Source organism: Arvicola amphibius, chromosome 18, assembly GCF_903992535.2.
Source record: "Arvicola amphibius chromosome 18, mArvAmp1.2, whole genome shotgun sequence".
In the NCBI taxonomy this organism is placed as follows: domain Eukaryota; kingdom Metazoa; phylum Chordata; class Mammalia; order Rodentia; family Cricetidae; genus Arvicola; species Arvicola amphibius.
The window spans coordinates 31,483,453-31,555,069 of record NC_052064.1 but is presented as its reverse complement, the minus strand read 5'-3'; the positions used below and the strand labels follow the sequence as shown (position 1 = coordinate 31,555,069).

General features: G+C 46.4%; 1 protein-coding gene across 1 annotated transcript; it reads left to right on the top strand.

Moving 5' to 3' along the window:
- Window positions 1–13,261: 13,261 nt before the first annotated feature.
- LOC119803907 (aldehyde oxidase 1) lies at window positions 13,262–63,871 on the top strand. Its single transcript, XM_038315386.1, has 35 exons — window positions 13,262–13,558; window positions 17,375–17,432; window positions 18,286–18,382; window positions 20,534–20,642; window positions 21,551–21,677; window positions 24,231–24,292; window positions 25,410–25,502; window positions 27,128–27,208; window positions 28,337–28,481; window positions 29,316–29,408; window positions 30,230–30,381; window positions 30,558–30,651; window positions 31,104–31,213; window positions 32,119–32,303; window positions 33,238–33,400; window positions 35,073–35,165; window positions 38,373–38,542; window positions 38,859–38,973; window positions 40,174–40,296; window positions 40,956–41,052; window positions 43,351–43,475; window positions 44,947–45,080; window positions 45,944–46,031; window positions 48,987–49,073; window positions 49,851–50,042; window positions 51,404–51,631; window positions 53,389–53,484; window positions 55,446–55,574; window positions 56,176–56,250; window positions 58,198–58,250; window positions 59,241–59,355; window positions 61,466–61,531; window positions 61,942–62,130; window positions 62,587–62,754; window positions 63,593–63,871. The coding sequence occupies exons 1-35, from the start codon at window positions 13,517–13,519 to the stop codon at window positions 63,641–63,643; spliced, it is 4,005 nt and encodes a 1,334-aa protein (XP_038171314.1). The 5' UTR covers window positions 13,262–13,516; the 3' UTR covers window positions 63,644–63,871.
- The last annotated feature ends 7,746 nt before the right edge of the window (window positions 63,872–71,617 follow it).

Below are 71,617 nucleotides of genomic sequence, written 5' to 3'. Positions count from 1 at the left end.
CAAACGAATTCAAAAGGAGCATTCCCAACTCCGGTGATCCTCCACTGCTTTAATTAGGAGATACTATAGCCATAGATGTGTGCACAGCACAAGGTATTACTCTCATGCTTACCGTTAGCTAATTGCTAATGAACTCTCTTGACCGAGACTTGCCGCAGAGACACAGAGCCCAGTACTTTCTCCCTTAATCCTTTGTTTACGGTGATCGGCAGTCAGTGATGGGTTTGATCCACCCCCCCCCCCAGGTGCCTAACACATGGACATGCATAGTTGGAATGCATATACCAAAGATGGGTAAGTCTGGGAAATGCAAAAGTGCTCACCTAAGGCAGAGGTGATCATCTGTCCTGTTGTAGAAGCACAGGTTTTATTAAAATTAATAAAAAGGGAGGACCTGTAGAGGCCAAAAAATGTGAGCCCATTTCCACCTTGACCAAAGGTCAGAAAGTTGGAACTTTTCTCTAGCTCCCTTCAAGGTTATTGTGTTTCAAAATCAAACAAAGGACATAGACCTGAGAGTTCTGCTCTCTCAAGGTGATTGCCAACAGGTGTGGCTAATACCCAGCTCTCCTACTCCAGAACAGAGAAGTAGACCTGTTTCTACCTCAAACAAAAGTCTAAGGATCCAACTAAGGTTCCAGTTCCCTTAAGGAGAGCACTGGATTCCACCAAGGGAGTGGTTTGCCTACAGAATGTTTTGGTCTAGGGTGTGAGCGTGACTTGTTTTGTTCTAGCAACAGAATGCTTAACTGTGAATGTAGCCCATGACCTTCAGATGGTCTGTTCATTTCCTTGTATCACGTTTTTAAAAATCTTATTCCTACCTCTTGGGGTCGGGGTATTTTAAGCAATTGGAAAACAAACATGGGAGATTTCAGTATTCACTGGAACTCCCTCCTGGTACTATTCTATGTTTTCTGTTTTATTATTTTTGCATCTTTGTATTCTTTACTTATATTCCTAATCCCCATGCCCCTACCTTGGTGAGTGGTATTTTTGTTAAGGTTGATCCCTGACTGCTGTGCTGTTTAGTTTTGTCAATTTGACAGACATTAGCATCATCTGGTAAGAGGGAACCACAATTGAGAAAATGCCTCCATCAGACAGGGCTGTAGGCAAGGCTGTGGGACATACTCTTGGTTGATGACTGACATAGTCCACCGTGGCAGTACCAACCTCTGCTGGTGTCCCTGGGGTGATTAAGACAGCAGGCTGAGCAAGCCATGGAGAGCAAACGAGACAGCTCTCTACGCTCTGCTCCAGCCTGAGTTCTTGCCTCTTTCTGCCCTTAACAATCAACTGTGATTGGGATGTGCAAGTCAAAGAAACCCTCTCCTCCCATGTTGCTTTTGGTCACAGTGTTAACTACAGTAACAGATGACAAACCAGAAATAAATATATGATTCATTAGATTTTCATACATAAATCTCCACCAACCGAAGCCCCATGTTTATGAGAAGACATTCCAGTTCCTCTCTCCCCTCAGACTCTGGCAACCAGTCGTCCCCTTTATCTTTGAGACCTTTTGTATTGATGGAATATATGTCTTCTGTGTATTCTCTTTCATGTATATAAGGCTTTCAGCATCCACATGGGCTGTAGTGTGTGTATCAGTATTTATTCCTTTGAAGGACTGACGGGATTCACCTTGGTGAATGTGCTGAGAACTTGACCTTGCGGTCCTGAACCAATACTTCTCCTTTCATATTACAGTATGTATGGCCACTCTGTGCGTGTTTGGTACCCATGGTTGTAGTGATATTTTATTTGTATTTTAATAAATTATTTTTAATAAATTTATATTTGTATAATAACAAATAATAAAGCTTGCCTAAAGTTCAGAAAGTAAAACAGACACACCAATCAGCCTTACAGACCAGGCAGTGACTGGATGTTTTCCTTTTCTGACTTTCAGGTGGAACCCCAATTTCTTTCTCTGGGGTTTTATTAATCATGCTACACACGGAGGCCAGAAGAGCGTCATCTCGCCGGAAACTGGAGTTATAGATGGTTGTAGGCCATCATGTGGGGACTAGGGACTGAACCTGAGGACCGGCCTCAACAAAAACCACGTCTTGCCACGGTGGAAGCATGGGAATTGAGGAAATATAAGTGAAAGATACGAAGACGCATAAAAATAAGACAGAAAACACAGGACAGTATTGGGAGGGAGTTTCAGGGATTATTCAGATCCTGAAAATCTCCTGCGTTTATTTTCCCATAGGTTTTCTATGAAGGTAAACCAAGGGAGCAGATAACAAAGGCTGTCATTACCATGACAACCCGAGACTTCCCATTCTCAGCACTCCGTGGCCTAGGTCGCAGGACGACTCAAGTCACCTTCAAAGACACCTCTTCCCCAGGTGACCTCCTAGTTACAGAATCACAATAGCACATCCGGACCACCCGTCAGGATGGTGTTCCTTCAAAAAGGCCAGGCGACCGTTTCCTGTGTTGGAAGGTGAAATTGTGCCTGTCAGTCTCCAAATTCTCTGATCGCCACTGGTGAGAAACCGGCCTGCATTCCTCCGCGTCTACCCTGTGTAAGAGCAGTAAGTGCTCTTGGCCACTGAACCATCTCTCCAGCCCCCACACCATACTCTTAGCCACAAACTAAGTACTATCTGTTTTTCAAGGGGATAAAAAAGTTCATTTGCTTTGGATTAGCTTCAAGATGGCTGATGCAAGGGACTAAATTTAATCTATCACAACAAACAGTGAAACATCAAACGCCAATATCTCTGTCCTTCAAAGGCCTCGTTGCAAAGCCCTGTGGCTTCTATCCAAGCTAATCCGTGGAGTCTACCCAGCTCTGTGACATCACCGAGCCATGGATCAGGACGGGTCAGCAGAAAAATGTTCAAACTGCTTTCCATTGCTGTAGAGCTTCCATTCTCTGGTTGGGGAAAAGAGCAAATCTGCCCTTGGGACTTGCGTTCTGCTCACCTAAAAGTGCAGAAAAGAGCGGGCCCTGCCTGTGTGCTGGCAACACCTCCGTCCCCCAACAAGTCTGTCGATTCTTGGTGTGAATGATGGTTTCCACCTTGCTAACACACTCTGTTGATCGCTAAGGAGCAAAGAAAATGCACAGACCTCTGAGTGAGATGAAAACCGCGCCATCCTCCTGCCTCAGCAGGGAAAAGCTGTCACTTAACGTAACTGAGAGGAGAAAGCGCGGGTCTTCTGCAGAGAACCCGCATGGCACAGACTCAGGTTACCCACAGATGTCCAGTCCAGGGTTCACCTGGGACGTTGAGATAAATGGTTGTACTAGTGAAACCAGTAGTAAAATGCAAAGAGATACACGGTGTTCTCCCCGCTTCCCTTCTGAGGCTGCCGGCGACCCTCGGACACAGCCCACGGCCACAGTGCTGAACACTCATGGGTTTCAGTTGCAAGAATCTGTGTACGAAAACACCGACATGGATTTAACTGCCAGCGAAGTGAACAAAATCATTGCAATTTCAAAAAGCATTAAAAATCAAAGGAAGAAAAAAGACAGATTGTGGAAAGGAAGCGTTCAGAAAAGTGAAAGATCTAAGCTCTGACAAAAGGAGAGAAAGACCAAAGAGAAAATGTAAAGGTAGTTCAGAAATGGGTGCTGAGGGAAAGGTGGAAAACGGACCAGAGCGAGGCTCTGTTGTATTCGCGGTACTGAGCCACCTCAGGCAAACATGCTAAAGGAAATAACCCTCCCGAGCAGCTTGGATCAAGAGACCATCCAAAATAAAAAGAGGAAGCAAAGATGTACGACAGGCGAGCAAGAGAAAACATACTGAAATTACCTAACACGAGTGAGGAGGAAGCATGAAACACACAACAAACCCGCTTAGGAGTTTAATTGCAGAGACGTGTTCAGGTCTAAGGAATCGAGAGGGCTGAGGCGGGGCATCCAGCTTTTAAAGGCTGCCTAGCGCATGCGCACAGGGGGATGACGTGGCTACGTCATATGCAGATGACAGAGCTCATGCATGCGCACAAGGCCTTATGTGGCTGCATCATAGGTAGATGATGCAACCGTGCAGCATGTGGGTCGCGCAGGGCCTTTTAAGGTCCCCAGGGCGACTAGGTATTTTTGCCTGGTTGTCCACACATGCATGGCCCTGGAGCCCAGAAGTGCCAGCCATACTGGTTTGGCTAAAAGCATAACACATACCTTTTCTCTCAGGGTTCAGTCAAATTCCTTCAAGACTGTGAATCTGATCGGTGCCAGAATATCCTACATTGTAATAGAAATAAGCCTTTGTTATGCTCAGATCACAGAGTCTCCCTCCCTCCCCCCTCAATAACTAGGAGACCAAGTCCTGCATGTAAAAGCAAAGAGCTTTTAAAATCCTTACACAAGTTGGCAATCTCGGTCTCTCCGCGTGTCCAACGTATTGGAGCGGTTGGAGGGCCCTGAGCTCAGTTAGGGTTGGGGTGTTATAGTAGCATAGATGGGGGATTTCTAAGGTTCAGGACCCCGGATTGGCTGACATTTGTCTAGGGGTGTCCTGTGGGAAGCGATGGGTGTGTGCTGGCAGGGGATCCTATTTACAATGGTTGGGAATTTCCTTTGGATGGTATCTGGGTGGTCTCAGTTTGTGGTCCTTAGAACCAGGTATTGCCTTAGGGTAAACTGCTGAGACTCAGGCCTTTATTGAGCTTGTCATGGCTGGGTCCTACACCTTCTTGACAGACGTTTGTGATTCATAACTCAGAAAAGGATAACTTATTTTCCAACCAAAAGGATAAAGAGACCAGTTCTGAAAACCTAGGCGTTGCATATAGCTGATTTTTTTCCACCAAAGATAATGAAACTGTATGTGACTTTGAGACCCAGACGACGCAGGTCTTAAAAAAGGTTTGTCCATGCTCAGCAAATTCAATCAAAACTAAATAAAACGTAAGCTGAAAATAAATCGGAGGACAAAAATAATTTCTAGTATGAACCAAATATATGAGCATACTGAAAAAGACATCCCCCTCCAAACCCAAGCAAGTAAAGAGATCAAGTCAAGGAAGAAATAAAGGGAAAAACTAGAGAAACGCTTGGCCTGGATTAGTGTCTGAACACTCTTGAATGTCAGTCACTGAAACATGTTCATGTGTACTCAGGATGAGCTGGGAGAGATGCCATCAAAATGAAACTTCTTCTCCTTTCTCCTTCAGCTCTGGTTTTAAATTAAATTAGTTTCAGTTAATTTCCATCTTACTACTGTCATTTTAGAAACTTTAATTGGTAGCTATAATTTTTTTATATTTGTTGAATACAATTTACCAACCACTGTTTTCAGAGCTGTTACCCACATTTATTTCCTGCGTAGCTCCCTAGAAGTCAGTGTGGTTTATATTTCCTCTAGTCCCGAAGAGAAATAATTTTTTTTCTTAATTTTTTTAACTACAAAGAACTCTCACAAAGAAAGACTTGTAGCCACTCCTCCACCCCCCCCACCCCCCCACCCCCGCTTTAGTAGTTATCGACAATGTGCTGGGTTTGATTCAGGTGTGTTTTTAAAGCAGAACTCTGATACTGAGTGATTTCATTCACAAAGCACTTCTGTATTTGTCTTTAAAGAATAAGTTTTTCTGGGGCCGGAGAGATGACTTCATCAGTAAAGAGCTAGAAGACACACGAGGACCTGAGTTCAGAGCCCCAGAAATCACGTGCAAGTCAGGCAGGGCAGCATGTGCCTGTCCTCCCAGCCTTAATAGAATGGACTGTCGTATTTACAGTTCATGCAAGCAGTAGGTGAGAAATTGTCATCCTGGCCCTGCCCCTTACATTCTGGGGTCCTGGCCCAGGTGTACTCTGTCCTCAGCTCTTACGTCTTCTCTGACCGATCTTCCTTATATTAAAAGTGCTGCAGAGAAATCTTTGTGTTGTGTGTCTCCAACTGTCTCCTCTATCTGGTCTTTGTTCCAGAAAGACAATTGTTCTGATTTAATATCAAATCATGATTATATATTCACTATGGTTTGTGGATTTTACTGTAACATGTCTTCTTTTCATCTTCAATGCTTTGTAACATAAAAGATAAAGATTTTTAAAATATGTTTGTTCCATCCACTCCTGCATTCCAGCCCTCGAGTGCGGAGGTATCTGCTTGGGATGGCCACATCTGCGGTGTTCTGTTTCTGGGTTGTTATCATTCAGTATTTTCCCGGAAAGTATATTGTTATTTGTGTTTAAAAATTTTTTATCAAGTCCAGTTACTCAAAGTGGTAGTGTCATTGTCTCTGGAGATGAGTTGCGAAAGAGAAGGGATCTGCTCCTTGCTGGCCTTTTCATGTAGAGACTATACACACACATTTCATGAAAAGCACACATACCTTACAGAATGTTCATGAAGAAATGTTCTCTTGTTTTCTTTTCTATTTTGGGGCGCTTTCATGGATGATTGTTTGTCTATACTTACATTGAGGTGTGGGTGCATCAAATAGCTGTGTTTCAAATAGGAAACTTTAAAAAAAAACCATTGATCATCCCATAACTTGTTAATTTAAATTTCTACTGAATGTCATTTAGTAATTCAACTCATTTCCTTTTAACCAAATAAATACATTTGCGTTGGTTATCTTGTACTGCAGGATGCCTTGCTTTTTGCTTTTAGCCACTGAGTAGACATGAAGATGAAAGAGGGTTTGAAAATTATCTCCTGTCCTAGCCTGTTGCCATTTCCTCCGCCATGCTGCTTTTGGGTATTATACCCAGCAAAACTTTCAATCAACATAGACAGACAGAACAAGATATTTCATGACAGAACCATAACCAATACCTAGCCACAAACCCAGCCCTACACAAAGTACTAGAAGGAAAACTCCAACCCAAGGAAGTTGGCTACATCCACAGAAGCACAGACAATTGATGATATCATATCAGCAAATCTCAAAGAAGGGCAAAACACACAAATTAACAACACCAACAATGAAAACTAAAATAATAGGAGATAACAATCACTGATCATTAATATCCCTTAATGTAAATGGACTCAACTCACCTGTAAAGAGACACAGGCTAACAGATTGGATACAAAAGCAGAATCCATCCTTCTGCTGCATACAATAAACACACCTCATCCTCAAAGACAGACATCGCCTAAGAGTAAAGAGTTGGGAAATTTTTTTCCAATCAAATGGACTGATGTAGCTATCCTAATAGACTTCAAACTAAAATCAATCCAAAGAGACAAAGAAGGACATTTCATAATAGTTATGGGAAAAATCCATCAAGAGAAATCTCAATATTGAATATCTATTCCCTAAATACAAGGGTACCCTCATATGTAAAAGAAGCACTTCTAAAGTTTGAATCATACATTAAACCCCACACACTAATAGGGGGAGACTTCAACACTCCCCTCTCACAACTGGACAGGTCAATCAGACAAAAAATTAACAGAGAAAAAGGGAACTATGAGTTGTTATGATTCAAATGACTTAACAGACAGTTATAGAGCATTCCATCCAAATATATAAAAATACATCTTCTCAGTGCCTCATGAAACTTTCTCAAAACAACACAAACTTCAACATATACAAAATAATTGGAATAATCCCTTGTATCTTAACGGATTACCATGGTTTAAAATTAAAATTCAACAGCAACACTAATTCTAGAAAGCCCACAAACACGTTGAAATTAAACAATGCTCACCTGAAATATCTATCAATGGGTCAAAGAAGAAATAAAGGCTTCCTAAAATTTAATGAAAATGACCACACAACATACCCAAATTCATGGGACACAAGGAAAGCAGTGTTAAGCAGAAAGTTCATAGCACTAAACGCCTACATAAAGAAGCTGGAAAAATCCCACACTAGTGAATTAACAGAACATTTGAAAACTTTAGAACAAACTTACCCAGGAGAACTAGACGTCAGGAAATAATCAAATTGAGAGCTAAAATCAACAAAGTAGAAACAAAGAAAACAATAAAAAGAATCAATGCGACAAAGAGTTGGTTCTTCGTGGAAATCAACAAAATAGACAAGCCCTTATCCAAACTATCCAAAAGGCAGAGAGAGAATATCCAAATTAACAAAATCAGAAATGAAAAGGGGGACATAACAACAGACACGGAGGAAATTCTGAGAATTCAGGTCATATTTCAAAAACCTTTACTCCACAAAATTGGAAAACTTAAAGGAAATGGGCAAATTTCTGGATAAATATCACTTACCAAAATTAAATCAAGACCAGATAAGCAAATTAAATATACCTCTAACTGCTAAAGAAATAGAAACAGTCATCAAAAGTCTTCCAACCAAAAAAAGCCCAGGACCAGATGGTTTCAGCTCAGAATTCTACAAGATTTTCAAAGGAGAACTAATACCAATACTCCTCAAATTATTCCACACAATAGAAACAGAAGGAACATTGCCAAACTCTTTTTATGAGGCTACAATTACCCTGATACCCAAGCCACATAAAAACATTACAAAGAAAGAGAATTACAGACCAATCTCACTCATGAACATTGATGCAAAAATAATCAATAAAATACTGGCAAATTGAATCCAAGAACACATGAGAAAAATCATCCACCATGACTAAGTAAGCTTCATCCCAGAGATGCAGGGATCATTCAATATATGAAAATTTGCCAATGTAATCCACCATATAAACAAACTGAAAAATAAAACCCACAAATATCATATGTATTCACTCATAGTGACTTTTAGACATAAAACAAAGAAAACCAGCCTAAAATGCACAATCCCAGAGAACCTACACAACAATGGGGACCCTAAGAGAGACATACATGGATCTAATCTACATGGGAAGTAGAAAAAGACAAGATCTTCTGGGTAAACTGGGGACCCATGGGAGAGGGTTGAAGGGGAGGGGAGAGAAAGGGAGGGGAGCAGAGAAAAATGAGTAGCTCATTAGAAAGCAATAAAACTTTCTATACTTGCAACTGAATGGCTTTTAGCATGCTGTGGTGCCCTGGTGTGAAAGTATTCACTCAGTCAAAGAAACCTTTGTTCTTGCATTCAAATCCACATACAGATAGTCCCCTACAATTATCCTTAATGGCAGGACACCAGACAAGGAAAGGAGCCCTGCCAACAGACCACTTAGGAACCTCAAAAGACAGGCATTGAGCAGGAGAGACAGCTTGTTTGTCCTTACTGATTAAACCGGTCAGGGAAGCCCTGAATTCTCTACCAGCACACTCAGGAAGGTGCAATCCACTGGCCTTTGCTCTGTCCTAACAAGTTATTCATAGTGTGAATTTACCTTTCACCTTAGTTTTAACTGACACAAGATCTTAGCCTAAGAAATTAACTATGTATGCCTTTACTCCTAGAGATATAGGGAAAAAAAAGCTTGGATCGCTAAACTAGACCTAGAGAAAGGAATTCCTTCTCACCTGGGTGTTAACAGGCACCCCACTAAGGGGCTGGAAGTGGAGGTCTCCAAAGAAATTCCCTTTAAATGGGCTAGCAAAATGCCCATACAAATCAAGTGCCCTGGCCTTCCTCTGGACACCTGCACTAGTTGCCATGGTTACCACAACCCCTGTGTTCCCAGCCTCTGTGAAAGGAACTGGGAGTGCTCAGCTTGCAACAGTACTGCTGTGATATCCTCTACGGTTATGAACCACAAGCTTCTAGCTTAACTAGTCACACTTAGGAAACATAGTTAGTGCACAACCCTCCCCCCTCCCCGTCTTTCCTCTTCATAGAATTCCGTATTGATTGAAAACCCCATCCTTAAGCAGCCCTTCTGGTATCTGCTGAGGGGCTTCACAGTCTCACCCTTCTGAGATAGTCATGAGCTGACAGGTGCCTGGATTCCACGGCTCTGTGAGATGCGTGCTTTGAATCGCCTATGGAATTGCTAAGTGTGTCTGTATGTATATATAAACTGATCGCTTTGTGGGAAATGGGAGATTTTTTTATGAAGAATAAAGAGACATGAAGAGGAAACATGTTAAAGTAGATTTGTTCATCCCCAGACCTTTTTTTTTCCCACTTATTATAAGTGTCCTGTTCTGAACCCTGATGGCGTATTGAAGCTGGAACTCAGAGGCCCCCAATAAACCCACTTCACTTGCATTAACAATACTGGTAAGTGCTTGGCTCTCACTTTGACTTATCTGAAGATAAGATCACATAGACTGTGTAATCTAGAGAAAAGTTACTGATTAATGGACGGAAGACCTTTACCTCGGGATAGCGAGCCACTAACAATGGCTTCTTTTGCTGGAGAGCAGGGAGAAATAGCAGACTTCGTTTTAAACCCTAGGCAGCTCCATCTGCAGATAAGCTAATGTTTCTCAAGCTGTATGAGCTCCAAAATTAATGACTTTTAAAGTCAAAGCAAATGAAGCTGAAGAGTTTTTATTTTCCTTGATTATGAATCCTCAGTCATTCACAGTGTTTCTTCTCTGAATAGCGTGTCTATCTCCTTGCAGTGTTTGCTAGTGGTGGAAAATAGCATCTCCGTCCTGTTCCTAATTTCTGTGAGACTACCTGTCCTGAAGAAGGTGGGGTTACGGCCAGAGAACCCATATTATGATCACATCGCAGAATAAGCTGTTATTATTTGAGTGGATTTTGAAATCTCAGTTGGTACCGACTTGGTCAAATGCTGCTTGGCGCTGATAGAAATTTGATTGGCACCCAGCCAAGAGATAAATGTGTAATTACTTTTACTGTGGTCTAAAGAACTAAGAAGGCAAGCGGGTAGGTCCTGGAGTTCCACAGACGTGTCCCCAGGAAGCGCCCACACACCTCTGCGGTGGGACATAGAAAGGGTGGAGGTAAATGCCAAGGCAGGCTGGGGAGACGGCTCAGAGGTTAAGAGCACTGCCTGCTCTTCCAGAGGGCCTGAGTTCAATTCCCAGCAACCACTTGATGGCTCGCAGGCATCCATGATGAGACCTGGTGCCCTCTTCTGGCCTGCAGGTGTACGTGCAGACAGAACACTGTATACATAATAAATACATCTTAAAATAAAAACAATGTAAGGTTAAGAGCATGAGCCCCAGGTCTGTTGTTGCTGGTTTCCCAGAACAAGTGTGATGACCCTGGTCTGGTTGTTAAAGGAGAGGGAAGGGTGGAGTCTGAGTAACATTAATAGCGCAGTGTTCTAGGACTTCAATGCACTGATACGATGAAAACACCCAGAGATTTGATGATGCTGAAACATTATGTATATATACATATATACACACATATATACATACACACACACACACACACACACACACACACACACACACACACACACACACATATATATGCCCTCCCCGCCTCAGCTTCCAAAGGCGGGAAGAATTACAAGCGTGAGCCTCTTGTAAACCAAACTCCACTTTTTAATACACACCAGCCATCACCTCAAATCTAACTTTACACTCTCCTGTAGGCTGACCTCGTGTGAACTCCTGTCAACAGGGGCCACAGAGGAGAGAAGTACCAAGTGCACAGGGCTTCACTGGCTCCTTCCTAAGTGCTGGCATTTGTCAGCCCCACCCTAGTAATGCCCAAGAGCACCGGTTGGTTCTCAGCTTGCTCCAGCAATCCCAGGTTCAGCCTGATGCTCAGTCTGGAGCCACGCACCTCCCTCAGAGGCTATAGCCTGCCTTCCCACATGTCCCCTCCTCCCTTGCAGTCCACCTCCCAAATCTCAGGTCCAGCCCCTGAAATGCCCCCTCCTGAGGCATTGACAAAGACTGGGCAGAGGTTCCCAGATATCTCGGCTTTACGAATCTAACCCCTTCCCTCTGGTACCACAGTTGCTTCTTGCACATTGCTAGAAGCGTGCAACGTGATAGAAACTCATAGAAAAGATTTTGACAATATCCAGAAAATGTACATACACATCTACTGTTTGTTTCTGTAGCCCCACGTTTGGGAAACCATCAAAAATTCTCTTAGACGAATGTCAGGGCGCCACGGTTTGTAATAGCAAACAAGAGCAGCAAAAGCATCGCATGCATTGCATCCCCCTAGAACAAAAATCTGAGCAACTGCCAGTGGGTGGCAGCCATTTGAAAACCCTGTGAGATGAGAGCATCTTTTCTAAGTCAGTGACCGCGGAAGGGGTGACTGGCGTGGGAAAAGATTGTTAATTTGCATTTTCAGCAGAACGTGCTCCACGGATAAAAAGACTTAAACGCCCACCAGTTTTATTGGTGCAGCAATATGAATGTTCTTGTTTTTAAATAGATCTATGGACAAAATAAAGCATATAACTTTGCTTTTTTAGATTGTGTGTGTACATGTTTGTGTAAGTATGTGTGTGTATGTATGCATGCCTGTGTGTGTTATGTGTGTATGTATATATGTGTGCATGTGTGTGTTATGTGCACGCCTGGAACCCTGGGATGTCAGAAGAAGGGAATCGGATTTCCTAAAACTGAGATTATGGATGACCATGGGAGTTGGGAATTGAACTCCAGTCCTGGACTGGAGTAACAAGTGCTCTTAACCACTGAGCCATCTCCCCAGCCTCTATCAAACAAAGCATTTTTTAAAAAAGGAAAAGCATGCCAGGTATGGTGGAGTACACCTTTAAACCCAGCACTCAGGAGGCATAAGCTGATGTCTGTCAGTATAAGGCCAGTAAATTTCACACTAGCCATAGCTATAGTGTGAGACTCTGCCACAGGGAAGAGACAGAAGGAAGAAGGAAGGAAAAAAATGTGTGTGTGCGCGCGCCCGTGCGCGTATGCATGTGCGTTCACGTACTTTGTGTCTACTGATGCATTTAGGCATAAAACACGGCATCTGAAATTTGCTTGCCGACACCCAGGAAGCCAGGAGGTGCTAACCACTCCCACTAAAGCCCCTGGAGTTCTGGAGATGTGGGTTATTCTCTTCTATGTACAAACTTGGCAGCTTTCACAATAAAAACGTGGTGTAACCCAGCATTCCGGAGGCAGAGGCAGGCAGAGATCTGCGAGTTGAGGCTAGAGCTCACAGACAGCCAGAGCTACACAGAGATGCCCTGTCTGGGAGGGAAGGGGAAGACGTTTTTGCAGGAATGATACAATCTAGGCTGGTGCACTAAGTGAGACAAGGTATGAAAACTAGTTTGATCTCATTTGAGATTTCCCAAGTTTTATAATGTAAGAGATGGACACAAAGTTGCCCTCAGAGCATAGGTTTTAAGTATGTAGGTAAGTTTTTTTTCCAAGTAAATAAATGTGGTTATTTGCCTTTAAGGGCACTGTTCTCTCAGAAGTGACTCAGCACTACAGACAGCTTGACCTCCCCCTAAACAAGCAGAGAAGATGCAAATGAACAGGAAGCCATTTCCAATAAGCAAGTCTTGGCACCCTCTACCGAGACCTCCTTTGCCTGCAGCGCTGTTATAAAGCAAAATTGAAAAGATGCCGCAAGATTTCCGTGTGTCACCTGCTTGGCACGGTCCATAGGTGTCAGGAAAGTTTTCCTGTTAGGAACCGGGCAGCACTGGCTCTTCCGGAACTTTCTGGGCGGGCAAGCCCCTCCCCTCGTCTCAGGCAACTTTTTCTCTCTGGTGTTTAGTGCTGCCCAGGACCTGCTGGGAACCTCTGGAGTCATGGAGCCCACGGAGCTGCTCTTTTTCGTGAATGGCAGGAAGGTGAGAGCCCCGGGGCTGCCCACGCAGGGAGGCCCCTGCACGGGTGCCTGGTCCTTTCTGATCCTGAGCCCTGCTTTCCCTGAGACCTTGGCGCAGATAAATTTGCCTCACCAACCTGCACACAAGAGACTAAGGGTCTAAGGGCAAGTTTCAGAATTGCCTGAATCCCAGGGCCTCTTCCTACTCCACATCCCCTTTCCATGGCCATAGCAGGATACCCTAGCCCAGCCCCTTCCCAAAGAGCAGGGGAAAGTTCGTTCTTATCCATCCTGCACTGCAAATCCAGCCCTTCCCACCCTCAAAGCCCCAGCTAACAGCATCTTCCAGCCCCGATTCTCAGCTTGTCCAGGGGAGCGATACCCACTTTGACAGGACCACAGTGATGCCCTGATTCAGGCTTCTCTGTTATTTCTCAGAGGAAGCCTTAACTTGTGAAGTCAAAGCAAGTTCCTGGCACAGTACAGCTTGCCAGAGCCAGGCTCTAGGGACCCCGCTGACTGAGGCAGTTTGTTTTGTTTTCCTTGTGTGTACTTTGACTCCTAGGACCTTTACGACTGTTCCAAGCAAAGCCTGTTGCTTGCAGACAGCAAAGTCCCTGAGCATCATTTAAAGCCGAGGTCTGGCAGTGACCTGGCTTACTCGGAATGTTCTCCATAGACACTGACAGCGCACTGAGGGGGTGGGCAGAGCCCTGCTGTCTGTCCACGTGCCAATGTTCCTCTATTGGGATCACCTGTGGTCCCTGAATTTGGCTATGGGCAAACGGAGCCGCTTCCCTGGCTGGCACTGGCTGACCCTTAGGAAGCCAAGGAAGGTTTAGCACCAGACTTTCATGAGACTGTTCTGAGGCTGTGAGTTGATTCAGACAGTTGTGGGTTTGTAAAGTGTTTTCTTGAAGCTCAGGATCTCTCAAATTTAAACGCCCTACGAAAAAATTTGTCATTCCTCCCCCGCTTTATGGTCCTCACATGGGATAAGATGGATCCTTCATGGGCTCCATTAGGACCCCAAGTGACCAGCGTGAGGGGGAGCTAGGCTAATGGGGTGAAAGGGTTGCCTTGCTCCTTCGTGTTTTCTTTTGCATAGCAGAATAAGCACGGGAGTCTTCTGTCCACACTAAACAAGCAGGGGGTCCCTTACACGCCTGCCGCTCACCGAGGTAGCCTCATGGAGGTCACTCCTTTACTAACGGGGACCATGCTTCTTACTGCACAAGGAGCGATCATGCATATTCAATCCGTGGTTTTGTTATCAGCCTAACGCATGCCAAACTGTGTTTGGGTTTATGGGATACAGCAAACCACAGAAATGATGAGGCCCCTGCCGGTGTGGAGTTAACACGCCCTGGGGTAACAGCTGACGTCATATAAAGAAATGGAGAGAGTGATGTGTCGGGCGGTGGCAGGCACTGGCGTAAGAACACTGAGATGGGCAGGATCTGATGGGGTGGGTGAAGGAGACACTTTGGTCTTTTAGAGCAGTGTGTGGGAGGAAGTAGCCAAGCATCCGTGTGGGGAAAGAACATTCCAGGCAGAGAAATCCAGGGGCAAAGGCCCTGGGGCAGGAGAATGTTTCCATGCTCAGAGAATAAACTGTTGGGGCTGGAGACGTGGCCAGGAGCCAGAGTACAGGTGATGCTGGGGTTTAGTTCAGTGAGGCAGCAGCTGTGGAGTCTGACGTCTCTCACCTTCTCCCTCCCTGCTTCCAAAAGGGAGCTCTTCACAAGTAGTACAGCTTCGTGTTCTATTGATTTTTAAGAGTAAATGAGCTGTTTCTTATCTGAAGTTTCCTTTAATCTCTCAATCCCACCATTGGCACCGCTGGGGGCTTCCAGGAGCCTTGGACCGGGTCCTGGGACCAAATGTTCTGTGATCCCTTGTAAAATAGACTCTAGAAATACTGGTTTGGTTCTTGAATTATCTCCCAATCCCACAAAACAAAGAAACATTATGTCAGCTTTCCCCTCCTATTTTTGTCCCTCCCAGTTTTAGTGAAGGGTGTGTTTCAACACTGGTAAGCAAGTCGAGAGTGAGGGGCTATTCAGAGAAACACAAAAAGACACTGGAAAGAAGGGTCCTATGAAAAGCCGGACTTCTGTGACTCAGGTCTGCCTTTGCAAGGCCTCCCGGAAGACCTTCAGGGGCTGGTGATCTACATAGCACCCCTCCGGCTTTTGATGTTTGTTCTTCAGGAGAGGAACACTGAATGCAGTTATAATGAAAGTTAAAAGTCCGTGTACTGTCTGGATTCGAGTGGCATAAAAGACACACTGCCAGGCATTGAAAGTGTCAAACACAGGGACTCCGGCTTTAATTCATTGGAATTAGTTGCCCTCCAGGAAATCCTGGTTCCAGAGCAGAAGAGGGGGTCATAACACGTGGTGGCAGGATCAGGAGTTCCCTGGGGGCGTGGCAGCTGCACGGTTGGTCAGAATCGTGTCTTAGAGCTGCTGCTCCTGCAGACAAGGCTCTCAGGCAGCAGAGTGGCCGCAGAGAGACCTGTGAGTCTGCTGTTACAACTGTGGAGGCTCAGGATGCTAAAGACCTGTGCTGGTGGTGGCAGCATAGAGGAGAATCGTTTCCAGACATTCAAGGGGCAGAACCTGGTGACGCTGATTGCAGTGGGCAGAAAGAAAGAAAGAAAAAGTTAGAAATAACCTTAGATGTTCTGGCAGAGAGAGAGGCACTGAGCTGGTTGGGGAAAAGAGGGACGAGAATAAACTCAATATATAACATGAAGGTTGTCTGAGGGTTATTGTGTAGTCTTCCTTATTGCATGTTCCTCAAAAGGGCTTGCTTTGTCCTGCCGGTACCCGAGTAGAGTCACAGGGGAGGAGTCAGCACTGGATGTGTGCTGTGCCTTCTCCGCCTTCCTTCCCAGAGGGACAAAGTTGCACAATGTGGAGAAGGATGATTAGCATTTCAAGCAAGCCATGCTTCTTCAGCCTGTTCTATGATGGCCAAAGGAATCTCAGATGCGTGGGACATGAAAGCAAAAGAGAATACAACCTGGCAGCCCTCAGTGGGAGAGGATGAGTTAAAAACAAAGTAAAAATGCCACAAATCCATTACTTTATGTGATAACTTAAAACATTCAATTCAAGTCTTATTTTATGTGTATGTGTGTTTTACTTACATATATGTCTGTGCAGTAATGCATGCTCAAGACATTAGTTGTTGAATAATTTAATCAAAACAGAGAAAGGGGGATTCTAGGGAGCCATGGACTCATCAGTTTATGCACCTGGCTCTCTGCCAGCCCAGTTGCTTATGTGTGCCTAGCTGCACAGCCTTGCGTGTGCCTAGCTGCACAGTCTTGCATGTTCCTAGCTGCACAGCCTTGTGTGTGCCTAGCTGTACAACTTTACGTGTGCCTAGCTGCACAGCCTCACAGCCTTATGTGTGCCTAGCTGCACAGCCTTGCGTATTCCTAGCTGCACAGCCTTGTGTGTGCCTAGCTGCACACCCTTACATGTGCCTAGCTGCACAGCCTTGCATGTGCCTAGCTACACACCTTTACATGTGCCTAGCTGCACAGCCTCACCCGAGCCTAGCTACACAGCTCTGCATGGCTCAGCACAGGCATTTGCTGCTTTAGGCTGGGTATCTGGGACATGGATGGTCGCGGTCTCCACTAACTAACAGGTGTCTGAAGTTTCAACGGACAGGCAGGGTTGGGCGTTTGCACATTCACTGTGATGTTAATGCTTGCACACCCCGGGTGCCTTTCCCGCAGGCTGGCAGGGTCCTAGGCAGTGTGAACATAACTCACACCAGCCCTTGCTCTGGTGTGCATCATTGTGTTTCTCTCACACAGGTGATAGAAAAGCATGTCGACCCTGAGATGATGCTGTTACCGTACCTGAGGAAGACCCGTATCCTTTGCTGTGTGCTGTGAGCGCGTGTGTTTGTAAGTCTGTGAGCCTGAGGGTCTGTGTTTGCGTGTGAGTGTTCCCAATTGCTCAGCCCCAAAATAATCACACAGAAATTAAATTATTTAAGGCACTGCTTGGCCCGTTAGCTCTAACTTCTTATTGGCTAACTCTTACATTTTAATTTAACCCATCTCCATTGATCTGTGTATCACCACATAGCTGTGGCTTATCTGGTAAAGTTCCGGCATTGGTCTCTGAATGCTCCATGGCTTCTCTCTGACTCTGCCTCCTTTCTCCGAGCATTCAGTTTAGTTTTCCCTGCCTAGCTCTGCTCCCTTATAGCTATGCTATAGGCCCAGAACAATTCCTTTATTAACCAATGATGTTCACAGCATACAGAATCTCACATCAAGAAGATATTTGAGAGAGCAGTTAGAAGTCTCCGCTGACAAGATGCAGGTGAATGACTCACTGTGTTTCTAGTGTGACACGGATATTTCATAGAGCATTTATAACATAACATTTTAACATCATACAACATCAGAGACCCACACGATGATGAGGGCAGATATCCAGTGTGCCCCCACACGCACATTCTCAGAGCACTGCCGTGCGCAGCCTCCTCTTCAGTCTGGCCCTGTTTTTGGCAGACTGAGCTCCAGCTCCATACAAAGGATGGGTGCAATCCCTAACACACAAAAGGAAACAGGAAATGATCAGACTTAAGCAGCGGCCTTTGGTGAGTCGACATGGAACTTTCCTATGCATGTCTATGATGGTGTTTTGTGCTAAGTCCTGGCTATTCTGGACATAAAGCCATAGAAACCGTGATCTTTAACTCAGCCTCTTCCAGTCCGACTCCCAGGCACGAAGTACGGCTGCGGAGGGGGCGGCTGTGGCGCCTGCACGGTGATGATCTCGCGGTTCAACCCCAGCACCAGGACCATCAGGTACCTGCGGCAGAGCCCAGCTCTGAGCCACCTCTGCGGTCTCAGCTTTATTTCCTCCTCTCTTGGCGACCGTGCAGGGCACATCACCGTGCGGGAAGACCTGTGCGGGCACTGGGGACCCAGGGATAAATAGGAATACGGGAAGGGTGGGGACATGACCTCAGCAGAGCTGAAAGGCGCCGACTCTGCCGTCTGGGAAGGAAGGCCAGCGAGAGAGGACCGTGGAGGAGGCAGCCGTGCTCGCGCATGCGTAGTGGGGGCCTGAGAAAAATCTCAGTGCTCGCGCATGCGTAGTGGGGGCTCTGTATTTATCTCCAGCGCATTATTGTTCCACATCTTCATCTGTTCCCGTCTCTCCCGTCTTCTGGGATATTCCCATCATGCATCTGTCAAACCACCTCCCACATTCCCCACGTTCCAGATGAGGTCTAGGGTCTGAGCAGCAGCCAGGGCTATGCTGGGCCTGCCTTGGCTGGGACACCTCTCCCTGCCTCCCAGCCTGGCTGCCAGCTCTTTAGGGAACCGGAAGTTCTCTTTGGGCTCCTCTCTTACCGATGCTTCAGGAGATCTTGGGTCGCCATGTTATCCTTAGCCCCTAAAGGGGGATTTTGTCTTTATAGTCAGTGAAAGCTTAGCGCGTTCTCTCAGCTCTGCCCATCACGAGGAGTCTCGTTCAGCTCCGTGCTCTCCTCCACTTTGAGCCACACATCCGGCATCATCTGCTGTTCATGCTCAAATCCTTCAGGTCATCCAGATTTAGTGGACGGATTAATATTCCCACTCCTCCCTGACTGCCCACATGAGTTGATTCTCTTCCGCTCCGTTCATTCATTTGCTGTCCCCCCATTCATTCATTCATTCATTCATTCATTCATTCATTCATTCGCTGTCCCCTCCATTTATTCATTTGTGGTCCCCTCCATCCATTCATTCACTTATTCATTCACTGTCCCCCATTCATTCATTCGCGGTCCCCTCCATTCATTCATTTGCGGTCTCCCATTCAGTCATTCGCTCTCCCCCCCCATTCATTCTTTCACAGACAGACCCCTGATCTGACGCTGTTCACCCGTGAGTCCCAACACCTGCAGCTCCACCTAGCACAAAGTCAGTTACCCAGGATTCATGTTTATTTATTGTTAGGTGATATATTTTCAGTCTTTTGTTTTTATTATATACAAGCAAACTTCATATAATGCTTAAATGTCCAAATTTTTCTAAGTTTTCATGATTAGTTTTCAAATAATTCAATTGAATGGCTTTTTCTGTTACATTATTTTGAAGCCTCAAAACAAACACCAAGTAGTGGATTATTATTAAGGATTCATCAATAAACCTCCTTATACACAGTGATCATGTCCAAGGCTCTTTGCTTATGATGCATCTACACTTGCACAATTAAAGAACATGTGTATTTTAAAGCTATTTTTATGTCTTCCAGTGAACTGTCTCTGAAAGAACTCTGAGAGTATTTACCTCTCAGGAGTGGAGGGAATCCCATTTCTAAAGCCTCTATTAATAATAACCATTAGGACATTTGAAAAACATTTATAATTTTATCTGATAAAGTGGTGTTTCTCATTGTTAGGTTCAAATCTTTGCTGATTATTCTGGGTTTTGAACATGGTACCCGTTGCCCATCTGTAGCTGTGGTTAGTGAGTGAGAACATCGTAGGGTTGTTTCCAGTCGGGCATTTTCAGCAGTGGTCCTGTGGGGTGGAGCAGCTCTTCACCTGAGGCTACCTCTTCTACTGAAGAGCGACAGCAAGCTCACTTCACCGCCCACGCAGCCTTCACCCAGCTCGACCCACGCAGGACGAAAGCGGCTTTAGTTCATAGCCAGTCACTTGCATTTAGAGAGTGTCAGCCCCGACTTGAGAGGGAAGTAATTAGATTGGTGGAAGCTTTCAGGGATTGGAATCATGAGGTCTAATTTCCATTCTGCCACCGGCTCTCCAGCTGTGACCCTGAATTCATCACTCTGGTTCTAGAACCGTTTCTGTAAAATGCCTATGTGCTGAGATTGAAACACAGACTCAGGGCCTGGGAGGTCACTCCTGCCTGCCTACGGGAGGTGCCCACGGGGCGCTCGGTCCCCTTGTCACGGGATGTCGTGTAGTTTGTCACGTGTGCTTCTCTTTGCATCTGAAGGCATCATCCCGTCAATGCCTGCCTGACCCCCATCTGCTCGCTGCATGGCGCAGCCGTCACCACAGTGGAAGGCATAGGCAGCACCACCACCAGACTCCATCCTGTTCAGGTGAGGCTGCGCCGCTCCCTAAAGGGACTCTGAGCCCCCGAACCTGAGAGTGGGACGTCTGGGCCCCGCTGCTTGGTCACGGATGACAGTAAAAGTCTCTGGAGCTGAGGATAAAGCTGGGATGCAGGGATGGATAAGGAGCTGACTTCTCAGGAATGTGCTCTTGGAAGACTAGAAGATTCCCCGTCCTAGGCAGATGCTGGCCTGACCAGCTTTGTTTCCTCTGTGTTTCAATTAGAGGGAGCTATCCGTCTTGTACCTCCCAAAGCCTGAAGGAAACACCAGCCATGTGCATTGACACATACAATTTTTGTTGTTGGAAAATTAGAAATAACTTTATTTAAAAGCTGAATTAAAAGTATCAGACTCCCTGCTCCTTCCCAAATGCTGTGTGAGCTTGGACTTGTCAGAGGAAGATGTAAACGAGAGAGAGAGAGAGACAGAGAGAGAGAGAGAGAGAGAGAGGTGGAGGTGTGCCCACGTTCATTCCCAAGTGTTTGCATTATCACACTTTTTCCATGTTTTCCAACTTGAACAGGATTCGTTCATTTCTTCCAAGGGCTTCCTCTGCTGCAGGGGCTCACACTCTCCCTGCACACTGAGGAGTCTTTCACAGACATGCAACGTTCCCTCAGCCTGACCTAACAGTTAGTTGATCTGGCGTGCTGCTGGGGTGGAAATCACAAACTCCCTGGCCATGCAAAGCCTCAGAACCAGTGTTTGAAGTCCAGCCGAGCAGCTTATGGGGCTCAACCATCAGACTGGCCCAAGGGAAGCCACCTGAGATGTTTGCTTTCGGGGGCCTCCTCTCCAAATTTAGTGAGCTCAAGAATGTCCTGGGGACGCCGCTCTGACTCTGTAGGCCCGGAAGAGAGCGCAAGGTCTGCATTTCTAACCTTTGCTTCTAGGAGAGAATTGCCAAGTGTCATGGCACACAGTGTGGATTCTGCACTCCCGGGATGGTGATGTCCATGTATGCCCTGCTCAGGAACCATCCAGAGCCCACTCTAGATCAGCTGACAGACGCCCTTGGTGGTAAGTATGCTTTTATTTTTACATGGTGATGACAGAAATAATTGGATACCTCCAATATGTCATGTGCTAAAATAATTGCTAATTGTAAATTCATTTAAATATTATTATCGTCATTTCGTAGAAGGAGAAGCTGAGCTTTAGAAAAGGTGGTTTATTAGAAATGATCCCTGTAAGCAGAAACATTGATTTCTTGATGTCAATCTGCAAGCCAGATCTACACATTGACTTGGAAGAAGAGGAATAGGGGCTTTGGATGAACACTCTGAGAAATTTCAGCCCACCATGCAGAGTCCACCTGGAATCTCACTGGGGTGTTTGGCAAAGGAGACAGATGGAGAAGACAGTATAGGTGGCAGGTGTCATGCTGGGTTTGGTTACCATCACTGCCTGTGGGCCCAAGGGGAGAGTCAGCAAAAGATTCTTTAGCAAAAGTAGCTTCTAAGTCATGTGATAGGCGCCCTCACCACCACAGAGCAAGGATCAGAGAGTGTCTTTGTGTACAGCTGGAAGTCAGGATGAAATCTACTAGGGATGCTTACTTTAATGACTCTCTCTCTCTCTGTGTCCATCTATCTGTCCGTCTGTCCATCCATCCATTCATTATCTATCTATCTATCTATCTATCTATCTATCTATCTATCTATCTATCTATCTATCATCTATCTATCTATCTATCTATCTATCATCAATCTACATCATCATCATCTCATGTGTGTGTGCATGTGTACATGTGTACATTCATTGCTAATGTTCTGAACACATTTTAAGCATTAATAGCTTCTCAAATTCTATGTCTGTCTGCTGAAATGCTCCCTGGCTTTGTTTCTCTTTGTCTCTTACCTCTTATTTTCCTGTCCAGGGAACATGAGTCTAAGCTTGCTTGTTTGCTTCCTCTACAAAATATTTCAGGGACACTCAGAGCAAACACAGGTAGAAAGGTGTTTCCCAGCACCTAAACTGGATCCTGCCTGATTTCCAGGTGGTCGCATTTTTCTTTAAGGCTCTTTGTGTTATAAACATTGATGATGCATTTTCAAATTTTAGTAGCTTAAGACAAGAGTGGGCAATGTATAAATGATGAAGATTTGAGGAAATCTCTCAGCGGAGAACTCGATCTTGTGCTGTTTCTGAAATGAGGCCTCAGGAGCTGGGGAAATGTGCTCAGTCAGTGTCTGGCTTGAGCTTCTGAGTTTTGGTCACTATCACCCATGTAAAAGCCTGGGACGGATGGTGTATAATCACTGTCCTGGGGCAGGAGAGTGCATCAGACACCGGAGGACCCCTAGAACCCATTGGCTAGCCAGCTTCCAGGTTCCAGACTCTGTCTCAAAAAAGGTGTAGAGAAATTGAGCAAGACACCTAGTGTCAACCTCCAGCCACCGCATATGCTCACACACACGGTACACACACCAGTAGATGTGTACATAGAACACACACACATGCGCACACACACAGTCACAAACAAATATAATGTGACCTCATATTGGGGGTGGAGTAAGGACACAGACCCACTGTGAGAGAAACACCGACCAAATCATCTATTGCAGTCACTTGTGTGTGTAATTGCCTCCAGGTTCAGAATCCACCCACTTTCCCCACCTTTTCTTTACTGTTACAGAATAGCTTTGGTCAACTGAAACTTTCCTCTCTGTGTCTCTCTTCTTCCTCCCTTTGCTCTGCCTCTGTCAAAACTGATAGCTGCCGTGGTAAGTATTAATTCTGAGAGGAATCTTCCCGTTGTCTTTAAAAAAGAAGACCCTTCACTAGTAACAACTCGCATGGACCATAGCACAGGATGCCAAGTGAAACAAGCCAGGCCCAGGAGAACAAACACTGTATCATACGGACAACCTGGAGTAGAACAGTAGCAGCAGGGATATGAATGGTGATTGAATAGCGATTACCTGAGGGTGGAGAAGGAGAAAATGAGGACTTATCGATCAAAGATTGCAAAGTTTATTATGCAAAAGAAATAAATCCAAGAAACGCAATTTGGTTCCCACAGCTATCCATACTATGCTATGTAAACAGTTGTCGTGAGGGTCAGTCTTTGGTTAAATGCCTTCCTCCTGGTTGAATGATTAAATAAATAAATGGCGTGAGGAAACAGAGTGTTAGGTCTGCTCACAGTGCAGACTGGGGGATACTTATCTCAGATACACCAATCACTAATCAGTTGATTAGACACAGGAGGGTCAGTAGCGTCTCAACAAAGTGGCTATTGTTTTAAATTGAGCTCTTGATTGCAACTACAGAACAACTTTTTGTCTTAAAATCACTGTGTCCTTTGAGCATCTGTCCTAAGAAGAGGGTGTGAGATGTGTCCACAGAGAGTAAGTACAGATGGCCGAGATGTTAAAATATACTCCAGGACTCTTGGCTAGATATCCCAGGATGCTGATGTAAAAATGAAATCTCAAACACAATATTTCAAAATTAAGGCGTCAAACAGAGCTGTCTTCTAAGATGGGGTCCTTCACGCCAACATTCACCTGGCGTTCCATGGCTCTGTCCGGGGTTCTTGAGTAACCAGACCTGCTCTGTCTCCTTCAGGAAATCTGTGCCGCTGCACTGGATACAGGCCCATAATCGACGCATGCAAGACTTTCTGTAAAGTGAGTAGAAAGAAATGCATGGCCGAATGCATTCTTCATGAAAGAAAACGAAGCAGCGTAGGAGCTCCCTGGTGTGTTATGGCAACAGTTATTTTTACAAACACAGGACCACTTCTTAGCTTAAGGTCTACAACTCTTGTGTGTCATTTTGTCCTGGGCAGGAGGCTTTAATATCATTGCCTGGGTAATCAAATTGTCAGCATCCAAGCAGTTTGTCTTTGACCCTAAGTCATTCCTCCCTAGAAGCTGCTCTTGACCTGTTTGCCTACATCAGGGACCCTTCCTGGGTGCCCACAGCCCCCTGCAAATTTGATATGTGTGTGTGAGTGATCCAGCATAGCCCCGGTCACAGTGTGGTCCAGCGTAGCCCTGGTCACAGTGTGGTCCAGCATAGCCCTGGTCACAGTGTGGTCCAGCATTGCTCTGGTCACAACATTGTCCAGAATAGCCCTGGTCACAGTGTGGTCCAGCATAACCCTGGTCACAGTGTGGTCCAGCATTGCCCTGGTCATAGTGTGGTCCAGTGGTCCCTGCGCCTTTGCATGTGTTTACTGGACTATTTGACAGTGGAGGCGATCCCTCTCCAGGATAGGGCCACCATGTGCCAGTTAGAAAGCTACTCAGTCATTAATATTAATAGAACTAACAAACATTTTTAAAAGTTGCCGCTTTTTTCTTTGTTTTTAGACTATTATATAAAGTAAAAAGCTCTTGTGGAATTTTAATACACACTCCATCATTGTTGGTCCTCCCCCACCACCAGAAGGTCACTCCTGCAAGGTGAACTATGGGATCAAAACCTCATAGATAGGATCAGAACAAACTGTCAGTTCTTGTTACTTCCTTTAGTGGTATTAAAATATTTTTAGTATCAATAATTAATATGGTTAATGTTTATTGTTGTATGACAGGATTATCTAGTAAGACCTTTATTAAATAATTGCTGGTATTCAGAATTTTGTAAACTTGGTTTTCATTAGAGTTACCTTCAATATGTTGAAGTGTAAACGGTTTTCTTTTACAGTGCCTTACAATATTGGTTCTGCAGCTGTAGGCACCCAGTTAACAATAGAACCCCCAGGGAATTTTCATTGGCTTGTTTTGTTTTCCCCCATAGGCTTCTGGCTGCTGTCAAATTAAAGAAAATGGGGTGTGCTGTAATGGGGATCGAGGAGTCAATGGATTGGCGGAATTTCAGGAAGGCGATGAGGTCCGTGAATGGGGCGCTGTCATAAAGGTGTTTGAGACCTGAGAAGCCACTGACCGAGTCTTTGGAAGAATCAGTGGCTGCTGGGGTTGACAATTTCGTCTATGTCAACATGCTCCCTCTCCCATGCCCACTGTCTCCATACAGTCTAAAGATTCAGCCCAGGAGGAGATTGGGGGTGGAGATAGGAGGGTGAGCAGGTCCGTGGTGCAGCCGGCTGAGAGGATGCCTTCTAACTGCTGTGTAGCATAGCGGGGTGATCGTGTTTGACAATGGGTTGTCTATTTCAGAATAACTAGTAGAATCTTTAACATTCTCCACTCAAAGAACCAATTCATGTCTGAGATACCAGATGCTAAACAATAACAAGATCGTCTCATGCATGTGTGTGTAATGTCACTCTGCCCCACAAATAGATGCAATTATTAAACCAACTGCAAGATAAATAATCTGTTTATAAACCTGTCGCATCCACATGGTCCCTCATTACTCAAATCCGTCCTACTCAAATGCTGCTGTCTGTAGGGCAGAAAAGCACTGATCCCCAGGGTCTCTCGGTTGTGAAAGGGCATCTTTAGTGACAAGAAGCAGAGTGAAGATGGAGGGAAAGAACAATGGCAGGAGAGGCTGGGCTCCAGGTCTCCCTTAGGTCCTCAATGTCTGCCTGCTCCTGCCTGTCTCCTCCGCTGCCCCCAGACTCGGAGGGAACGTGTAGGAAGCTGAGGAGTGCAGAGGCATGCTGACACCTGCAGAGTTATTAGAGGTCAGGTCTGCAGCAGAATCCTTGGCTGGCAGCTGGGACCATGTCCAACGAGCTCCTGTTTGTCCTCTGTCTGTCTGTCTGTCAGCCTTCTTTGGGGGGGGGGAGGGGTGAGGTCCTGTGGGGCCCATTCTGTCCTCAGATGATCATAGAACTAAGCCTGGCCTTGAATTTATGCTGTTCCTGCCTCTGTCTCCCAAGTTCATGATTATAGGCACGCGCCACCATCCCTGGACTGTCTGAGCGTCTTCTTCCGGTCTCGTTGCACTAAAAACTTAGAGTAGAGGAGCCAGACAATAATATAGTAGTCACCTCTTGACTACAGATTCTCTTCCTGTAATCTGAGTTACTTGTACTTAACCATATTCTGAAAATATTAAGTGGGAAATTCTAGAAATAATGTAGGTTTCAAAATACATTCCATTATGAATTTCATGGATTCTCTCACTGTGAACACCCCTGGGTCCCTTGGAAGGTGAACCTCCCCCCCCACTTTGTCCAATGTATCCATGCTGTACACCTTACCTGCGCACCTGTAACTGAGCAGTTGCCATGGTTACCAGATTGACTGGCACAGCATTGCAGTACTTGTGTTCAAATAGCCATTGCTTTACTTAATAATGGCACCAAGCCTGTATGTTCATATATGCCAAAGAGTAGTTTCAGGGTACTTTATTTTTCAGGGAAAAATATGTTTAATACTAGAGTGTGTTGCTAAGATTTGCAGTAAGAATGAATAGGAAAACTGGAGTGTGTTTATGAACCTTCTAAAGTTCAACCTGCCTGTAGTTTTGGATACCCACAGGGATAGATGTCCCCTGAGAATAGGGGACACTACTATAACTTCTGTCATTTTCTCTTTTTAAAGACAAGTCCAGAACTCTTCTCAGAAGAGGAGTTTCTGCCTCTGGATCCAACCCAGGAGCTGATATTTCCTCCAGAGCTAATGGTAAGGAAGGCAGCTGCTCACTTTCCTGGTGACTTGTCAGGGGGAGTCTTGTGAAAAGCTGAGGGCACATCTCTCTGACCTCATCAGAGACACGTCACTGCAGCAGACAGGGGTTAATGCAGACTTCACAGCTTGTCCAAGGGCAGAGAATTTGTAGGGTGCTCAGCTCAGCATGAATGGGACATCTACATTACACCCATTCCTTCCACGACTCAGGGAACTTTGAGAAAAGAGGGTGGAATTAATGTCGTCTAGAAACGACAGGGTCATTGCCGCATGAACTCATTGCCTACACAAGCTCAATCCAGTCAACATTCAGCATGGAGATGTGAGAGGCTCGCGAGCCCCCACCCTTATCTGACACAAATAAAGGCAGCTGAGGAGGGAGGGTCAGTTTCCTTCAAGGATGTGACCACTTACTTCTAGGTTGTCCTTGACCCAGTGGATGGCCCTGTATCCGGAGTCTATGGACATCACACATTGTACTCAGTAGGGTTTGGGGAGAAAAGAGACTTCAGCTGGGAGGGTGGATACTTAAGTTGGAGGAGTTAGGTGGAGGAATGGTAGGGAAGATAATAAAAGTGCATGTGTTCATTTATGAAATTCTCAAGGAATTAATAAAATTGTATAAGAACAAACTGATGGGCAAATATACAATGCTCGCCTGTCATCCTCACCCCAGAGTCCAGAGTGTGGGCCCAGCAGGAGGTGGAGAGGGGAGGGTGGAGCTGCCACGGGGGTGTGGGGTGGACTTGAGACACAGCTGATGACGTCTGTCAAAGTCATGAGGCACAGTCAATGGGCTTCAGTGTAGATGTGTTTCTCCTTCTGTCTATGCAGAAGTTCATGTTCTGTAGAGGATTTGGCCAAACGAGCACATTTTTATGTTAGTGAGCATCAAAATGAGTTACTGTGAGTTTCCCGAGAGCCAATGGGAGCTTCAGTTTCCAGGTCTAAACACTGCCCATCTTCAACTTTGAAATCTGACCCCTGGTGGAGCTATATTTTATGTCACACAATTTAGTTTTTAGAAGATAAGTGTTTCTTTTCTCTGTTTCAATAAAAATCGAATGAGAAGAGGAGGGAATTTGGTCATAAGCTCTCGTATCCCTGCTGCCTTGTTCACAGACATTGGCTGAGAAACAGTCACCCAAGACCAGGGTGTTCAGAGGCGAGAGAATGACGTGGATTTCCCCAGTGACTCTGAAGGAACTCGTGGAGGTTAAATTCAAGTATCCCCAGGCCCCCATCGTGATGGGGAACACCTCTGTGGGTATGTGAACCCCCTGGGATGTCTTATGAGGGAAACAAGAATCACGTGGGTGTGTTGTCAGGAGCTCAGCCAGGAAACCCAGTGTTGTTCAAGAGATGTTCCAGCATGAGAAACTGCCTGCCCTGTGCTTCAGAGGTGCAGAGGCTGGCTTGCTGGTCCCATGCCAACCCAGCAGCAAGGCTAGCCTGGGCTTCAGAGGTGCAGAGGCTGGCTTGCTGACCCCATGCCAACCCAGAAGCAGGGCTAGCCTGTGCCTCAATGGGGCAGAGGCTGGCTTGCTGACCCCATGTTAACCCACCAGCAGGGCTAGCCTGTGCTTCACTGGAGCAGAGGCTGGCTTGCTGGCCCCATGCTAACCTAGCAGCAGGACTAGCCTGGGCTTCACTGAGCACAGGCTGGCCCAATGGTAGGCCAGTATCAGGGGTGCCAGTGTTCTGGTTTTCCATCTGGTGCCTACATCATCCTGAAACTGTTCTGTCTGTCATCTCTGGGTGCTGTCTCTGTGAGTACAATGTGATTTACTTAAAAGGCAGTGTTAGGGTCTTCTCCTTTTCCACATAGGCCTAGGGTGGCTGCCCATCTCTCTGCAGGGCCCCAGGATCTTCTCCCAGTGACATCTGAGTGTACTACATAGCACAAGTTTTAGGGCTAACAATTCTAAAGAGTCCTCGAGTTTTAGCGGTCACTGGCTCTGCTTGTGGTTTGCAATAAACAGCCCAATAAAAGGAATCAACTTTTATATGTCCTAAGACATAGGGTTAATCATGATTCAAATTTAAGAGAGTAGTCAAAATCCTTTTATTCTAATCCTGTGTCTCTCCCATAATCCCTCAGGGCCTGAAGTAAAGTTTAAAGGTGTCTTCCACCCCGTCGTAATTTCTCCTGACAGAATTGAAGAGATGTGTGTTGTGAGCCAGGCCGGTGATGGTGAGTTCTTACCCTCTGTGTTTCCCTGGAAGTGCACTCCCCTGGTCTGCCGCCGAGTCCAGTGATGGGCAGCGGAGAGCTGTTTCTAGTGAGACTTCCCAGTTTCTCTTCAGACAGAGCTGGGAAGGTCTGGAGGGAGTCCAGGCAGAATTCTCTGAAGTTCCAGTTGACACAGTCTGAGAAGTCAGACTGTCACTGAGGGACTTTTCTTCCAACTGCAGTATCAGGGAAACTAACAAGGATTCTAGGAGGATCTGGGCCATGGAGGAGAACAGAAGAAGCAGCGGAATGAGACATTCTGGCTGCTCTCCAGAGCGAGGCAGAAGGAAATGCGTGGGGGTTAGGCCTCTGCAGTCTGGCCTGTTTCATTCTCACAAAGGGACTGTGGTTAAATGGCAGTGAGACCCAGCAGTCCTCAGGATGGGGGCTTGGGATAAAGTCCCTGAAATCCGATTCTTGGCGATGACATAGTGTATCTAAGATCTTGGGGTCGTGACTGAGCCGAGTCTTAGTTTTGTCTTCTCTGAAGTGAACCTATTAATATCTCGTGGTTGTGTTTACATACGTGGAGGGTTTTTTTATTACTATCAGTATAATATGTGATACTCAGTCACCTTCACGCTCTCCACCACCGACTCCACCATCAATCTACGCATCACCGCCATCCCCACGCCACCGGCATCACCGTCACCATCACCACCACGACCGATAGACGCAGCAGCGTGGATCCAATATCAAGATTCCTACGCCTGTAGCTCTGGTCTAACTCTTTGAGGTCATCACCTACCACACGGCATCACTCACGGGAGACTTTATTTCAGGGCTGACCCTCGGTGCTGGCCTCAGCCTGGATCAGGTGAAGGACATTCTGGCTGATGTGGTCCGGAAGCTTCCCGAAGAGAAGACACAGACGTACCGTGCCCTCCTGAAGCACCTCAGAACTCTGGCCGGGTCCCAGATCAGGAACATGGCTGTATGTATTCAGCAAGTCTACTCTGGCACTCGTGTCTTTGGTGACTGTAACTGGTGACTCCTTCCCGTTCTTTAAAAGAAACCAAAAGAACAGCTCTCCGATGTATCACTTAACTTTTATTTTAGTGCTGTGCTTCATAACTGTGTAACAGAAGTGACAGTGACCACTTTCTATAGTCTCTAGGGGGCCACATCGTGAGCAGACATCTGGACTCCGATCTGAATCCCCTCCTGGCTGTGGGGAACTGTACCCTCAACTTATGGTCCAAAGGTAACAGCAGTTTCTGTTCGGGGAGTTACTAAGCTTGGTTTGTTGCTCTCCCTCTGAGGAAGCAGGAAGTCCTGTGTGGAACATGACTATTCTCTATAACATCTATAATTTCCTTTACCATTCTGAGTCTGAGAAGTCGCTCAGTCTGTCTGAAAACTGTCTCCCAGGGAGGAGGGCTAGGCTAGAGGAAACATTTTAAGATTCTGTCAGACCTCACACATGCGCACACACACATACACACACACACACACACACACACACACACACAGAGAGAGAGAGAGAGAGAGAGAGAGAGAGAGAGAGAGAGAGAGATATCACACACACAGAGAGACATCACACACACACACACACACACACACTGCCACCCACAACAGTCCATAGAATCATTTCCCAAGTTTGGGAAGTTTGTTCAAGAGACTAAAGATTCCAGAGGAGGTGTCATTTCTCCACAGATGGAGATCGACAGATCCCCTTAAGTGAGCAGTTTCTCCGCAAGAGTCCCGATGCGGATCTCAGACCTCAGGAAGTGTTGGTCTCAGTGAGCATCCCGTGTTCCAGGAAGGTAAGGATAGCCCTTCCTCTCCACTTCAAGTGGCCCCACCGGCTGTAGCCTGAGCAGGCTCAAGACACAGACGTGTGTTTGCAGAGGGGATGAAGTTCACCCTAGGAAGTGACAGGGGCCACTGGTGCTGGGGGGCGGAGGGGCTTGGACACAGTCACTGTCCCCTTGCTGTGTAACCTCTGCCACTTCTAGAACTTAGGAGACCATCTTTCCTCTTCCTCTGCCCCAAACTCTAAAGTTGCTTTTCCAAAGGCGTCCTTTGCCCTTTCTGACGTCTTCCCTAAGAGAGACAGCTCTGCCTAGATCCTGGGGCCTGAATGAAGCTGAAAAGACATTTGCAGGGGACCTTTCAGGGGGAAATCACGCGTTTGAAGTTGGATACCCTGGGGCTTGAGTTCTGGTTTCAAGACTTGAACTAATTAATGAATCACCCCAAGTCCATGGCTCCTCATTTGTAGAGTGGGAGAATCAAGCCTGCCACAGGAGATGTGATGGTTTAGGCCGACTGCCGTCCCACAGAAGCACACTGAGTGGCTCAAATAATGGAGCTTTAGTTCCTGGGACGTCTAGGGCTAGAACTCTGATATCGAGGTATCTGTTGGTGACGTCTTGTAAGACCTCGGACCTTGACCATAGTTGCCTTTCTTTTACCATTTTGTGGTCCTTTTCATGTCCTTGTCCAATTTGTCTCTTCACGGACACCAGTCAACTGGGATTAGGGTCCTGACTTATTAGGGCCTCTCTTTTATTTTGACCCCAAGAACTGAAGTACTAAGGTTTAAAATTCAAGCGTCTGAACTTAAGGAACATAGGACAGAGGCTATAACAGAAAGTGTGCTGAAATCAAATACCTTTGGCTTGGAGTTGTCTCTCAGGGGAGTTCTGTCTGTGGCTCTTTCTCTCAGTGGGAGTTTGTGTCAGCCTTCCGACAAGCCCAGCGCCAGCAGAATGCACTAGCGATCGTCAACTCTGGAATGAGGGTCCTCTTTAGAGAGGGCGGTGACCTCATTAAGGAGCTTTCCATTGTGTATGGCGGTGTTGGTCCCACCACCGTCAGTGCTAAGAACTCCTGCCAGAAACTCATCGGAAGGTGAGACGCTGTGTCCTTAGCTTCCAGGTACCCGAGCCACCTGCCCTGTGGGAAGCTGCAACAGAAAGAAGACAAAATGCTTGGGATCTCCCGGTTTGATGGCTGGAAATTCCAACAAGATATCATCGTCCTTGTTGCTTCTTGGCAAATTTAGAAAGGAGCATTCTGTAATCTGTGTACATAGTGTGTGAGCGTGGATGCATGTGCACGTGTCTGGTGTGTGTACATGAGTGTGTGTATATGTGTATGTAAGAAAGAGACAGGGACAGAAAGGGGGTCAGATGCTCATTTCTTCTCATATGAATTTACATTCTTTTCTAAGGGGAATCTGAAGATCTTTTTCTGATTAAAAATAGAGCGTGTGCTAACTGGTTGCTAACCTTCTTTTTTGCTTACCTGAGCTGTTTTATCTGTAGGTAACAATAGGTAATCTTTCTTGAGAACTTTCTAGATGAATTAAGAGAGAGTAATGATTCAGCACGTGTGTTTTAAGGCTTCAGTGGCTCAGACTGCCTGGTGCACATCTTAGCTCAGTCTCCTTTACTTCTTAATTTAACGCAGTCAGTCTTTTTCACACCATGGAGCCTCCGTTTCGTGGCCTGTTACAGAGAACCAAACCTACCTCATGAGTGGCTGAGCAGGTTACATATGTGAACACACACACAGTGCTACCCGGGAGCTGGTGAACAGAAATGTCCTAGGAGTAGATGAGGCAGGGAGTGACTCCTGGGCTCAGGACTTCTGATGGGTGAGGATATGGTGAGACCCAGCCAGATGCTTGGAGAGTTGCTGAGCATCCTAAACTCAGCTTTCCTGGCTGCAGACCCTGCTCTCCTGCTCCCCGTAAAGACTGCAGCCCTGGGCCTTATGCATTAGCCCAGCCTGTGAGATCATGAGCCCTGGCAGTCTGAGTCTCCTCCCGTGCCTCTCACAGGCCCTGGGATGAAGAGATGCTCCACACAGCGTGCAGGCTGGTTCTGAATGAAGTCACCCTGCCAGGCTCTGCTCCCGGGGGGAAGGTGGAGTTCAAGAGGACCCTCATTATCAGCTTTCTCTTCAAGTTCTACCTGGAGGTGTGCCAGAGTCTAAGGAGAATGGTAAGTGGAGCCATTGTGTGCACTGTGATGCCCAAAGCAGGGGCAGCGGACCCTGCTGAGGATCCGTGGACCGGAGAGGATGAGAAACTAGAATCACATCCTCCCGATGGCTTTCACTGGGTGGTCTCATGGATGGCTGTATGTCTGAAGAGGGATTACAAGGAAGGCACAGACCTGCACAGGGGTTTGCTTAACACCTCTCAGTTATTACGACTTCTCATCTGTCTGGATAATGCTGAGAAAACATATTAATGAGGTGAATGCATTTTCTTCCCACCTGCTGAAGCTTACCTTATTGTGTGTGATTCTTTGTCTGGGTTAACCCTCATTCATACATAGATGGCAGCCACCCCCGTATTGGGAAGTGAGTCAGCAGCGGGAGGAGGCTCGGCGTGGTCCCAGCGATTCAGAGGATGCTGGTTAGAATGACAGTTCTTGGCGATGCTAGTATTCCAGAGGCATTCTTCTGCTTTCCCTGAGCGTAGGGCTAATGTGATTGTTGCCCAGAGAAAGCATGCCTAGAAAAAGTTCTCTGAAAATCATTTTCTGGGTGAAAGGAACTTGGACCTAATGGTCCACATTAGCCTCCTGCCACAATCAACCCAATTAGACGAGATGCCATGATTCCTTGCCTTGTATAGAAATCAGACAGTAACTTTAAGTTGGAGGGAAGAGGTGGGAGAGGGGGCCAGTTGGATCAAAACGCATTATACAGAGCTCTCAAAGAATTCCTAAAAGATAATACATAAATAAATCAATAGAGGACAGGAAGTCCTCTCATGAAGATCTCGAAAGGCTGTCTTCTCAGTATAGATGAGGATAAATAAGAACCAATAAGCCATATAAGATGTTCGCGATGACGAGCTTGAAATCGTCTCTAAATGACGTATTTCCACCAGGTCTCTAAAAGTGAGAAAATAAAGCAGCTGTAGACACTAACTCCTGATGAGCAGCAAACAATACAGTTTTTTGGTGAATCCACTGATATATTTGACAACGTCTGCCCCATTTAGCTTCCTCTCTTTGGAAATACTAGCTGCTGCTGGCTTTATTTTCTATTAAAAATTTTAACTATAAAGGTTAAATCATTATAAATTATAAAATAATCGTGAAGTATATCATTTAACGTCTTTATAAAATAGCGCCTGACCTGCTGTCTGTTCTCAGAAGGTCCCTTCTGTGGGGAGATGGCAGCTGTGCCCCTCTGCCCTTCTCTGTGCCTGCAGATGTCACTAAGCAGCTTTGGGGACATTTGCTATAATGGGCGTTGGTTCTGACTTTTCCTGCATGTCGAGTTTTGTCTTTTCTGTTTTATTTGACTTCTTTCCGTTGTTGTATTGGTGCATACCCCCCTCCTGCCACTTAGGAGAGCAAGTCTGTTATCTAGACAAGGTTGAGAAAATAGTGATGACCGGAAAATAATCTAAAGGAGCAGAGACGGTGGCAGTGAGTGATATTCTGATTTCTTGTGGTCTGTCACAACACAGAGGAGGATATGTACCTGCAGGGTCCTCCTGTGGTCAGGAGCCCATTTAGATCCCAGGGCTCTGAAAGGGTGAACACTTAATCAACTCTAGACTTCAGAGTAGAGTTGGTTGCTGGGAGCTGCACCAGCGTTCTCCCCTAGAACATTCTGGTAGATTTAAATTCCCACTGTTCTTTTCCTCTGCAGGACCCAGCTCACTATCCCAGCCTGGAAGTCAGGCATGAGAGTGCATTAGAAGATCTTCATTCAGCACCTCACTGGAGAACATTAACCCACCAGGTTAGTGCGTGTGTGTGTGTGTGTGTTAGTGAGTGTGTTTTAGTGTGTGTGCACACGTGCGTGTGTGCTTGCGTGTGTTAGTGTGTGTGCATGTGTGTATGTTTAATTTCAAAGACAAGAAGGGCAGTGGGGGCGCACGCCTTTATTCCCAGCACTCAGGAGACAGAGGCCGGCAGATCTCTGTGAGTTCAAATCCAGTCTGGTCTATAGGAATGAGGTCCAGTGCAGCTAGGGCTACACAGAGAAACCCTAACTCAAAGAACAAAACAACCAAACAAGCAAATCAAAGAGGGGACTGCAGAGCCTTTGCCCATTGGGGACACGTTGCCTTCTTCAGTATCTATTAAAACTTCCTAACTAGGTTGGGAGTGTGGTTGGGAGTGTGGTTTAGTGGTGGAGTATGGACAGAGCCTTGAGTTTGATACCTAGTACCTCAAAAAGGGAAAAAGAAAAGTAACCCAAACCAATTAAAAATCACGTAAAAAAAAAAAAAAGCGAAAAAACCAAACAACAAAACAAAGCAAACCAAAAACCAGGAAATGTTAAAGAAATATGCCTGGTTTTATCTTAAAGCCTGATATATATTCAGGCCATGGACATAAACAAGCTGGCCATTGCTCCTGGCTTCCTACCCTGGCTTTGTAGCGATTCATCAAAGCCCAGTTCTGAGTTGGCCGGTGAAATGTTTTGGTAGATCAGAGGACAAGAACACACCCCGCCCCCAGGGGCCATGGAACCACACCACAAGATATTGCAACAGCTGCTAGTTTGTGTTTTCCCTGTACTGGGAACCTTCTTCCCGAGTCCTTCCTGTCCACGTGGGTTTCCGCAGGTTCATCTTATTGTGAAATCAAGCAGGGCACAGCGAGCATTTCCCAGGTTTCCTGCTGCAGGCTGCACTATGAGAGTGTGCGACCCTGCAGCTTTGGTGGGTTTGGTTTGTTTTTCCAGACATGGTTTCCTGAAAGTGTAGGACCCCCGGAGCTTGGGTTGTTGTTGTTTGCTTGTTTTGTTTGCTTATTTTTCCAGACGCGGTTTCCCTGGGTAGCCCTGGCTGTCCTGGAACTCACTCTGTAGACCAGGCTGGCCTGGAACTCAGAGATTCACCTTCTTCTGCCTCCTGAGCACTGGTATTAAAGCTGTGTGCCATGGCTGGCTTTCCCATAGCTTTCAAATGGAAGGTCCTGTCATAACACCATAAAAATATAACATGGAGCCGTTCTGCTGGTAAACTGGATAAGATTAATGTGTGCTTTCTTGAAATAATTGTCAGGAACCTGGACCTAGAGTTTGTTAAGCAAGGAATGAGAAGAGATTTTAAAACATCAGTACACCCAACCTGTTGACAGATTTCGTTATAAAAATTCAAAACACACCACAGTGAACTCTGAAGTTGCTGAGGATCCCTGGAGGATTGCAGTTCAATATGTTCAAAAATTTAAAGATGCCAAACTTCTTGGGGAGAGAACATTGTGAAAGTTAAGAACAGCTGCCTTTTCCCTAGTGTTCTGTGAAGAACACACTCACAGTCTGTGACTTATGGAGAGACCCTTAGAGCACTTTGGCCATGGATTGTATTTCAGGGAGGAACCAAAGTCAATGATGGTTGTTCAGGTGATCCAAGAAAACTGAGTCTCCTGAGCGGTTGATACTGAATGCATTTGTACAGCTGTGTTCTGAATCAAAGTTTGGGGTGCAGTGTGTCTCCCATACAGATAAATCAGATAAATTTTGTTTACTTTTCCCGGCTGCTCTCTCTCTCTCTCTCTCTCTCTCTCTCTCTCTCTCTCTCTCTCTCTCTCTCTCTCACACACACACACACACACACACACACACACACACACTCATGGACACATGAGCATCCGAGTTTCTAGAGCTATTTCAGCTCTCACAACAAACACTTCTCCCAATCACGTTCTTGCTATGAAAGTTCGCTTTCAGACCCTCACAGAAACAGGTCATCATTGACAGAGGAGGGTTGTTGGGCATCAGGGTCCTTGACGAGTGGACCCCTCTTTTAAGCTCTGCCGTGAGGAGTAGATGACAGGGGAGGGATGCATGGCAGAGCCAACTGTGACCTTCATACCGGCAAGTAAGAAAGAAATGGGATGTGCTCCCCCAATGGCCTAACACCTCCACCCCAGCCCGCCCCGGTAGAACCAAGCCTTTGGGAGACATTCTGCATCCAGACCGTCCCTGGTGGCCTCAGGAGATCACCTGACTGGGGGGCTATCCACCTTCACCCACTGTGTCTAGCCACGTAACCAGCAGAAGGAGGTAGCCAAGCGAGCTCACCCGCTGTCCACTCCAGCTGGCTGCTACTTTGATAAATCAGCGTTCACATCTGGCTGTCATGGGCTTGAACATTTCCTCAGTCTTTTGGCACACCGGACACCATAAAGTTTCAGAAGATTTTCTTCACGGTTGTGAAATGTTCTATTATTAACAGTAAAAGGTGTTAGCATTAATAATAGAAAAGTCCAGGAGCCTTTTAGATCCCTGGGAACACATTCTCTCAGTGTCCGAGCCTATAAATTACCTAGAATTCTGCTCCTCAGGATAGAAACAGAAAATCTCTGAGAGTATTTTATAAAAAACAAAAAAGAAATGTGGGTAATTTTTCACTGAAATAGTGTGGAAGCTGAGAGCCTAATATGATTTTTCTGTACTTTGGGGGAGATTTTTTTCAGAGAAACTGATTTCTCCCTCTGCAGCACTTGAGCAGACATACCTGATGATGCTGTATCATCTGTTTGTCTTTCCTCCCCAGCTCAGGTCTCTGAGGAGAGGGAGGGGGCGCTGTCAGGGAGCAGGGCAGTGAGTTGGATGGGTGGAGCCGGTGGATATTGGGGCCACTTCAGATCCCCGCTCCAGCCTGAATCCCAGTATGCCGATTTGGTGTCATATAAAGAAGGGATTGAAACCCATGTGCTTAGACCAGTAGAGTTTCCGTTAGAGATATCTGGGATCTCAATTTCAAAAGCTAAGAAAATAAAAATGTGTCACATTTGCACATTCCAATCTGACTATTAAATTGTTCTAATAGGCTGTTTGGAATAGTGAAGAGAGTGGCAGTTTTCACACTCGGGAGTATTCTGGCTTTAGCATACATGTACACCGCTACTCTCTCATGGGAGACACACTCTGTGATCATCCCTGCAGTCTCTATGGAAACATAAAGCTAGATGTCGGTCCTCTATTCAACAGAGGGTGGACCCAAAGCAGATTCCTCAAGACCCGATTGGGCGTCCCATCATGCACCTCTCCGGGATTAAGCATGCCACCGGTGAGGCCATCTACTGTGACGACATGCCTGCAGTAGACCGGGAGCTTTTCCTGACCTTTGTAACCAGTTCCAGAGCACACGCTAAGATCGTGTAAGTGTCCTCACCCCACAGCTGGGGAGATTCTCCTCCATGTCTGACTCTGCTCTGTTAAAGGAATGTAGTGGAATGGAGGGGGTGAACGGAGGCTTGGTGACCCCCAAAGTAGAGAGGACATGGGCTTGAGATGTCGGATTCCTCACAATGTCCTTTACAGAGTCACTTGACTGTGCCCCAACTTTGTCCTGTGTCTGGCAGAGAACTGTCAGAGTAGTTACCTCTCCAATGGTCCTCATTTCCCAACCTCCACAATCTCCGTGTCTCTGGCCCACGTGTCTGCTCTGAGGAGCTGTCTGCTCTGTTTCCCAAGGTCCATGGACCTGTCAGAGGCACTCAGCCTGCCGGGCGTGGTGGACATCATTACTGCAGATCATCTTCAGGATGCGAACACCTTTGACTCAGTGACATTCCTGGCCACAGATGAGGTATCGCCTTTTTGCTTTCTGTTTGAACAATTTTCTCAGTCAGTGGCACCCCATGTTTTCATAGAGATAGTGTCTAATATGTTGTGGGAGGAGTGAGAATATGAGCAAAGAGGTTAAGACCATGATGGGGACACCCACTAAAACAGTCTACCTGAGCTAATGGGAGCTCACCAACCCCAGCCAGACTGGGAACAAAAGCGTAGGATCAAACTAGTCCCTCTGAATGTGGTTGACAGTTGCATGCCTGGGGCAGACTGAGGGGGTCACTGGCAGTGGCACCAGGATTTATTCCTACTGCTTGTACTGGCTTTTTGGAAACCTATTCTCTTTGCATGGATACCTTATTCAGCCTAGATACAGTAGAGAGGGCATTGGGTCTTCTCCAAAGCAATGTGCCTTACTCTCTCTGAATCAAGTGGATGGGGGTTGCTGGATATGTGGAAGGGAAGGGAAAAGGGGAAGAACTGGGTACTTGGGTTTGTATGTATAATGAAGTCAGATTCTAGAGGAAGGAATCCACGGTTTGTTCATGTGCACTGTCCATCTCCCATGGCATTTTATAACGAGCTCAGCAAAGATGTGCCGTCCTTGCCCTTACATCACTTCCCCTCCAGGGAAGACCTAATGGGCTCAGCCCCCTCTCCTTGTGATAAGTTCATTTACATGTTGTAGATAACCCCCAGCCTACCGTAATTCCTGGAGTGAGAGCTCATGCTCCATTTATGTGTCTGTTTCACGTACTGCTTCCCAGATGGTGGTGAAGCCGAGGGGAGCTGTTCCAACACAGGCCAGGTGAAGGCGTCAAATGATTAACTCTGATGACTGGATCTCAGGCTACTGCAATGCAGCAAAGACGGGACAGAGATTCTCCGCATAGCTGAGACATCTCAGACCTCTGTCTACCCAAAAGAACTTCCTAATTTCAAACAGCCCCACCTCTGGCTCTCATTTTAAAGACAACTAGGCTCTCACGAGTGTGAAATTGAGTGTGAAGCTCCCCAAGGCAGGCCTGTGCACCCCATTAGAGGCCATGTGAATCCTGGCCTTTACATGTTAACAAGCCAGTGCCAGGTAGCTGTCCTCAGAGTTGGCCCCACAGTCTGCCCCACACAAGCAGAGTTTTGCCTCTCTAAGAGTGGGAGCGAGGACCACAGCCAATGGGAGGAGCCCAACTGCGTGTGCCTCCTTTCCGTGCCTCAGGTGCATTGCGTGGGCCATCTGGTCTGTGCCGTGATCGCTGAGTCTGAGACCCAGGCTAAACGGGCAGCGGAGAGAGTGAAGGTCGTCTACCAAGACCTGGAGCCGCTGATCCTGACGATTGAGGTATGAGATCAAGTTGGTGGAGACAGATCAGGGGCCAGAGCGTGGGTGTGAGCAGTCAGTCCGTTCCAGGGCTGTGGTACCCTAGCAAGCCTTATGTGAGCCGTCATTCCAGGGCTGGTGGTCCGTAGTGCTCCACCGCCCTGTGCAAAAGAAAAGATCATGGCCCTCCAGGAGGAGCATGAATTTACCAGACAGAGCCAGTGACTCCAGTCATTGGTGGTTCAGCCAGCATTTATAGGTAGTTACGACATGGAGCCCTTTCTGTGTCTCATGTCACCGAGGGCTGTGTGTGTGCCTGCCACGGATGATGCTCAGAGAGGCCCTGAGTCAAACACTAGGAAGTGGGGGCAATGACCAGGGATGGATAGCTCTGTCTCGGTCTGTGTCAGCCTGGAACACAATCGTTCTATACTGGATCCCCTAGGATTAGGTGTTTTCTGAGCAGGCTGAGTCCTCGAACTCACTGGGCACGTTTGCATTTGCTTCTCGGAGAATCTCTGAAGCTTGGCTTTCAGCTTAGCGTCCCAGGGCCAGTGGGGGAATGCCAGGATTCCTTCCACAAGAGGAATGCGACCCAGACCCGACCATTCTCCACAGGGCTTGGACTCCCAGGCTTTCTAACGCAGGAAGCCTCGCTTTTCTCCCCATTCCCGTTGCAGGAAGCCGTGCGGCACAAGTCCTTCTTTGGGCCGGAAAGGAAGCTGCAGTGTGGGGATGTGGATGAAGCCTTCAAAATGGCTGACCAAATTCTTGAAGGTAAAGCTTGCTTTAGCAGTGAGCCACGGGGAAACTTTCTGGTCATGTCTAGTTTAGGGCTTCCCTTGGCTTCTAGAAACCATCCCACAGCCTCAGGGGTGCTGCTCCCGGAGAGCCAGTCCCCATTCAGAGACCTTTCCCTGTGTCTCTGGTGGGACCCACAAGTCACGTGAGGGACACAGAAGCAGGGCATCTTCTCGCCCATCGCCAGCCTGCTCTGTTACTGTGACTTCCCCCTCCTTGTTGGAGGATAGTTCATCAAATACAGAATTCTACAGTCGAAAGTTTTGTCCCAGCTCCTCTGTCACCATGGTTACCGAGGAGAAATAACAGAGTGTTCTTAGAAGTGCTTTCTTCTCGCAGAGCAGGCACCAACCTTTCCCTGGATTAGTTTAGTCTTTAGTTTTTCTGAAATTGAACCCTGCTGTGTCATGCTGAGGATTGCTTTGGATTTATCCAGTTTGGGGGTCACTCAGCATCTTAAGTCTGTGGGTTTCTATTATCTGCCAAGGTTAGAAAACGCTCAACCATTACCTCTCAAATACTTGGTTTCAGTGACACAGCCCCAGACCCCTGTTCTTGGCCACATGGTTTATGAGACTCCATTTTTTATAGTTTATTTATTATATTTTTCAGACTGGCATATTTTTTATTATTGTTGATGTTATTATTATTATTATTATTATTAGAGTTTTTGAGACATGTTTTTTCCCTGTCTGTCATGGAACTCACTATGCAGAAGAGGCTGGACTTGAACTCATAGAGATCTGTCTGCCTCTGTCTCCCAAGTGCTGGGATTAAAGGGGTTACCACCATATCTTGTTGGAATCATTGACATGGCCCAGTAAGGAGCTGGGGAGTACTCATAACACCCTGGGCTCCCCTCTTGACCTCTGCAGGGAGAGCTGGGGCTCCAGGTTCTTCTTGGCATCTGTTGCTTCCTGGGTAAAGGGATTCTGTCTTCCTAGTCTTCTCTCCTTAGGGTCCTTTTGTGTTCATGAGGCTGTTTTTCCATAGCTCCAAAATTAGTTATGTAACCAGCAGGCATCTTTTGATGTCCTCTTACTGTGAGAAACAGAGGGAACATGAGAAAGGCCTGTCCTATTAAGTGATAGGACCCACTATACAAGAAACCGTTAGGAGACAGTATTGGAAAAGACTGGGCAAGGCATGAAACTCGCTAAGTCAAAAATAACCTGAGTGGAAGAACTGAGTAAAAAGAGAGTGGGCCGAGGGTCAGAATCACCCAGAAACCCTGCAAAGATGTTTCATTTGCCTCTGTAGTGGGAGTGGGAGTGGGGTTTGTACTTCGCCTCTGGGTGTTTGGGGATTTCTGGCTTCTCTAGAGCCAGTACTGGCTCACATGAGGTGCAGGATAGCAGTAACTCTGAGATCCACTGCTATTGGGGGTCCTTTATTGTAACCTGAAGTTCCTACTCAAGCTGCTTTGCCCTCTAGCTTTAGGGACTTCTGTCAGTTTGTAGTGAGAGAGAGAGAGAGAGAGAGAGAGAGAGAGAGAGAGAGAGAGAGAGAGAGAGAGAGAGAGAGAGAGAGAGAGAGAGATGAATGGATTTATTTGGAGATAATATACAAAAAAAAATAGAGGTTTCGATATTGGAGATTGATGCCGAGAAGGGTTACCCTATTATCTAGAGAACAAAGGGAAAGGTCAGGTTTGTTGGTGGAGAAAAGAGTATCCAAGTTCCGTTTACAGAAGCCCAGTGACGTTGGCAGCATCGCCGGCAGAACATGGGCACACTCTGACTGGTGTGTGTCAATATTTGGTAGATAACAATTATGTGTAATATTACATTAGGTCCTCTTCACTTTGGGTTGGGCTTGGGAGACAGTTCTGGATTGCAAACACACAGGCCGTGTTCTCTCCAATGGCCCCTGGCTGCCATTTCTGTTGTGTATGACACGGTGACTCGATTTTGGACAATTAACTGTCATACTTCTTAGATCAGCTTACACGTAGGGTTCAGGGGACTAGATGCATTTAGGGGGAGGAATTGGGAGGAGCACAATATTCCTTTCGTCTGGGACCTAGAAGTCTCCTGTCACAGAATTTTGGCTCTAGAAACCTTAGGGCTCTGGCTGCAAACAGGCCCAAGGTTCCCCTCTATAGCTCTGATTCCTGGAAGCTGAACACTGGGATTCGTCACCTTCATGGTGTGGCTTCTCTGTCTAGAGCTTGCTCAGTGGAGTTTCTGTGTCCGGAGATCACGGGAGTGGGTGGGAGAGACTGCCTGCCTGCTTTTCTGCCAGTTTCTGACGTCTTAGTATTTCCTGTGACAGGTGAAATACATATAGGAGGCCAGGAGCATTTCTATTTGGAAACCCAGAGCATGCTTGTTGTTCCCAAGGGAGAGGATGGAGAGATTGACGTCTATGTTTCCACACAGTATCCCAAATACATACAGGTAACACGGGGTCCTAAGGAGGGGGCGCGGCTAAATAGGTTCTGCCAGCAAAATGTACCGAGAACAGTTACAGGCAGAACAACATATTGAGTACTAATAGCCATATTAAATTGGATATAACTAGCCGTATAGCTTCCTAACATATAAAAGGGGTTTTATTAAAATGGAGAGAAGAGAGAAGACTTTGTCTGTGGATCCATAGCTTTAAAATCAGCAACAGCAAACATCTTTTGATGTCCTCTTGGCTGTTGAGAAACAGAGGGGAAATGAGAAAGGCCTGTCCTGTCAAGTGATGAGACCTGATTTAGAAGAAGCAGTTAGGAGACAGTATTGGAAAAAGATGAGGCAAGGCACTAAACACAATAAATCAAAAATAACCTGAGTGGAAGAAATGAGAGAAAGGAGAGTGGGCCGGGGTCAGAATCACCCAGAAATCCCACAAAGAAGAAGCCTTAATTTTCCTCTGTAATGGGAGTGAGTCTTGTTAGATGGCGGAAGTGAGGCTATCCCTGGCAGTTCCGCGGTTCAAACACCACTCAGCCATTCAACCACGGTCTCTTCTGAAAACACTGGGTGCTTTTGTCCCATGTCCCAGGCAGCTCTCGTGCAGGGGAGGAGATGATGTCAGGCTGCACTGGTCTAAGCGTCGAGGTAAAAGGAGGCAAAGTGAAGGGACCTGGAAGCAGTGGAGGCACCAAGGAGCCAGGGGAGGAGGAGCGTGGGGGTGTACAGGGCACTGGGCAGGTAGAACACCAAGAGGTGCCGGATGGCTGCTGTCCACAGCTCTCCTGCTCCATTTCCTGAGGGGAGGAGGAGTGTGGGGGTGTACAGGGCACTGGGCAGGTAGAGCACCAAGAGGTGCCGGATGGCTGCTGTCCACAGCTCTCCTGCTCCATTTCCTGAGTGACACTGGGCCATTTATCTTGGACTCCTCCTCAATAAAAACCCATAGTTTAGACAAAATGCTCTATAAGTATTAGGATGATCAAGACTTCCTGGGAAGTCCAGCTGGGTGGTATTCTCAGTTTCCCAGAAAGGACAGGAAACGTAGAGACGGGCGAATAGAGAGGCTTAGAAGACCACAGCAGCTTACTGATTCAGAAAACCTCCCTGAGGGATGAGGGTGGGACAGATACTCTGGTCGGAGGTCTAGTAGGCACAGAAGTATTTCACTGCTGTAGAAAGAACTAGTTAATAGTAACAGTGGTTTGGGCAATGTCGTTCTAACCAAGTGAGCTAACTGTGATCATGGGTGTGGATGATGGTGCGGCTATTGGACGTTTTCCTTCTGTTATTGATGATAACTACATAAACATCATGGCTTGTGTATCGTGTTCAGTATTATGAAATCCATCTGTGTAATGGTCCAGGCACGTGGGGACAGACTTCCTGTTAAGCTTGTGGGTATGACAGTGATGGCCATGTATGTCTTGCTGAAGATGGGATTAAAGGAAACTGTTACTGTCCCCAGGATGTAGTCGCCTCTACCTTGAAGCTGTCAGCCAACAAGGTCATGTGTCATGTAAGGCGTGTTGGTGGGGCGTTTGGAGGAAAAGTGGACAAAACCAGCGTCTTGGCCGCTGTGACCGCCTTTGCCGCCAGCAAGTAAGTGGGGAAACCCGTTACCAGATGCCAGCTTAGGAAACGTCTTTGCCTTATTTAATATTCTGAAAAATATGATGGAAACCAGTGGGGAAATATTACAATTCTTGAGGTGGGAGGCAGAAACAGGAGGATCTCTGAGTTCAAGGCCAATTTGGTCCTCAGAATGAGTTCCAGGACAGTCAAGCCTATACAGAAAAATCCTGTCTCAAAAAACCAAAATAAATAATAAATAAGCAAATAAATGAAGTATTATACTACTTGGAAAGTCAACAGGAACAGGCCCTGAGTGGATGGGGTTACTTGTCTTGAGCACTGAGATTCTGAGCTGTATGCTTATTGATCAGCTATGTAACTGCTTAGGCTCCCCAAGTCAATCAACTTCCCTCTTTCCTCCCCATCACCTCGGTGTCTCTCTCTCTTTCTCTCTCTCTGTTTCTCTGTGTCTCTCCTCTCTCTTGAATTAAATAGATATTTTCTGGGTTAAGCTTACATTTATTTGTCTCTCTCAAAACTTCACCATAGGAAATTGTTAGCATACAAAAGAGTTCCACATAGCCCCAAATGGAGATTTATTTATGTGGGAATAAACTCACAGAAAGAGTAGCGATCTGTAGTTCTCTGTGTACTCTAGGAACTGGAACTGAATTCAGCAGCCAAGAGGCGTGCATGCCCCTACATCTGCATGGATAGCACACGAGACCACTCCCAAAGTGGGGTAGCCTCCCAAAGGCCATTGGCTGAAGGATTTCCCAGAGCAGGAAATTGCCTTTGAAGTCAACACACCTGGAAGGCGTACTATCATTGAGGAATAATTGCTAGCTCTCTTGCTCGCTTGTTTCACGCTTCTTTATTTTCTGTGGCAGACATGGTCGCGCAGTCCGCTGCATTCTGGAAAGAGGAGAAGACATGTTAATAACTGGAGGCCGCCACCCTTACCTTGGAAAGTATAAAGTGAGCAGGAGGAGGAGCAGGGAAGGAGTTGTGCTGCAGATAAAGTATTCTATAAACGCAGATGGCAGTGTCTGTCTGCTCTGCTGGGGAGAAAACACGCATCAACAGATGTCCCCTCGTCAGGGTGTCTACTGCTGTGATGAAACGCCATGACCCAGCACCTCAGGGAGGAAAGGGTTAATTTACCCGCAGTTCCATGTTGCAGTCCACCATTGAAGGCACTTAGGGCAGAAACTCAGTCAGGGCAGGATCCTGAAAACAGGAGCTGGTACAGAGGCCATGAAGGAACGGTTTGTTCCCTGTGACTTGCTCTGCCTGCTTTCTTAAAGCACCCAGGACCACCAGCCCAGGCTGGCATCATCCCAATTAGCTGGAGCCTCCCCCATCAATCACTAATTAAGAAAATGCCCTGCATCCTTGACTACAGCCCAATCTTATAGAGACATTTTCTCAATTGCTGTTCCCTCCTCTCAGGTGACTCTAGCTTGTGTCAAGGTGACATAAAAACCAGCCAGGACAGAACGATCATCTGTTTTACTACTTCTTGTGCTCCAGCTGAATTACCATCCAGTTCAATGAGATTTCCTCAGAGTTGTGTGTGTGTGTGTGTGTGTGTGTGTGTGTGTGAGAGAGAGAGAGAGAGAGAGAGAGAGAGAGAGAGAGAGAGAGAGAGAGAACCAGCTAGAACTGTGCACTGCAGAGTGAATAATTGGAAAACCTCTGACTGTGTATGTCCATGAATGGAGATCTGATAACCATTCTTTTCACAGAAAAGGAAGAAATAGAATAATTCCTATAACAATAGTGCTATATGAAATTGCAATTATTAGCAAATTGTCCTCATTTTTAATATATCAAGCGTATCTTGAAAAACCATGACCAGAAATTCCTAGAAAAGGTTTTATCATAGAAATTAATTATCTATTGCCTTTTAAAAGACTATTTTACATTTTAAAGTTATCTGATAGCTTTAACAAATAACCAAAATCTGTCAGCATCTTAAGCCTTTATTGAGTCATTTCTCATTTAGGTAACAGCCTTGTAGCCGGCATAGATTTGGGGAGGGAGGACCTGCTCTAGTCATTCAGGGACCTGTTTCTCTAATGGCAACTTTATCCCTTTTAGACTGCACTTTTTAATGCTGTAACCACCAGGTGCATGCAGGTATTTAACTTCACACTTAAGTTAAGAAAATACAATTAAACTAAGATTATGTTCTATAGTGGCATTAACAATATTTCGAGTGCACAGTGGCCACCTGTAGTTACTGACTGCCAAGGTACACATGTAGTCACAATGTTGCCATCGTCCCCAAGGGCTCTATTGGAACCCCCCTGTACAGGGTCTCTGAGTCCTCCATGGAGCCATTACACAAGGCAGTGGGCAAAGCCACACTCATGGGGCTGATACACCAGGAGCCAGCCCTGTAAGTGTGGGACTTCGATTCTGTCTTTGAGACTGACTTTGCCACCTCCCTGGCTAGGAAATGGAGTCTTGTGTGCCCAGATGCCAGCCTGGGGGAGACTCAGAGCCTCAGAATAACCACTTTAAACTTGACCTCACACCGAACAGTGAGACTGAGTTGATGGTTGATGAGTTGCAGCCGTAACTGGTGTGAGTCCTCACAGGAGGCTCGTGATGCTGCAGGCAGGATGGTCTGAGAGTGAGAGGATGGAGCAGGATGTGGCTCAGGAGGCAGGATGAATGCAGGCAGGAAGCGGTAGAGTCGAGAAGTGGTTGTAGGATATGGACCAGATGAGCTCCCGAGTATACTGTATACAATAAAACAGTGCTTGTTGAAAACCTTAGCACCACGTGACAAAGAAGGCCACAGAACACAGCCTAGAGATCTCTAAAAAAAAAATCAAAAAGCTGTGAGCATTCTGGCAGGAAGCTGGTGATCTGGTTTGTGTAAGTTTGGGGGAGAAAGGAAAACAGGACATGGAAACAGAAATGCCCTTCACCTAAATGCACCTTCATTAAAAGGACTGGGCTGTTGTTACAGAGGCCATGACCATGGCAGTGATGGTCAGTGGTAGAGAGCGGTGTGAGGACCGGGAATGAGGTGATATTTACGTGGTAACAAGGATGCTCTGTCTCAAGAGCTCTTGTGCTGTGTTGATCATCTTCCCCTACCTCTACACATCCCCTGATTTATTTCCATTTCAAAGCTAGGCAGAGAGGTTCCACAGTAGACTCTCTGCATTTCCCGTGGCCGTGACAAAACACCCTTCACTCTAGAAACTACAGGGAAACCCTGTCTCGAAAACCAAAAAAAAAAAAAAAAAAAAAAAAAAAAAAAAAAAAAAACACCCTTCAAACATCTTAAAGGAGTAAGGATTTATTTCGATTTCTAGTTGGAGGGAACTGCCCGTCATTGAGAGGGTGTGGAGAGGGCAGAAGCAGAAACTGAAGGGTGTTCACACTGCAGCGCAGTTGGGAGGAAGGGAAACTGCCCATCATGGGGAGGGTGTGGGGAGGGCGGGAGCAGAGCGTGAAGGGGCTCACACAGCAGCACAGTCGGGAGGAGGGGAACTGCCCATCATGGAGGGGGTGTGAAGAAGACAGGAGCAGAGCGTGAAGGGTGTTCACACTGCATTGCAATCAGGAGGAAGGGAAGTATGAGAGCTGTGCTCAGCTCCTGCTCTCCTCTGAAGGTGTCTATGACCTAAGCCAAGGGGATGGCACCACCCACCGTCAGGGTTGCTCTTCCCACTTCAGTTAACCCAATCGAATTGTTCCCTCCAGGGATGTCTAGAGGCGATTCTAGATCTTTGAGCTGATGATTAACTGCCACACAGTGTTTCCCCAGGGTCACTATCCCAGCTCCATATCAAAGAAACAGATGTCCAATTTGACTCTGTGAAGCTTTCCAAAGTATGATTTGGCAAACTTTCTGTAGACTCGTTCCTCTGAGCTAGTATCAACAGGCATTTCTCTGTCTCCTGCCCACAGGTGGGATTCATGAAGGATGGCCGAATTGTGGCCCTGGACATGGAGCATTATTGCAACGGAGGGAGCTCCCTGGATGAGTCATTAATGGTAAGCATATTAAAGGAAGTTTTCATTCTCAAAACAGTGTCACAGAAAATGACTCCACTCAGGAACCATTTACTCTTTACTTAACACTTGGTGAGAGTACAGAGACTCTCGCTACACAGTAGCATTGAGTTACTGCAAACCACAAGTGGAGACAAGACCATGGCCCAATTTGTGTCTCTGTTTCCTCTCCATGCTGCCCACTCTTAGCTGTGAGCCCTGGACTGAGCTTTCTCAACTTTGGCTCTGTGGATATTTCCAATTGTGTAACTCTTTATGGAGGCCATTCTGTGCACTATGAGATGTCACCAGCATCCTTGACCTGTAGATGTCCCTGTCAAGCCAGCTCCCAATCTGAGCAGCCAAAACTATGTTCAGACATTGCTAAGTATCCACATTTGGTAGAAGGAAGGATTCCTCTGATTGAGTATCTGTGCATTAAAACAGATACCAGAACTCCTTTAAAATTTCTAGACTGCCTTGGTCTATAGGTTCAGTGCTTAGGGATGCAAACATATCCAGGGCTTCTGGAAACAGCTGGAACTTGAAAAAATGCATATGCTCTAAAGTGTGAAAATCAAAGGTAATTGAGAAAAAAATCAAATCCCTTAAAATTATTTTAAAGCAAATTGTATTGACCTGGGATGTCACATATTTCAGTGTTCTTGTTGAGATGTGAAGTGGGAGCTGTTTCCAGCCTGGTTTCACTGGGAGGTGTCTGTATGATATGACATTCACAGGATGCCAAAGTCTTCTCATGTCCATTCTGGGTTTCTGCAGGTGATTGAAATGGGTCTCATGAAGCTGGAAAATGCGTACAAGTTCCCCAACCTACGCTGCCGGGGCAGAGTCTGCAAAACCAACCTTCCATCCAACACCGCTTTCCGTGGGTTCGGCTTCCCTCAGGCAGGACTGGTCACTGAAGTCTGTATCACAGAAGTGGCAATCAAATGTGGCCTATCCCCTGAAGAGGTAATCCTACTCAACTCTTGTGTATAAAAGATGGTGACTATCTGAGCTGGAAAGGCTTGGTTGGGGTCATTCTGGTTGCAAAATTAGAGAGGTGATCCAGAGAGGAAATCACTGGCCTGAGTTTGCCCAGCCCTTATTGCCTCTGTCCTCTTATTTTGGTAGCAGGAGTGAGAGGGGAAATACTCAAAGATATCCCTTCCTGTCGATAACAATGTAGATCTCTTAAAATCTACATTCCCTCCTATGGCACATTGCATTTCGTTCCACTTTTTCCTCTTACAGGGATCTGGGCAATTTCTAGATGGGTTTCTAGGGAGTGTGTGCTTATAATGGCCTCTATCTGCTGTGGAGGGAGCTGACCATAACCGGGAGGGTTTCTCATCTAGGAATAGAAGACACTTGGTGTCTTTTGCTCTCGGATGAGGGTCTTAGTTACTGGTTCTCGGAAGACAGTCACTGTCTACTCTGGGTGTCAGACTTCTGGGGATATCAGAATATGTTTGGTTGTGGTTTCCTGTGTAAGACCTATCCAAGACTGAGCCAGTAAGCATTTCATCATGGGTAGTGGAAGCAGATCATGCAGCTTCCACCTGCCTTTGAGGGAATAATGGCTGTTAGTGGTCGCTCTCGACAAGGCATGTCGCTTTCTTCAGTGGTGTAACCACGAGTCGGTTGCCCATGCTGCAGAAAATAACTTCCTACGCATGTCTGCATGAGGAGCATGAATTGTGTAGAGTTGTTCATACGATGCATGCACAGGGAGCAGAGCCTGGGAAGGAGAAAGGTTTCAGTGGGATGGGTGAGGGCTAGAGAGGACAACGGGAATGGAAACAGCTAAAATGTGCAGTGCGCATGCATGGAACTCTCCAAGAATTTACAGAGTAATCTCATCTGTCCTTCCTCCTAGCCGTCAGTTCAATTTAGACAAATATCCCTGTGGATTGGCTTTGGGAATAAGTGGTCTTATCTCACCATAGCATCTACCTAACCCAGGTTGCATATCCTGGGCACCTTTCAACAGATGCCCACAAATACAAGCACTGAGAGTCAGGGATGTACCTGGACCATACAGAGATACATGGGAATAGAGACCAGGGGCTCCATCCTATAAACATGGACAAGAATGGCTTAGAAACAAGAGAGTCTAGCATAGCTGATGCGATTCTGAGCAGGAGCTAAGGAAGATGTCGTGCTTGAGAAGGGCTTTAGTGTCAACCTATGCCATGTGTGGTGGGAGCGAGAAGACCGTTGGCACATAAGCTGGCCCTTTCAGTACGGACAGAGGTGGTGGAAAAAGATAGGGGGTTAACAAACTATGTCTTCTGAGCTTCCCCTCACTTTTCCATCTCTTCCTGTTACAGGTTCGAACCATAAACATGTACAAGCCAATCGACTGTACCCCCTACAAGCAAGAGATCAATGCCAAGCCCCTCCTGGAGTGCTGGAGAGAATGCATGGCCAAGTCTTCCTACGCTATGAGGAAAACAGCTGTAGAGAAATTCAACGCTGAGAATTCCTGGAAGAAGAGGGGGCTGGCCATGATTCCCCTGAAGTTTCCTGTGGGTCTTTTCACAGTGGCCATGGGACAGGTCAGTTCTTGGAACCCAGGTGGGAATGTCACCTGGCAGAGACCTGGGGAAACAGAGGAGCTGAGGGGATGTCCTCCACATTGGATCAACCATGTGATGGCAGGGACCAGATGTCAAGCCCCACCCAGGTTGTGTGTAGCCTAAGCTACATTACTCTGGGACACAATGGTTCATCTGCTTACGCCCCCACGGTGGGTAAGAACATTTTTGTGGGAAATGGGGCACCCATGATTTATTGTAGGCTGATGCTAAGCAGCTGAGATACCTGCTCGGGGTATACCTGTTCATTTGTCCAGTAAGAGACTCCTCCTCTCCCACTGTGACTTGGTGTTTCTAGACATGAAATAGAAATGGGACATTGTGGGGCACTTGGTGCCCTACTTCTTGCTTGGTAAGGGTCAGCTATACCAGGAAAAGTCAATTATTTAACTCTTTAAATACAATTTTAGGAGTTGCTTCTCCTAGTAACTTTCTTTTCTTTCTTTTTTTAAAATGGGTTTTCAAGACAGAGTTTCTCTGTAGCTTTGGAGCCTGTCCTAGAACTAGCTTTTGTAGAGCAGGCTTGTTCTTGAACTCACAGACATCCACTGTCTCTACCTCCTAAGTGCTAGGGTTAAAGACAAGCACCACCTCCCATCCCCAACCCCCACTCTCCTTATACCTTTAAAGAGGAAAGTCTTTGAATTGCTGTCCAGGTTCCTTTAGCTGACTAAATCAGTCTTTGCTTAGCTCCTAAACCCCACTTACTGTTTCTGCCTCTGGTTTTGAATAGAACTGTGTGTGCTCACTGGGGAAGGACCACTGTGTTCTAGCTGGCTGTATTATAGCAGCGATGGGGACTCCTTATCTAATTTATTACACGTATGTGTGTATGTTGTTCATGCACACAGAGATGCAGCCGAGCCTTTACTTCACTGGTTGTGCCTCCTCTGTTTGCATGAGTCTTATGGAGGGAGAACCAGGAATGGGTGGGGCTGTGTGATGGGCTCTCATTGGCCCCTGTGTTGTGTGTGGCAGGAGCCAGAAGACCATGAGCAGAGAGTAGGAGGATCCCTTCCTCTCCCCATCTTTATCCTGTCAGCTTCTAGATAAACAATCACAGTCACACAGTGAATTAGAATCCACAGTGGACAATTCAAGCCCAATAAGACTTGGCAGAAGCGCATGCTCGGCAGTTGTAAACGAGGTCACTTAGTCTAGCTGCTTCTGGGTAGACAAGCTTTATATCTGTGGGCTGCGTGGTTGCTTCTGCACCATTGGAGGAGCTGTGCAGCCAGGTGATCACTCCAGAGGTCTGCAGCTCTGTGCCAAGATGGCTCAGGTTCTCAGCCTGTGGGTCGCGACGCCTCCGAGGGTCACAAATCAGATGTCCTGCATATCAGATATTTACATTATGATTCCTAGCAACAGCAAAATTGCAGTTATGAAGTAGCAATGAGAAAATTTTGTGGTGTGGGGTCACTACAACGTAAGGACCTATGTTAAAGTGTTGCAGCACTAGGAAGGTTGAGAACCACTGGTGTAGGGTGGCCCTGGGTCACTTTGCAAACAATAAACGTTTCTCTGTGGATCTCATTTGGATTAGCATTTTGGGGGGATCACCAGGCAGCATTGGCCCTGCCGTTGCCCTGGTTCTGTTGGGATATATATTTGGGGGGCAGGGACTGGGGAGAGGGGTGGACAGTGTTTTAGTTACAGCTACAAGTCCTGACAGGGGTCAGCGCCTCTTCTGATTCGTCCTTTTCGTCCCTCCCCAGGCAGCCGCCCTGGTTCACGTTTACCTCGATGGCTCAGTACTCGTCACTCATGGTGGCATTGAGATGGGGCAGGGCGTCCACACTAAAATGATTCAGGTAAGAGTACAAACACTGGATTCTCTTGAGTATGTCCGTACAGATGTGTTCATGAAAGACTGTGAGCATACATCTCTGTCCCCAAATAAAAGGGTAGGACACTGTAGCTTTGACAGTTTAAGCATGAAGCTGTTAGGAGGAACGGGGTAAATAAATTATTACTGAATGCCAGAAAAGCGTGTGCCAAAAGAGGGGTTCGGTTTATTGATGAAGATGGCTCTATGCTTGCTTTCTGCTACCATTTTGATGACTGACAACTGAATTGTCCTTTTCTGAGTTTTTGTTAGGTGGTAAAAAGATGTGTAAATTCAGAGGGATTGTAATGCTTCTTGACCTGAAAAATCAGAAACATAAATCAGACTTGATATCTCTAGCCAGCATGCATTAGCAATTATGCATTAGGGTCCTTCTATTTTGTCAGATTCCCCCCCCCACTTTGGGGGTTTCTTGCGTAACAGTCCTGACTGTCCTAGAACTTGCTTTGTAGACCAGGCTGGCCTCAAACTCACCGAGATCCTCCTATCTCTGCCATCCAAGTGCTGGGATGAATGCCGTGTGCCACCACCGCCCAACCGATTTGCGTACTATAAAAATTACTAAGATGAGGCTGGTGTTATGCTGTTCATTGTCAGATTTCTTTTTGCAACCAGCTTACACAGGAGGGCCACTGGCCACTGTCATTGCAAATTCTTCACAACTGGCACACCTGTGCCTGCCTATGATCCTAGCCCTCTGGAAGCTAAGGCAGGTGGATCCAACTCATCCTTTCTCGAAAGCAAGGCAGACGAGCAAAAGACATTCTTAACAACCATGACTTTTAATGGCTGCCTGGGGGGATGTATTTATAATTAATTCTACCCCAGTTATTGAGCTATCCCATGAATATTTCTCAAAATAAACCCGTGATCCTCCCAGCAATTGTTTTCTTAATGTGACTCAGCAGCAGAGGAATTACTGGACCACGGGGTATGGGCATTTGGAATTACTTGACACGGTTGCCAAATTGTTTCCCATAAAGCATCTGTTGCTTCGTTGTGCCATTAACTAACGCTAAATTTGATGAATTGCTGAAATAATGATATAATTTGCCAGGTGAATGAAAGCAGCTTAAGTGATGTCATTTAGATTTTTTTTTTTAACTACAGAGACATGGGATGGGCAGGGGGTTTTGTTTGTTTGTTTTTTGCTTTCACGCTGCTAAAACTTAAGAGTTCTTAGTTCTATATTTCAGTGAGTTTTCAGTGTTTTTTTTCTCCTTAAGCCGAAGTCCTTATGTCGAGAGCCTGTGTACTCTGGCAGGATGCTTCCCTGAGAGCCTGCTATTTTGGAAGGGTTCAGAATGCCTGTGTGCTTGGACAAGTTGTGAAAAAAAAAAACTCTGTCAAGCGTACTGCTAGCCAGAGAGAGGTTAATTTGAATCAACTAAGATGTAAAATAATAGACCAAAGCAACCCCTAATCCCCATGCTGGCCCCCAGAGGCCCCAGCCCCATCCCCTCTTCCGTGGTTCATGTGTTCCTGAGGCCTGAGGACTTCCTGAGGAGTGTGCATTTCCTGCAGTGTGTTCAGAACTGCACAGAGAACCAGACAGCTCCTGCTAGTCATATCCTCTCGGCTAGGATTTTGCTGTGTGGTGGTGAGATCAGTTTGACAGCGCTGATTTTTATTAACACAGAGACGGGGATGAAACTTCTCCCCTGCACTAGCCTGGAGCCTTTTCCTGACTTTGTTCCACATGAGAAAATCAGCAGAAAAGAAAATGTGTTTAGAACCTGGAGTCCAGACTAGCTAGCCACCATGTTTTTAGAAGAAAGGGGGTTTTGTACTTGAAGAAGGTCAGGGTTCTGCTTCTTCATCCCTATCCTGCGTCTAAGGGTTACATATATGTTCTGTGTCAACTACGTATGAGCACAGGGTGCAACCAACCAAAGCATCTGAAAAAAAACTTGGTTCCAAACGTAGGTGGTCAGCCGTGAACTAAGGATGCCGATGTCCAGTGTCCACCTGCGTGGGACAAGCACAGAAACCGTCCCCAACACCAATGCCTCTGGAGGGTCTGTGGTGGCCGATCTCAATGGGTTGGCAGTTAAGGTAAAGCCTCCTAAAGTAGCATCATTCACAAGCCCTTCGGGGGGTCAGATCCATGGCTGGAGATCAGAAGAGACGCTCTTCTCCCAAGTCTGCTCAGTGCAGGGCAGGGCGGGCGCACAGACCCAGCAGGGATGCAGCACCCAGCAGTTCTGTGCCTGCTGCTCCACGGGTCGCCAGTCCTCTTAATCCCGCCCCAGACCCCCAGTGTCTTCCCCCAGCCGTGTTCAGATATTCCTACCTCTTGCCAGGCCTTTGGGCGATGCCCTCTCCATCCCAGCTCACCGCCTTTTGCTCTGGCTTCTTGAACCCTGAACAAACCTGCCCAGAAGATTAATGTTCTGCATTCAGTGGTCCTTCTGTTAAGTGTGGACCTAGTGTAGGATGTGAGGAGACTGTCTTTTATACCAGCACATGTCTGATCTGCTCACACCTGCAAACATCCCCGCATGAAGGCTTTCATGCCACCCTCTACTGCACGGATACCCTATGTCTCCTTGTTCCTCTGTACCGTTGAGGTGACTCTGTGGGATGACATACTGTGTTGTTTTGACATTGATGTCTCCACGAAATTATTAGAACTGTAACTTAAAATCACTTACAGGATGCCTGCCAGACTCTTCTAAAACGCCTTGAACCCATCATCAGCAAGAATCCTCAGGGAACGTGGAAGGATTGGGTGAGACTCACCGGTTCTCTGTGTTTATCTTAGACACTAACACGCGAGAGGAGAGGGGGGGAGAAACAAGTGTGCATTATGTTCATGGAGAGGGTAATTCAAAGGCTTTGTCCTTGCATAATGACGAGCAAAGGACCCACTGAGTGTGGCACATGGAGATCCCATGCGGTGGGAGGAGGGGTGCACCCAGGCGTGTTTCTATTTTACAGAAAGATGTTGTCCATGCTAAAGCTCATGCCCTAAGCTGCACTCATGCATGATTCGTCCCGTGGAACCTGGGTGCTCCCTGGATAACTGCTGTGTGTTCTCCTCCTTCGGATTCCCTGTTCCTACATAGAAAAGCAATGCTGGAATGATTCTGCAAAGCTCAGATAGACCCTCATTCAGAGATAGCAAACCAGAGGCTGGAGAGATGGACCCTCATTCAGAGATAGCAAACCAGAGGCTGGAGAGATGGACCCTCATTCAGAGATAGCAAACCAGAGGCTGGAGAGATGGCTCACAGGTTAAGAGGACATGTTGCTGTCCTGATGGACTTGGGTTCAGTTCTCATCACCTACATGTCAGCTCACACTGTCTGTAACTCCAGTTCCGAGGGATCTGATGCCCTTTTCCAGCCTCTGCAGGCAGTGCACACACAGTCACGCCTTCAGGGAAAACACCCGTACACAGAAGAATGTGAAAACACGTAGGGCGTATTCTATACAAGTCACAGACTGGACCAGTGCACTGGAAATGGTCGCCTGCTTCCTGGTGCACTCACTGGCAGTCTTGTTGGAGGAGAAGACACACACCCTCTCATAGACCAGCTAAGTTTTCACAATGGCAGATTGTTAAGCGTTAGATGACGTGGAGCATACATTAGAAACCCTTGGTGCAGCTGTCATGCTGACTGCTCTATGTGATCAGCTCTGCAGTATCAAAGGACAGGTTTGGCAAAGGTTTGCATACGGTTCTGCTTGGAAAGACCCCAGGGCTGAGCTCGCCCAGTATGAGCAGTGTGCCTTAAACGCTGGTGGCTCAGTTCAGTCACCTTTCTCTCACCCAAAAGCTCCTGCTATTTCATAACGGCTGATTTCATAATTCATAATTATGGAGTAAGCTGGGTGGTGGCGGTACAGTAGGGAGACAAAGGCAGGCGGATCTCTGAGTTTGAGGACATCCAGGTCTACATAATGAGTTCCAGGACAGCCAGGGCTACTCAGAATAAACCTGTTGTGAAAAACAAACTACTAATTATAATAATAATAACTATTATTATTATGGATTATGAAACTTCTGCATCTGTTCTGGGCGTCACTGTTTCCCCCCTGCCTAGTGTCGCCTGACCCCAGAAAGGCTGAACATGGCTGACTGGAGAAAGTTGCCCCCAGATGTAATTCAGGAACATCCTCCTTTGCCATCCACTGGAGGATGCTGTCATGGAGCCCGCCTTCTTCCATTACACTGCACCTGCCACCATCTCTCTTGAGTCTGTTGACCTGACCTTTGGTTTTCTGTTGAGTAGCCAACCATATGTCCTTGCAGAAGCAGGAGACCTGTTGATGTCATGGCACAGTTTAGGAAACTCTGTCTGCTCTACTGAAACTGTTATGCATCCATGATATAAAATTAATCATTCAAACATTGTGTCCCAGAAGTAATAGCCAAAGTCTTCCCAGGTGACTGAACGATCTCTTCATAAGCAGTACGTGGATGAACATTATAGTTCAGTTGACAAGCATAACATATCAGGGCAGACATTTATCACAACCATGTGACTGAGCAAGTGCGGCTACTACACCCCGTGAGCCATGATTGCTTCTGTAGACAGAGACTGGTGAAGGGAACGGTTCATCTCGGGCCATCCTTGTGACTGTCATACTTAGACATGATTGAGATAAACCAAACTCCTGAGCAATTCTCTCGGGAATCCTTCTTATATCTTGCTCTGCTGGTCCCTCCCAGGCACAGACGGCTTTTGACCAAAGCATCAGCCTCTCGGCTATCGGATATTTCAGGTAAGACTGCCCCCTCAATCCAATGTCATGGAGAATTCCGGTATGAGCTTGAGGAAGAATTTCAGTTCTGTTTGCGATTTTGGCCCCCAACCTGACTCACTACGTTCAGTTAGCCTGCTGTGAGAAGAAACTTTCATCTGCTAGTTAATCCAAGTTCCCAGATGTCCCTCTATGGAGAAAATAGTTCACATGCGTGAACGTGCTGTTGATTCGGATTCTACTATAGCTGTGATGTGGCTTTCTGTGAACTTGTGCTTGAAATCCACAGCCGTGGCTTTTGCTGAGAGTGCAGTTTGACTCAAGTCTGGAGTTAAGACCCAAGAATGTGGGTGAAAGCGAAGCCAAAAATAGGATAGGTGCCTCCTGTGTGAGCAAACAGAGATCCGAGTTGCTGTGGAGCCCTGAGCATCCCACCCTCTAGGAAAGCAGTTGGTTGAATGTTTCCATTGGGAGTGACCGCTGAGACAGGGCAGGGTCTTAGCTCCTGTTCTCACTCTGCCTGGGACTCCAGCTGCCCATCAGGAACAGACACTGGGAGCATTTCTCATGGCCAGCTCCAGGCTGGAGACAGAGGGGAGACAGTGGAGGACTCAGCAGGCTGCTGGCCTAGACTTCCTTTCTCTTTGACATTCACCTGTTCTTACTGATGAGAGGGGGATGGAGCAAGCATAGAGCCAGCTCATGGGAGCCAGGGGACCTGATTCCTCACAGGCAACACTGAATCCTGGAGCCAGAGGGAGAGAAAGCAGGCAGAGAAGGCCCTTTGAAACCATGTTTGCCTTAAGATGAAGGCTAAACTCTCAATCTGAGGACCATAGAAGACGTGTTTCTTGGACACATGTGTTAGGCATGTGTTATGTGCCGGCATGTCCCTAGACGCAGGTCCTCCTCTGAGGGCACCGCTCCGTTTTTGCTGGCTTAATCATCATTGTCTGAGATTGCAGGAGTTGATCACCTAACAGTGCTCCTCAACAATTCTGTTTCTTTCAGGGGCTATGAGGCGGAAATGAACTGGGAGACAGGGGAAGGACATCCCTTCGAGTATTTTGTGTTTGGAGCTGCCTGCTCAGAGGTGGAAATAGATTGCCTGACTGGGAACCACAAGGTCAGTTCCACCAGGGAATGTGCACTGACTGTACTTGTGAGATGCTAAAAATTCCACACATGCTGCCTACTGGAAGGAAGTTGGGTATGTGGCAGCACCATGCATTAGCCCTAAGGGTGATCTCTCTGTATTGCTAAAAAAAATGCAAAATTCATCTGTTGCCTTAGCGTTATAATACCTTCTGTGGAAAACAATAATCCTTCTTCTTAGGTGTTTCTTTCTTTCAGTTTCAACTGGAAATAGGAAAGAAATAACTTCAAAACATCCCGACGACAGCTTCCATGTAGACCCTTTCCTCAACTAGCAACCCTGACCTCGTATGAGAAGTGTCTTAGGGTGATGTTCTTGAAGGGCACCACAGGTGTCCACAGCTTGTTAAGAAGGACCAAGGGTCGGCTCAGGAGAGGCAGTGGTCAATCCGGTCCTCTTCTTGTATACCTTAAGTGTCATCTTATACTTTTAGGGGACGGGTGGGGTGTAGATGCACACTCCTGGACACAAACACCAGCTTCAAGGACTTGGCTTCCTTTCTTGTACTCAGCCTTTTTCGTGGTAAAGAAAGCATCCATTGGCCATTATACAATAACTGAGCAGAGATACATCAAATGGCACTGGGGTAGCCATGTCACTAAGCTCCTAGGTTAGTGATAATCTGCCCCAAACCTACCAAGAAGCAATCTCCAGCTTTGATATTTCCAAAATTTTGTGTCTATGTTCTTAGATTGTTATGCATAATTTTTCATTTAATATCTTCTTAGCATATATTTTGAAAGTATAGTCAGCCTTATCTTTGAAATTATGTATAGCTTCATTGAGCTTTGCTAGAATTTGTCTGGATTCTAGCGCAGACTGCAACGAGGCCTTTGAAGGACAGAGAATAGCGTTTGATGTTTCACTGTTTGTTGTGATAGATTAAATTTAGTTTCTTGCATCAGCCATCTTGAAACTAATCCTAAGCAAATGAACTTTTTATCCCCTTGGTAAACAAATGGGGTTTAATCTGGGGCTAATAGTATTTGTGTGGGGGCTGGAGAGATGGTTCTGTGGTTTAGAGCACTTGCTGCTCCTGCAGAGGATCCAGGTTCAGACCCTAGTCCCCACCTGATGGCCCACAACCGTCTGGAACTCCAGTTTCTGGTGGTATGACACTCTTCTGACCCCAGTGGCCTCCAAGCCCACACAGACTGGCCATACACACTGTAATATGAAAGTCTCAGGACCCCCAAGGTCAAGTTCTCAGCACAGTGGAGATTTATCTGCCCCAGAGGGACAGAGGGCAGGGAATAAGAGACAAAGACAGGAGACAGAGGACAAGGGAGACCAGGCAAAGGTATTTGTCTCGGACGACAAAATTCTGCCTCTGGAAAGAGGGACACGGACATGTCACAGAGGAAAATGGTGGTTTATAAAGGGAGAAGGGGAAACCCTGTGTAAGGATGAGGTGTAAATTAGGTGAGCAAAGGGGAATTTTGATTGCTTGACTTCAATAGTTTGATAGCTGGACATTGATAACCTCAGGAGGAGGAAGCTGCCATATTAGGGACTAGACCTTGGTGGCTATCTTTGGGAATGTAATCTGAGAGTTTTTAGCAGGGCAGAGAGAGAGGGAGAGAAGGGCAAGGCCTGTGGGAGCCATGCCCGCCAAGATGGAGCTGGCTAGAATACCTTCAAGGTATGGAGGCAAACAACCAACCACAAAAAATAAAAATAGATAAATCTTTTTTTTTTTTAAGCCATGCAGAATGGAGGGTGGGAATGGAGCTTAGCAGGTGGAGCACTTGCCTAGGATGTCAGAGACCTTGGGTTCAATCCTCAATACCACATAAGCCACGAATGGTGGTGCATAGCTTTAATCAATGGGGAGGTGGACACAGGAGAATCAGAACATCCTGGGCTACATTTAAAGCCAGCATGGGGTACATGAGACCCTATCTCAAAAACAAAGGTCTTAGATAACAAACGTGGTCACATAATGAAAATTTGGTTGCTTCTTTATCATGAAAATAACATGATCCGTCCAAAGCAAGAGTTGACCCCATACCTGGAAGAAGGAAGGCATTTCTCAGCTTCTTCTCTCTGTGTTACCTGCATTAAATATTCATTTTTGTAGACCATCAGAACAGACATTGTGATGGATGTTGGCCACAGCATAAACCCAGCCCTGGACATAGGCCAGGTATGTGTAACTCTTTGTTCTTGTTTCCTGTTTGGGGGACAGAAAGTGAAGTGAGGTCTGAAGAGGAAACATCCCCTGCCGGTCCCCTGGGGACCCTACCCTGGTAGACGGGGTCCATGAAGGGTTCCGTCTGCCTCATTGGAGGAAGACATGACCGTGTGTGCACAGACCTGTGCGGACTCACCCAGAGTTACCATTCCAATGGCTAAGACTAAAACCCAAGTCCTCTGACTTGGAGTCTAGCACTGAATGGGACATACAGACATGGCTGTAGATGGGGTCCTGGGGACACTCTCTGAGACGCCCTGGAAGGCACCTTGAACTGCAGTTCTCAAGATCAGGCAAGCCACAGGCAGTGGACATGCTCCTGGGAAGTTGCCTCGTGGGAAACATTCCTTCTCTCCTCCCAGGTGGAAGGTGCATTTGTTCAAGGAATGGGACTTTACACCATAGAGGAGCTGAGTTACTCCCCTCAGGGCGTTCTGTACAGCCGTGGCCCAAACCAGTACAAAATCCCCACCATCTGCGACATCCCCACAGAGATGCACGTCTCTTTCCTGCCCCCGTCTGAGCACTCGAACACCCTGTATTCCTCTAAGGTAAGCTGTGCTCGCTGATGGAGGCGTGCTTACTTTCTGTAGGGTGGGGAGACACTGGTCTTCTTGTTGTTTGAGATCTTTAGGACACTACTGAAGGAGTCCAAAGTAAACATTTAATTATAAAGTCACTTAATAACATGGTGCAATATTCCCACTATGACTAACATGGATTATCAGATCCCATTAGACTTTTTATATTGCAATAATCACTTTATTTCTATATGTGCTTGCCCCATTACAAATCAATTTCTTAAGCTAGAATTCTAAGTATAAAAATATTAAAGTCAGTGGGTAAATTACTTTTTCAAAAACAATATACATATAGCAGTCTAAAGGTTTTATGTGTGTATGTGTGTGTGTGTGTGTGTGTGTGTGTGTGTGTGAATGCATACAAAACTATATTCAGAGAGGGAGGAACATTTTGTGTCCTAACCTACCTGGCTCATTTCTCTCAAGGGTCTAGGAGAGTCTGGGGTGTTCCTGGGTTGTTCGGTGTTTTTTGCCATCCATGATGCAGTGAGCGCAGCAAGACAGGAGAGAGGCATCTCTGGACCACTGAGGTTCAAAAGTCCACTGACTCCAGAGAAGATCCGCATGGCCTGTGAAGATACCTTCACAAAAATGGTATGTTGTGCTCCAGAGAAAAGACGTAAAATTCTTCATTTCTGTCCCCTGTCTCCATGGCCACGTTTCTTTAACCCACTGCTGTGGTTTTCCTGTGGAAGAAGAGATGACAGGAACCCCTTAGGGCACGCGAGCGGGGATGGAGTGGCTCTTGAACTTGTGCCCCTTGGCTGTGTCTTTCCATCAGCCTGGCCTCGGTTGGTCTCCTGTGTGCTCGGGCCCTTATCACTTGAGGGGACCAGAAGGTTCGTCTCTGGGTTTTATGTTTCCCCTGAGTCAGGCCTAGCAGTTCGGGGGCTGCTGCTCGAACCTGGGACACACAGCCAGGAGTCAAGGTCACTGAGCCACAGTCCACTGTCACCCACGCAGGCCCTGGCATCGTGAGGGAAAGACCCCTCCAGTGCAGAATCCACGCTGAGCACACACTAGGGTTCTCCGCCGTCTGTACAGCAGCACGATTTGTGATTTTTCATAGTAAAGGAAGCAGCGCCACTCAGTTCCCTCTCCAGCTACCAGACAAGTTTCCCTCTCTTGTGGGGGTGTCCTTCCCGCCCACCTTCCGTGCCGGCTCTGCATAGGATCCTGGGCCTCACTGTGGACAAACAGACACTGACTCCACGTTTTCTTATCCCTCTCCATGCGGGGTGGAAAGCTCTCCACCCCTCTGCTAGGTCCTGCCCAGGACGCCTCTGTACACCACGTGATGTTGTTCTCTGACCTCTCATTGGCCCTGCTGCCTGAGCTGGTTTCGCCTTCACCGTCTTCTGCTGTTTTTTTAAACCTTAGTCATGAGCCTGTTTCTAACTCATATGCATCCAAACTTGCTCTTCCCATCCAGATTCCAAGGGATGAACCTGGTTCCTTTGTTCCCTGGAGCATCCCTGTGTGAGTCAGATGCGAACTGCAGGGACTGGGTCCACCCGTCTGCAGGATGCACCTCCCGGTCTCTCTGCTGGAAGATGGTAACGATTAAAGCCAGATTTTCACAGCCCGGAATCATCCACAGCTGATTTTCATGAAGCCGATTAGGAAGTTTCACTTCAGGATGCTCCAAACATACCTAAGCAATTATAAATCTTCTTGTAAATCGCACAGATATTAAATTGTTTCCTCTGAAGCGGTTTCATTCATTCATTTCTTCATTCATTCATTCATTCATTCATTATTCTGCCCCTCAGATCTGTATAGTTAAATACAACAGCTAGGCTGTGCTCATTTTTGGTTATATACACCAACAAAATTATACTATCTAGTGAATGATGTTTTTTATAAATGATTTCTTTTCTATTGTGATCTGGAAATTTATTTATTTTTTCATTTCTCCCTGAGAGCAATCTCTCCACTTTCCTCATTAGGATAGATATGGGCCCCGAATCTAAAGAGTCTCTGGGACCATGCGGGTCAGGAGGAGAGAGATAAATGAACTTCATCAAAACTACAAGAGTGGCAACAGCATTGCCACCACTCAGGAGGATGAGGAAGGAGGGTCTAGATTCCAAGGCTAGCCTGGGCTACACAGCAAGACCCTGTCCCAACAAAACAAACGCTAAGTTTATAATTGGTGATGGTGCTTGTCTAATGTGTTCATTTCCAACACAAGGAGAGAGAGAGAGAGAGAGAGAGAGAGAGAGAGAGAGAGAGAGAGAGAGAGAGAGAGAGAGAGAGAGCGCCACAGAATAAGACAGGATATTTGAAAATATATGACAAAAGTCTTGTATGCAGAACACTTACAACTTAGAGCAAATCACTTTTCAGTTTTAGTTTTTTTTTTTGTGGATCAATAAAACAAATAGACAGAGATATTTAAATGGCCAATCAGCATATGAGAAGATGCTCAGCCTTTTTTGTCCTTGAGAAATGTAGGTCTAAGCTGTAGTGAGATGCCCAATTTATGAACATATCTATACAGGCATGACAGCCTGTCAGTCCCGCTCAGAAACCGTTCTTAGATGATCTCACTGTTTCTTCGGCTGCTGTTCCTGCAAGCCCCTCATTTGCCCCTGACTATTGTGATAATTGCCTCTTGTTTTTCTTGCATTCATTTTTGCTTCCTTCCAAGTTGTTCTCCACGCTAAAGTCAAAGTACTGTGTGGACTTATGTGTGCACATCTCCATACATTCTGCACATGTGCACAGGCACGCGTGCACACATGCATAGCAAACATGCACATGCTATGCTCTTGCCTAACAGCCTCCAATGGCATCCTTTCCATCCCATCAGAATCTTGTCCTGAAACCCTAAGGTGCATCTGTACATTGTGTGAGTGTCTATCTGGTCAACCTTGTCTCAGCATCCTCAAGGATCCTCCTTCCTGCCCCTCATTTTGGAGCCTCTGTCTCTTTCCTCTGCCTGGAAAATGCTCTCACCTCCACCCCTTCTTGTGTCTGCCTGCCTGCCTCTTTGGGCATTTTTTGTTAGCATCAGAGTCCTGAGGCATGCAAGCCCAGAGGCAGGGGGAGGATGGAAGTATAGCATCCAGAGCGAGGTACAAGTGGGAATGGAAGGAGGAAGCAGGCAAGTGAGCAAGTGTAGACCCCAGCCAGCAGGCATCCCATGTCAGCATCTCTTCCTCAGCTCACACCTCAGCTCACGCTCCACGACAGAGCAGAGGGGAATATCCCAGTGACCATGTGCTGGGCACAGAGAGAGACAGAGCTTGGTTCACAGGTTGGCTGGCACCAAATGCAGGTACAGACAGGATGGCAAGTGTGCTCGACAGGCTCTCTAGCAGTTGGTGAGGGACACGTTTTCCCAATGGACAGAGTTAGATAGTGCATGTGATTATCACCTTCTTCTGGAACATGCAGGTGTCCCACGAATAGAATGATCGTGGGGTAACAGATGGTTTGGCCAGGTGTTCAGAGCGTAAGAAGAGACTGGTGGGGAGTGCAGACAAGAGCTGCATAAATGTATGAGCGTGAGGCTGGTGTGTGAGGGGTTTCGTATCACAGTGTCTTAGTTACTTTTCTGTTGCTATGATAAAACATCAAGACCAAGGCAATTTATAAAGGAAAGCATTTAATTTGGACTCCTGGTCCAGAGAGTAGGATGGGAGAGTCCGTGACAGTCATGGCAGAGAACATGGCAGCAGGCATAGCCTTGGCGTGGTAGCTGGGAGTTTAGATCCTGAGACAACAACAATGAGCCCTGGTGGGATCGAATTGGGAAGGCTGTGGTCTTTTTAAACGTCAAAGCCCACCCCCAGCGCTACATCTCCTCAAACAAGTCACACCTCCTAATCCTTCCCACACCATTCTGCCAACTGGAGAACAAGCCATGAGCTATGTGAGCATACAGGGGCCAAACTCATTCAACCACAGCAGACTGGCACCCGGAAGGAAGCTTCTGTGATCAAAGGTGCCAAATGAGCAACTGGACAAACTGGCACGGCGTCTCCCCTCCTCGTTCACCCCAGTGCTGACACAGGTGTGAGGCTGTGACAGCCGTCACCATCCCAAGTACTCACCTTTACCCTCGCCGTCTTAAGATCTCACGAGACACCACATCAGAAGGGTCCACAGCACGTGGGAGTGTGGAGGCCCCCACATCACGCGTGCTTTGTGCTCCTAGACACCGCTCACGTGTGACAGTGCCACCATTGCCTATGAGACATGGCTGGAGTGTCAGGTGGGAAGTCCCGCCTCTCAGGATGCAGAAGAGTGATGGGAAAGGCTTTGTGGTGTTCTGCCCCGGTGACGATAGGGTAGCAGAAAAGAGCTGGGCATTTATAGGTTATGCAACTACCTATTGTATGCTTTAAAATTCCCCGAGTAATAAGGTAAAAACCCCCGATAGAAATCAAAGGACACAAAAAGAAATAGAAGTATTTAGTAAAAATATAGCAAGGGGGTAATCTCAGGTTCAGAAGAGCTAGAAAGTGCCCTCAGATGCTGAGGAAAGGACAGTGTGTATTAAACAGTGTGACAGACTTGAGGAGGGCACACCCTGTCATACGTGACGTGCAAGGGACCTATTACTTAGGAAGGAGTTGCCTGCAGCAATGTATGTACTTCCAAGTCAGTAATTCCATTTCGGAGAACTTGCCCTGCAGGGACTCTTGCTCAATACTTCTTCCCCCAAAAGTCCCCTTCGCTCATTTTAGTGCCCCCCCCCCACCAAACCCCTTTCTGTAAACCTTTTTCTCCTGTTGTGGTTCCTTCGATGGCTTCATGACCCCACACTCACACCTAACTCATTGCGTATGGAAATCAGATGCAAGAGACCCTGAGGGAGAGCACCAGTTACACAAATGAAGGGCAGGGCTCAACCAAAGTAAGCATGAGATGCCGTAAGATTCCTAAGCCACCTTTGTGGGGTGACTTCTGCCAGGCTTCTAGCCACGGCTGGTTTGTTACATTCCGGAGTAGGAGTATGAGGATGAGAATTATTAGGCCAAAGGAACAGAGATATAGGAGAAATAAGAGACAGAAACAGAAATAAGAAAGGATAGCATCTGGAGGAATATCCAATGAGTATTGAAAGTCGCCCGTATTTAATTTCCATTTGCTTAAATATCCTGACCCCATAAGGTAAGAGTAAGATTTTAAAAACTGCATTCACATGATACAAGGAATGAACAGACCAGCTGAAGGATTACAGACCTCATCCTTAGTTAAACATCCTGTTGCCAGATCAACACAAGTAACACTCACACCCTAGACCAAAACATCCTGTAGGCAAACCACTCCTTGGGAGGATTCATTATCTCCCTAAATGAGTAGGAACATAGTTGTATCTTTAGGCTTTTGTTTGAGGTAAAAGCAGAGCTACTTCTTAACACCAGAAATACCAGGTCTGGATATTAGCCACACCTGGTGACAATAACCCTGAGAGAATAGGAGTTTTAACTCTCTGACTTTTAGTCAAGATAGAATGGACTCGTACATATGGGCCCTGTCACATAAGAAAACCACTTCCTCTGTGATGTAATTTTAAAATAAAAGTTAAAACTAAAAACAGAAACAAATGAACAAACAAGCAAAAAAAAAAAAAAACTTGCTCAAAATAAAAAGAAGGATGGCTAGAAGTGGTGGCGCACGCCTTTAACCCCAACACTCGGGAGGCAGGCAGATCTTTGTGAGTTTGAGGCCAGCCTCGTCTAAAAATCAAGTTCCAGGACAGCCAGGACTGCTACACAGAGAAACCCTGAAATTCTGAGGACAAGCTGCCTCTAAACAAGCAGACATAAAGCTTAATTTACACTGAAGCATATTTTCAATATCGTGTGTGTGTGTGTTATCTAGTGTGTGTGTATGTGTGTGTGTGTGTGTGTGTGTGTGTGTTTGTCTGTGTTGGTGCCCAAAAGTACCAGAGGTGTCGGATACCCTGGAGATGGAGATACAGGAAATTGTGTGCAGTCCATCAAAGCAGCAAGTACTTAAAACTGCTGAGCTCTCTCCAGGCTTGTGGCAGATTCATAACTAGAACCCTGAAAACAGTTTCTAATGTAAACCCACAGGTGACCTCCAAGCATGTTTGGCAACACCTACTGGGTGCATCCCCAGGCATCTGCTGTTCTCAGGACTGTCCCTGCTCCTTTGATCCCTACCACAACCTGAGGAAGATGCTATTATTTTTGTCCAACTCACTGGTAAAACCAGAGGCAGAGAGAGCCTTAAGTAACTTGGGGGGAATAAAACAACTTTTGAAGCCTTATGAACAATCCAATCTCACCTTTTAGACATTAACAAAAAACTGCTAAGAAACTAAAAAAAAAAAAAAATAAATGTTGCACGTAGACATTTGTATGTTCCCATAAGTTCCTTCTAAAACTTTGGTAATTCACAAGAATCTGGTTGTTAAATATTGTCACAGGGAAATTTTACTTTTTGACTTTTCACCCCGCTGTCGTTTCTCAAAGCATTCTTTTTATAGTTTGAAGGCAAAATTAGCGAGCAAACACACTTAGTGCCAAGACGCAGAGTGAGAGCAGTGCTGGCATCACCTCCACCGCACCCCTACAGTAAGATCTTGTTGGAGAAGTCCCTCCCATGGCTTCTCCTGGGACAGGGAGAAGTGCGTATGGAGGGAGGGAGGAGCTTCCGGGATGGGGTAAGGAAAGAGGAAAGCGGGAGACCCAGAGGAGAGCAGTGAGGAAGGTGGGGAGCTGTGATGGGCAGGGCTGGGGGGAGGAGTCCGCAGACGAAGCCCAGATCCTGTCGGTCTTATTGTCCTCCTCAGAGCACAACTGCTCCTCTGAGATACAGTCTTGGGGACAGGAGCTTCCTACACAGCTGTATAGACACAGGCGACCTTCGTCATGTCTCATTCTAGGGAGTCCCATGAACTTGGTTTCTTTGTAAATGGAAGAAAAGTGTTCTGTGCTGTTATTAATGAATGTACAGAAGAAACGCTGGTCGAGCAATCTGTTACCAACTTTGCCAAAATGAAGGCACTGGGCAGAGGGTGTGTATGGGGGGGGCGGGGAGATCTAGATCTAGCGATCTGCCGTGCTCCTTGAGGGAGAAGGGAAGAGGAAGAGAGAGAGAACCTTCAATGTGTGCGATGTGTTGGGGCTGGAAGAGGGAAAGTGTGCAGTTATGGTCTCCAGACCAAACCTCGCCATGTTTGAATGAACCTAAGCGATAGGCACTGGCTTCCCTGCCACGGGAGCCTCTCTTTCTTCCTCCACACCTGCTTTCCCAGCTTCAACTCAAAGATCTGTGACAGCCATCCAGTACTTTCACATGTATGCACACATCCAGTATGTTCACATGTATGCACACATACAGTACATTTACATGTTTGCACACATCCAGTATGTTCACATGTTCGCACACATCCAGAGTCCAAGGTCTTCAGGTCACTTGCAAATACTTATAACCCTGTGGTCAATATGAATGGAAGAGAAAACACTGGAAATCCAGGCATGAACTGTCAGTGTAAATGTTAAACTTTGCTCCTTTAAGATTGGATTCATGTCTATAATCCCAGAGTTGGGGGAGGTTTGAGAGCAACTTGGTCTGCAAAGTGAGCTTCAGGACAGGAAGGGCCATGTAATGAGACTCTATCTCAAAAGTACATAAATAAATAAAAGAGCAAGCAAATAAACAAACAAGGGGTCTCAGCTCACTCAGGAGAACAAGTTCAGCTGTGTTCTCATCTCTCTATCATGATCTCTTGAGACCCAGACAAACATAAATGAGTGCAATGTGCCCTTTGCATAGATGTTGGATGTCCTTGACAATTGTGTGTGGTGGGAAACCCTACACCTTTGTTCTCGGCACTATTGGCACAAGGAAGGGCAGTCAGAATTCAAGCAGAGCTTATGATATTGTGTGTTCTGTGCTCTCTACTCGACGAAGGTTCAGGACGATTGTGCAACATGCCCAGGATCGCTTGGCTAACAAATATGGGAGAGATCTTGGCTTTGATCTCTGGGCTCCTTTCCCAGGCTCTGAGACAACCTCTTGGGGGAGATGGCCATTCTTCTAGAACACTGAGGCTAAAAGGAGGTGCTGGGGATTTATATGAAAGATTCCCTGCAGCTGCCAGAGGAATGGCATTTGTCTCCTGCCAAACTCATGCTTACTTAACTCTTTAAAGTAGGTTGGGAACACAGACCACAAACCATGCTTAGTAGGTGGCAAAAAGAATCAAAACTCTTGGTTTAATTCTTTGCCTTTTATTATACTGTAGGGAATACAAGCATTTTAAAAATATGTGTCTCTTCAAGTTTTTATACCTTTTTATTATTTTCTTGACCCCATAAAATTCAAAGAACTGTGTTAGAATCCAAAGAATTGTTGCTTATTATCTGAAGCAAAGCCAAACATTTTCTTGACAGAATATGACCAAGTATCATAAGGCATTACATGGTTAAATAATTGCAAAGAGTGAGGCTTAATCAAATCAGGCAAATAAAACCAACAAATGTGTTCTAAATCATTCTTACTGTTTAAAGATCAAGATGGAAACTGCACTACCTTATATAATCATTTCCTCTATACGGCATCAAGAACAGAAAGAACAAATGCCCATCCCGATGGCAGGATTGCCATTGGTGAACATTCTTATGGTAAGAACTGAAAGTTCCAATTCCTCTTTCTTCCTTAACCCTAACCCTTCTCGTCTGACTCACAGGGACCAAGTGCAGCTGTGGAGGAGGTGACTGCGGTGCCCGCACAGTGATGATCTCAAAATACGACCCCATCTCCAAAAAGATTGGGGACCTTTCCTCCACTGCCAGGCCGACCCCACACTGACTCCCCCGAGCATTTATTCCTGGTTCACTGGAGACCGCATTTCTCTCCAGAAAGGACTCAGAGACAACGACAGATTATGGTCTGGAACTAAAATAAACATCCTGTAAGCTGCTGTTTGGAGAATGTGTGCAGACTTGTACCTGGTCCTAGCGGTGCTGGCACCACATTATACAAATGATGGAAACCGGGTTAAGAGGAATTCGTACTCTCACCATAGCCATAGAACTCGTGAGTATTAGATCATGAGCCCCAAATCCATTGGTCTGTACAGTCAAGATCCTTTGTATAAGTGCCACACCAGGAGAACTGTGAATGTCTGCTTCCTTCTACCCATTCCCCTAAGCACAGGGGACCAGGCAAAGTGACTTGAATTCATGGGAATAGACACTGATGGAACTAATTGCTACACGACTCACCCACCATACAGGTCCTCTCACGTAACTGCTTCCCAAACCTTCCAGACATTTTCTAAAACCACACACAACCTATACTAGCAGAGGAGACACTGCTCCTTATTAACTAGCTTTTACAACTGACAGGGTGAACTGGGCATATCATCCAAGTTCATTTCAACACCTGTATTTTATTGTTTTTATTGAGCTATATATTTTTCTCTGCTCCCCTCCTTTCCACCCCTTCCTATTCTACCCATAATCCC

Excerpts from the sequence above, each read along its gene's own strand:
- LOC119803907 (XM_038315386.1), top strand. The coding sequence starts at position 13,517 with ATGGAGCCCACGGAGCTGCTCTTTTTCGTGAATGGCAGGAAG. Across the intron at positions 59,356-61,465 it reads GCCTGACTGGGAACCACAAG|ACCATCAGAACAGACATTGT; the intron begins GTCAGTTCCACC and ends TCATTTTTGTAG. Across the intron at positions 61,532-61,941 it reads CAGCCCTGGACATAGGCCAG|GTGGAAGGTGCATTTGTTCA; the intron begins GTATGTGTAACT and ends CTCTCCTCCCAG.